Below are 54,763 nucleotides of genomic sequence, written 5' to 3'. Positions count from 1 at the left end.
ATCGTAAAAAATGTTTAAAAAACAAGTAAATTAATCGGAACATTTCAAATGATATTTTTTTAAATATGATATTAGTATAAAGTAATTTTATAAAAACAGTAATTAATGTTTATCGAAAATCATGAAAATATATAAGATAAATGTTTTTATTTCAGTCCATTTATTTCATACACAATGTTGATTTTATTTTTTATATTTAGTTATATAAAAAATATTTATTCTGTACCATCTATGCACTAAAATAACAATAATAATAATGTAAAAAAAAAGGAAATACGTTCAACGCTTCTAGCCAACTGCATTAGCGGATCATGCATCTCGCCATTTTCAGTGGCGGCACCAACGTACACCCTCCAACTCAGCATCGTTCTCGCTATCTGCAATGGCGGAACAACTATGTCGCCAGTTTTTCTGGCGGCATCCATAAAAACAGACCCCATTGGTAAATAGTTTTTAAAACTAACCCCATTGATAAATAATTTTTAAAACTAACCTCCTATAATAAATTTGCCCACCAAAATCCACAGAGATGAAATAAATTATTGAAAATTGGATCAATAATTAAAGATTGGTCCTAAAATATAACTTTTGTCCGCATAAATATAAAAACATTTAAAATTTATCTTTGTAAATTTTTTTATATATTTGTTATCCTGACAAAATTAAATTGTGTTACTTTTTGGTCAAGATACATATTCGGGTAAATTTGGATCTTTGGTAACATTTTTTACATCATACATACATATAACTGATCTAAAAAATTAATATATATGAGTTTGGATATTTAATTCTTGTTTTAGATATAAAAATGACATATTTCAATTTTATAAAGACAAAAAATATATTAAAAATTATACACAAATAAATTTTAAATATTTTTATATTTATGAGAATGAAAAATGTGATGTTATTAAAGATTGCTTAAACAGACTCAAGAAGGGCAACAAGTAGTTGCAAACCACACAAAGACAGAGGTAGTCGTGGAGGTCGAAAGAAGAGGATTTGCAGGCGGTAGTGGGCCGTCACAGTAGAAGGAAAGGTGAAGGGTTGCTGAGAGTGTCAAGGGCAAATCGAGAAGATGATTATCTCACAAAGAAAAGAAAAAGAAAATAAAAAGGAGAAAGAATCACAGCCATCTATTTTAAATTTAAAAAATCTAACAATTTGAAAATTCTTTCACACGGTACAATGTATCATATTTATATTTACTTGCCTATAAAAAGCAATGTATTGTACTGTATCAGACATCAGATTGAGTGAATGAATTTAGAGAACCATTACTTGTGGTGGCCATGGGTTTGGTCCAACCCACAAATCCAAACAATCCAAATCAAACTAATCCAATAAATTAGTTTGGTTGGATTTAGATTACATTTTTTTAAAATAGATTAATTTGGTTCAATCTTCGGATTGAAGAATTTGAAATCTATCAAAACTAAACCAAATCAATTGATCTGAACATAATGTTTTATTTTTTTTAATTTTAGTTTTAGTTTTATAATTTATAGTCACATGATTTACATTTTACAAATTACAATTATTATTTTTATTTACTGTCATATTATTTAAGGTTCAGTTTTACACTTCCACTCTAGTAAAAACCGTATTATTTTTGTTTTGTTAGTTGTTACATAACTTAAGACATTAATTGTTTTCTGAAAAAACTTAATGATACTGAAAAACATATTATTGTTGTTGCTAGTGCTAGTTATTGGCTCCTACTATTAGATAGTTACTATTGTAGACTGTAATTGTTTTTTGTTAAAAAATTACTGATATTATAATTGTATGTACATGTTTCTTTTTTCTAATAATATGTTTTTATGATTAAACCCAATACCAAACCGAATTCATTTAATTCAGATTATGAAAAAAAATTAAACAAAATCGAGTGAAACCAAACCGAATAAAATTAATTGGTTTGATTAAAAAATCATCTAAAACCAAACAGATCCAAACCAACCCGTGATCAGTACATTGAAATTTTGTGGATTCTCTTCCTCCCTCCGTGTGTGAGTGTAGTGTGGAGTAAAAAGAAAATTCTTCCGCTGCGTGAGTGAGTTTAGAGTGTGGGTTTTAATTTTATCCCACTGTTATCAATGCTATAGTATTTTATGTAGTAGAAAACTAAGAGTATATTGTTTTTTGGTGGAAGACTAAAAGTATATTGTAACCAACGAAAATCTTCCTGATGAGTTATACTTATTAAGATTTTACATATTTGATAAACATTGTATTTGACAAATATATAAATGAATTAGACAGAGCCATATTTTGTAATCTTGATGTTTTTATTTTTTTTAAGAATGAGCCTCGTGTTATAATTCTCCCCAAGGTAGGAATCCATCCTAATAAATAAAAATCAATACATGGAGTGCCATTGTCAAAGTAGGTTATGAATCCAACAAACAAAATTATAAATTTGACCCCTATTTATTTGAGAATTATAAATTTAGTTCTCTTATAATTTAATTCATAAATTTAGTTTCCTAATTTCTTACAATCTCATTATTTCAGTTTTCAGCTTCGAAATTGAATTATTACAATTTTCAACTTCGAAATTGAAGCTTGAACATTAACAATTACTTGTCAATGTTGAATGTCATATGTGGTGCATTTATTGGATGTGAATTTTGAAATAACGGGATTGCAAAAAATTAAAAGATTAAATTCGTGAATTAAATTATAGGGGGACTAAAATCAAATTCTGAAACAAATAAGTTGACCAAATTTACAATTTTACCAATCCAATACAACTACAATTTCTCCCAACATTTTTTTCCTTGCAATCCCACGAAGTTAATGTGTTGTTATTGTCTTTAAACAAAACGATTTTCTGGACCGGATACAAAATACCCAAATTCTAGTTCAAATGTGTCACCACTCACTAAAAGTTTCCTTATTTCCTACACATGGGTTGGTTTTCTAACATTTCACAACCTTCACCAATATATTGTACCCAAAACAGTTTAGAGTGGTGACAATATTTCTAGTTATTGTGTCTACCAACATTCCATTATCATACAAGTTAATTTTAGCTTGTGGGAAAAATTCAATGCATTTTTCCTTCCTATTTTCTTCTCCTTTTAAGTGTTTCTGAAAGAAAAAACAGCAGGACACTATGTTAACAACATAACATGATACAATTGCACACAAAATGTATAATAATGTCAAGCAAAGCAACAACAACAGCAACAACATTATAAGACTGATAATTTTGGATCAAGTAAGAAAATAATGAATGAATTGAGAAATGTACAGCACCCTGTCCCCACCATAATAATCTCAAGCAGAGAAAATCCAAAGAAGAATGAATGATCGATCAATAAAAGAACATTTCACTAGTAAATCTTCTCAAATTCAAAAAATGAACAAAGAAAGAGAAGTAGAAAACCTTTTTCCTATCCCGCAAAAGAAGCAGCAGTAGCTAAACATAGAGGCAGTATTCCCTTGTGAACACACTTTTCTTCTCTAACAGCAGAAGGGTATAAAGGGGGGGTGTAATGTAATTAAGTAGCGTAGTGGGAGTCTTCAAAATCAAAGCTCAAACTCTTCATCCTTGAGCGCCATTTCCGCGGCCTCCTCTTCCTCCTCATCAAGCACAAAGTACTCGTTCTTCTCCACAGGTCTGAACATGTAGAACATGACAACATAAAACGCAAGACTCGCGGTCTCCTCTGCAGCATTGCTCACCCATTGGTACTTATAAGCCGCAATCGTCCTCAAGGCGAACACCACTATTCTGGTGAAATACAAGTACCCAATAACAACAATGTAGAACTGTCTAAACAGAGTCAACTTGGCCAAATTCCTCGAAGCCTTCCCATCGGTTTTGGAAGTCTCTCTCAGCGATCTAATGGACCATACAATAGGGAAAATAATGGCACAACAGCAGATAATATCCACAAGCAAGAAAATCTGATTCCAAGTAACCCAGTCTTTGATGAAAGGTCCTGTTTCCCCGATCACAACGGAAGCCAAATTGGCCAGAACCTGAAGCGGGATGACAATCATCAGCACCTTCTTCTCCCTGTCCTGCAAAAAGGGTTTCAGAAAAGACCATCCTGTACCTATCAAAACGATTACAGTAAAGAGCAAAACGACGCGGATAAACTGGAAGATGTAGAACAGAACATCCCATCCATGGGGAAGACCCGAGACCTTGACGTAATGCTTATCCTCGGCGGCGCAGATTAGGTTAAGAGCCTTCACGAGAAGAAGGAGAGACATTAAGAGGTGAATGGGGTGAACGGAGAGTTTGTTGGAGAAGTAGATGTAGAGCCAGAGGGAGAAGAAGGAGAGGTAGGTGAGGAAGAAGAGGAAGTAGAGAGAGGGGAGGTGAGTTTGGCCGGCGGAGAGGTAGTCGCGGGAGGAGTCGGAGTCGAGGTTGTAGGACTCAGTGTGGAGGGACATGGAGACGGAGGTTTCCGGTGCGCAGTTGGCGAAGAAGAGGGAGTATTCGTTGGGGGAGGTGACGGGGTAGGAGCGGTTGAAGGAGGCAAAGGGGGGAGGGGAGAGGTCGCGGAAGGTGAAGAGGAGGAGGATGTAGTGGGAGTCCAAGACGCAGAAAGAGGGGTTCTGCTGGATCTCCATCAGGACCTGGAGGAGGGCTTCTTCGTTCAGGAGGAAGAAACCCAGGCGAGAGGATTCTGGTTGCACCGAGGAGGAGAGCACGCCCACGGAGACAGAGGAGACGGCGATGGACACGTGGCCCTTGTGCGTGAACCCGAATTTCTCCAAGAGGATCATGGGGCGGCTGTCGGAGTTTATCGTCAGCGACTTTATCTCCGCCGCGGAGGGAGAGAACAGGAAGAGGAGGAGGAGGAGCAGAAGGGGCAATGCTGGTCGCATTTTGGCCATGGACATTGTTGCGCTTTTTCTTTCAGAATTTAAGGGGATACCATCTTACCATTATCGTAGATCTGACTGAGGACGACGACGTGCCACCTACGCGGGACTCACATTTTTCTTGGGCCTACAACTCCTATTGTGATTTTAGCCCATCATTCTCCTTTTGCTCTTTCGGCCCGATATACATAAACATCTATTAACTTACTTTTAGAATAAAAATTACACCAACTATTATTGTTCTCCAATTTTTTTTTGTGAAATTACATAAATCTTCTTTGATTTTGTCTACTCTTTTACTAACTCTCTTTAATTTTTGAAAAATATAAATTGATACTCTTTAACGTTTTAAATAACTATTTTGGTCATTCAGTATATAAACTATTAATAAATTTAGATTTAAAAAAATAAAAATTATGATTTAATTTATTAATGCATAAAAAATGTGACAATTTTATCATATTTTTAAATTTATGTGATCATTTTGTCATTAATCTATAATATTTAAATATCAATTTAACATTAAATTATATTTTTTTAGGATCAATTTTACACTAAATTATAAAATTAAAAAATTAATTTATAATATAATTATATGTAAAATATAATTATCATTTATACATTCAAACACTAAATTTGAATTTCTATTTTTCAACTATTGGTATATCACTGGCTTACACATTCAAAAACCAAAATTATCATTTATTTCTTCTAGTTTTTACCATAATTTTTTACATGAACTTACTTTCCTAATATCTGAGAAATAAACATAAAATTTTCGCGAAAAACATATTTCATTCCCAAGTCGCAACGGCAACTAAATTGTATGAAATGGCCGAACAGCCCTCACCCGGTTCGTAATCTGGTTGGCAAATGTCAATACCTTTTTATTTATTAAATGCTGCTTCGTAGACACTGTTCTAACTTCTAACACCCGATTTTCTTCTCTTTATCCATTCCTTCAAACCAAAACAAATAAAAAAAAGTCCAAACTTGGAAACCCCCAAGAAAAATTGAACTGCAACTGCATCCAAACAGTGCAAGAATCTCAAGAAACCTTATTGCTAAAACAACCGCAGTCGCCCTCAATTTTTTTGAGCATTCATATTGGTGTTCTCAATTTGTAAGTCTTGCCGCCTTTTCTTCTTCTTTCTTGGACTAGTTTTGTTATTTTCAAACATTGAATTTTGTAACTTAAAAAATGAGTTGCTCTAGTTTTATCACCTTTATGATCATTCAGTTTGTTAAATTTGTCTTTATGGAGTCCCATGCAGTGCTCTTGTTGAACAAGAATTCGTAATCACGAGAAAGAAGCCAAGAAATTAGGATAATATTGGGTTAGGTGGTTTGGAGAATAATTAATTAAGGGTATGGTTGGAACATGTTGTGATTGAAAGCAGGATCAGACTCCAGAAAGAAGAAACTTTGAGGCCTGTTTTTTGGGCCTCCCAAAATTCTAGAGCTTTGGTCATTGGTTACTGACAAGAATGAATGTGGTGGGCAAAGTTGGAAGCTTGATAACCCAAGGTGTCTATTCAGTTGCTACCCCTTTTCACCCCTTTGGTGGGGCTGTTGATGTCATTGTTGTTCAGCAGCAAGATGGCACGTTCCGGTGCACGCCGTGGTATGTTCGCTTTGGTAAGTTTCAAGGTGTGCTAAAAGGTGCTGAGAAGATTGTTCGGATAAATGTCAACGGGATTGAGGCAAACTTCCACATGTATCTTGACAATTCAGGGGAGGCGTATTTTGTAAAAGAGGTGGATGATGATTGTGGTGATAAAGGAATAAAGTCAAATGGGTCTCCTGAAGTTGCTGATAACTCTGAATTCAGACGAGAACATGGTGGTGTCGAAATTCATGAAAAAGATAATAGTTATCTGAGTATGAATGATACACCTGGTTATAGACTTGGCCATAGCATATCTGATTCAGGGGTGCCTTATCTTTCAGGTGAAAGCCGTTCCTCAGTTTTGTCACAACTTCAAAGGGAAGAATCTGATGTTGATAGGATATTTTATGAATTCCCAGATGATCAATCCTCTTTTGAAGGTTCACTTGATGTTTCTGAATATGAGTCTAGTCGATATGAGAATCTAGATATAGAGAATTTGGTGGACTCACAGGGTTCCCAGCCGGAGGTGGTCTTGGTCAGTGTTGATGGTCATGTACTGACGGCCCCTATCTCAAAATCTGAGCAGAATGAGGACAATGTGCAGTTAAAAACTCCTCAATTTCATCTAGGCCCAGGTGAAGAGACTGACTTCTATGAAGGCAATGGGGAATTTATTTCTGCTGAAAATGCTTGGGCTGCTGATTATGTTAGTCAGGTGGATGCTTCAACAGCTGATGTTCCAGCTAATAGTTATGACACTAAGGTTGGTGATGATAGTTCTGGGCTCCTTTTGGAAGCTCAAAGAAAGGAGGTAACTATTTGTCACACTGAGGAAGCCTTGGTGATTAAAAATCATGAAGATCATCATTTACAAACTGATTCAGAAGAGGTTGTATCTTGTATGAAGAGACAGAGTGTCTTCAAAAGTTGTTTGGAATTAAATGAGTTTACTCACCACCAGGCTGGAAATGCTGATTCACAAGATGTAGTTTCTTCATTGGAGGTTCAAAATTCAGCAGAGGAATCTAATGCGAATTGTTCAATTACGGATGAAAATGAACAGGAAAACATCAAACAATCTAGAAACATTGATGAGTTATCTCCCGTTAGTGGGCCTACTTCCTTGGATGAACGTAGTTCTCTAGAATTAGAAGTAGAACTTCAAGAGGTTGATAAATATGCACCAGTAGAAGTTGACACTGGTTCTGGCAGTCATTCTGGTACTAAGGATATTATTGAATGTAATGATGAACATGTTGGAAAGTCAGTATCAAATGACCTGGTAGATGATAGTCAACAAACCTCTGCACTTGAAGATTCTTGTAAGAAAAGTGAACTAACTGAACCTCAAACAGCTACTTCCAATGAGGAGGACCAAAGTCATTCTGCTTTGAGTAAGAGACTAAGAGCTAACAACTGTGCTTCAAATTAGTTTGGCTTATTCTATGCAATTATTGTTTGGCACTAATAAATCGTTTATTTACTTTTCTTAAAATATGCAGGGTTTGAGGCCTCACTTTGTGGTCATGAACTTAAAGCGGGTATGGGTTTGGTTGCTGCTGCCGAGGTTTTTGAAGCACACCGGATATCTGCAGAAGAATTTAGAAGTTCTGCATTATCCATAATTAAGAATGAAAATCTTGTTCTGAAGTTCAGAGAGAGGTATCTGCTGTGGGAAAAGGCTGCTCCTCTTGTACTTGGAATGACTGTATTTGGTTTAGACTTACCTGTTGAGCCCAAAGATACAATTCCAGTGGGACAGGATGATGCAGTGAAGGCCAAGAATGATGCTCCTGGACCAGCTTCGTCTGGACGCAGATGGAGACTTTGGCCTATGCCTTTTCGAAGAGTCAAGACAATTGATCACACTGATAGTGTATCAAGTGAGGAGGTATTTGTAGATTCTGAGTCTGATTGGCAAACTTCTGTTGTCGAGCCATCTCCAACATCTGCTAGGCATGAGTCTCCTCGCAAGCAATTTGTGAGGACAAATGTTCCCTCTAATGAGATGATAGCATCCTTAAATCTCAAAGATGGTCAAAATTTGGTAACCTTCAGTTTCTCTTCCAGGGTTCTTGGAACGCAACAGGTTTGATATTCATTGAGAATCTAAGTTCCATATGATTATATATACAACGGTTAAAGTGTTTTGCTTATTTTAGCATGAAAGTTTAATTATGCAACAGGTTGATGCTCATATATACTTATGGAAGTGGAATGCAAGAATTGTAATTTCAGATGTAGATGGAACTATTACCAAGTAAGACTAGTCATAATACTTCTTAGGCTATTTATTGTCCTTTTAACTTGACATAGATACTACTAAACCACTGTTATTCATTACAATATCTATGTTCCGTACTTCCTCACTTAATTGGACATTATTTTTTACGAAATCTGAGTATGGACCTATTATATTATGCAAATTATGGTAGTAATTGATACTCCTGGATCTTACTGCATGAAGGAATATATTAAAGGGAATGCAAGTTCTGTTTATGGTTTATGGTTTATGGTATAGGGCTAGTCTTTGAGTAGTTTGTTTACATTAATGTAATAGTTGGATAAGAAAAAAATGATCTACATGAATTCATTTGCTGTTATTACGGGTAGATGAACATGTTTAGTATATTGATGAGTTTTACGTTGGCTTCCAAGGGCCCAATGGTCCTTTACCTAGGCTTGGGACCGGGTATGAAGCCATAGGTGGAGTTTATGGCTAGAAGTACATAACTTAATTACAATTAAACTAAAGCAAAAAATTGCAGCAAGAATAGAAGGCAGACTTGCATTATTATGGTATTGGTTTCAAAATCACTATCAACACCTTACTGCTCTACTGTTTTCTTCCTTTCAGATCTGATGTTTTGGGGCAGTTCATGCCTTTAGTTGGCAAAGATTGGTCACAGTCCGGAGTGGCAAGGCTTTTCTCAGCTATTAAAGTATGTATATTTCTTTTATATTCACATCTAAGTTTATGTCAATTACGATGGAGTAGGATTGTTAATGTCAACATTTAGTGAGGTAATTGACAACAGATCTTCCAAAGGTCTTTCTTTAAGAGGCATCTTATGTAGTGGACATGTAATCAAATTTCTGCTTTGTTGTTGCTTCCATTGGAGAATGTTTATGTAACTTTCCTCCTCGCATCAACAGTTTTCTGTTTTACGTGATTCTCATATTAGGGGTTTGAATTTGTGACAAGATTTTGAGTTTTGACTGTAGAGAAAAGGAAAAGGAAAAGAAAATTCAGTTCCCTAGTAACTTCTATTTACTTGATCAGTGTTCTATTTTAAGGATGAGATGAACTGTAGACTAAACGTGGTTTTTGCAAACACTTGGAGAGATTTTGTGCAAATATATAAGCACAAGTGTCAAGGGGGTCTAGCTCAGTTGGTTGAACAAGATGCGTGAGTTGTTGTAAACCCCCAAACACTGTCTTTGTTTCCCACGTGTAAAAAAAAAATATATATGCACACGTAAACAGGTTTGCTAAGAACTGAAGCAAGTTCCTATGAGCTTGCTCAGAGTGAGCCTGAAGCGTGGTCAAATCTAGTTTGCTTTATGAGTAATTTACAGTTAATAAAAAGGCTAGTGAGACAGGGCTCCTTTGCTTCCATGTAACTGAAATGGTAATGGGCAATGTCCATAGGCCTCTTTCAACGACTAAATAACATTTACATTTTTTTACTGTTTCATTCAACATTATTTTTTTTGCTTCAGTACTAGTTTTCTGCTTACCTTCTCTTTTCCTTTGGAATATAGTATATATGCAGATAGATGTAATGGTTATGTATAGAACTTTTTGTATATGTATAATGTAAAAGGAAACATAATGTGCTTAATGTTATCATGATTGCCTATTGTTTCATTGAATTTTATGTCAAAAAGATTATTGTCTTATACTACTATATCCTATTTTTATGTCAGGAAAATGGATACCAGCTACTGTTCTTGAGCGCTCGTGCTATTGTCCAAGCTTATCTAACCAGGAACTTTTTGCTTAACCTGAAACAGGTATTGAAACAACTAGGCTTTCTGCAATCAATGACAACTTATTTTTATATAGTAGGATTATTCTGTTTCTAAAGTAGTTGCAGCCAGGAACCCATGTATGAGATTTTCTTTTTGAAAAGTTTGACATAAAGCTAAGTATGTAGGGGTCTGGGCTATCAACTTTAATTGTCTTTCATGTCCTTCTAGTCTTGTGAAGTTGCACGGGTTACATCACTTCCTTCTGTTAACTGTTTGCTATCAAGTCTGGGCTATCAAGTCTTTTGATAAGAATCTTGGGAGAACCACATCACAAAAGCTAGCCATTATGGTTGGAGAGCGTAAGACCTTGCAAAACATCTCACACCAAAATTCTGTACCTAAAATGTGGAACTCATGACTCGCTTACAACTGAGACATGGTGAAATGTTCTGATACCAATTGATAAGAACTATGGGACTGGGAGTACCACACCATAAAAGTTAGTTCTTTTAGCTGGAGAGTCCAAGGCTTTATAAACCTCACACCAGAATCCTATACTTTCAGTGTGGGACTAAAGTCCCATACCTTGTAACTGGATCCTAGTGTCATCATTTTGTTAACTCTTTAATTCTATTTTTTCAATTTCTTTTTTTTATGTCCTTGCATCTTGACAACTCAGTTATCATTGTAAAAATACCACTTTAGGAGATACTAAAAGTTCATATATTTGCAGGATGGCAAGACCTTACCGAATGGACCTGTTGTTATTTCACCTGATGGATTATTTCCCTCTCTTTACCGAGAAGGTGAGACACTTTTAATGTGAGAGTAATTAAGGTTGAATTGGTATTGCAATTTTAGTTTATGTAGTCAATTGTGAGCCATGGATGATGATAACGACTTCTCTTTCTGCTGATGTACACATGCTTATGTTTGATGATTCTATCTTTATGAAGACTTGTATACTGTCAATATCACCAAAGTGAGCTAGTAAGGTGGCTAACATGAAATCTGTGGTGATTACGGGTCATATTAATACTACTAATGCATGGATTTCAGCAAAATTAAGTGTTTTCTGAGTTCTGACTACTATAAGGCTAATAGACTTGATATTGTTAGGACTATGAGGAAGGGGGAGTTAGTTACTACTGTAAGGATATTGATTAGTTAGTTAAGGGGTTAGTTAGTTAGTTAGTTAGAGGGTTTTATTAGATATAAATATGGGAAGAAGGATAGGAGAGAGTGAGGATCTTATCATTTGTAGATTGAGGCATTAGTGTTTCATCATTATGTGTTTGGGCTGACTTAAGTGGCTGCTTATATGTTGATGTTGGGCTTGGGCTTATGTATTAATTTTGAATTCTGATATTATTCAAAATTTTAACATGGTTTATCACCTGCAAAAGAATATTGACAACTTACATTTTCATTTTTATTATGTTATGACGTTGAATTATCTATGATCCTGATCTGTGCTGATAGACATTACAATCAGCCGTCACACTTGTGTGTTTATGATGACCAGTCCTGTTTTGTTAAATATACATATCTGACTTGTATTATGTTTGGACCCTTAACTTATGGAAGTAATAAGAAGGGCACCTCATGAGTTCAAGATTGCTTGTCTAGAGGTAATTTCCAAAACACACGCAACTTAGAAGTGCCATCAAATGCATTTATCATACTGACTTGACACATGTTCTGATAATGTTTTGCAGGATATCAGAAGACTTTTCCCTTCCGACTATAATCCGTTCTATGCGGGGTTTGGCAATAGAGACACGGATGAACTCAGTTACAGGAAGATAGGAATCCCGAAGGGCAAGATATTTATTATTAATCCTAAGGTGTGGATTTTTTTATTTTTTTACAATAGTATTTTTGTTAGTTCTCACAGGGTACTAACAGAATGCCCTGTAAACTAACAGGGTGAGGTGGCAATAAGTCATCGTATTGATGCAAAATCTTACACATCATTACACACACTCGTCAATGATATGTTCCCTCCTACTTCTTTGGTTGAACAGGTGATAAAGAATCTCCAAAACGTGTAGATTTACTGCTTGTGGACTTTACAACTAACAAGTTATTTGATTTGCAATTTACAATTATGACAGGAGGACTTCAACTCATGGAATTATTGGAGAATGCCTTTTTCAGACGTTGATTAGTTCAATGCTTAGGGTATTTAGTTCATTTTGACAAGGATCCGTTGGTATGGGACCATCCAAGATGTGTTAATCGATATGCTATATGTCCTTTCTACTTGGCACAAAACTGTGACATGATTGGAAAGTGTCCTACTACACGGGAATTCGATGATGGCATACAAGTGCTCTCTCATAGAATAGAACGTTATTCATTCAATGTGCTGATGACACGCCTTTGCTTTCCTTCTTTTTGATCTTCATTATATCTTGATTAATGATTACCCATTAATCAACCACATTGTATAACATTTGGGTTACATGTATTATACTAATTTTTTACTGACCAAATAGTGGAAGTTTGTCCAGCCCTACATTTGTACAATATACTACATTGTCAAAAAAAAAAAAAAGTTAACTCAAATCATTGATTACTTTCTTTTCATACCCCCCTCCCCCCTTGAAAAATACCTTTTTGGTGCTAGAACTGTTAAATTGTACGATAAACAAACTACGAATGATGCATGGAAATAGTGTTAACATTTTATTGGACAATCATAAAATTTAGATTAGAAATTGTAAAATACAAAGAAATTTGGCAGAAATTCAGAGTTGGTAGTATACTATCTGGCATTTTCCTCTTGGTGCATAACCAAATCATTGTTAATTTATGGAAATATGATAACAAATTTCATATCAGTGATTTTAGATATGTTCAAAGCATTGGCATTTGGAAATGCCCTTGGCTTTCTCATGATGGGTCCAAACAGTTTTGCTAATGGAAACTTTCTGGATAACCTTCTTTCTCTAATAATTTAGTTATTGAAATAAATAAATAAAATTATTTTTATTAATAGTTGAAATGCTGACACGATTGATTCAATAATAAACTGTCTTAACCAATGTATGGCTGTATTTTCAGCATCAAACGTAGTATCTAAATTCACTTCAATTCATTGCACCTGGCCGCACGAGTGAAATATCTCGTACATTGTACGGTGAGGTACTGTAATCCCAATAGTAACCAGTAAGAGGGTGCACACTATTCTTTCAAACGGATCCAATGGATGTTATAAAGGACTATATCAGTATAATGCAAATCAATTTATGTTCTTGAAACATTTTAAACGAAAATTCAAGCATGCATAATACTAGTATAACGAATTCCAGCATGTAGTACTACAATTCCTCCCATTCTTTTGGCTTTCGTCTTTCAACAGAAAATGCTGGTGCACTTTAGTTGAATACGGGTACACTCATTCTTGTTAATGGACCCATGACATCTATTACAAGTCACAATTATCCATTGAGCTTAGAGGGACAATCCTTAGAAGTGAACACGTGATTGTTAATTTGATCAAATTAAGAGTATCATGTGAAGTGGCATCGACTTTTTTGTCGAGTACTTTAGAGATGATCAAAGAAAATGAGAGTGTTTTACGTCTATATTAAGTATGACAATGAGACGAGTTTCAGAAAGTTTGACTCTTTTCATTTCCAATCCTATTAGAGGTGAGATTGATTTATAGGTGAATTAGGAAAGACGAGTTTAAAAAATTTAAAATTAATATCATACTTATCCGGTTTTATTTGGTTTAAAAAAGCTCACCTCACTTTTTTAAAGAAAATAATTTACTCATATATTTTTAAATAAATTGAATATCAAATTATGAATTATATTTTAATGCAAACAATATACAAACATTAATAAATAATACATTATTCTTTAATTATTATTATATCATAATTCATTTAACTATTAAATATCAATAAATATTTTTAATCAATATAAAAAATAATAACGTGAAGTAAAATGCTAACTCGTATAATATTTTTCTGATACATGGCTAACTCTAATAATATGATATAGCGAGGTGGGAGAGAGGAGGGACAGAGCTTTTACATCTCTGAACCTGAACTTAATCCTGCTCTTACAAGTTGGGAAAAATTCAAATCCAGCCTTAGATAAAATGAGATTTTTTTTCGTCAAAATCAATTGGAGTTAGATAAGTACCCGCCAACTCAGATTTAATTGTCATGCCTATTATAAATGCTCAACTTTTTTATTGAACATAGAGTGAACATAAGAGGAAAGAAAATAAAGAGTTTTTTTTTTCTTTCTTTTCTTTTATGGCTATACTCAGATTAAATTGTCATATTTTTTTTTTTTTGCGTTCATTTTCACCTCGGCCAAACAAAGTCAGTATTTTTGTTTGGATGATTTAAATCCAAAAATGTTAATATAGTTTCAACAACCTTCTGTTATAAGCTACAGATAATTATTGTTTTTCCCAAAACCCCAGTTTAAAGAAAAACTATGAGCAACTAAGGATATAAGAGAAATTTTCCAAACAATACAGGGTGTGTTTGAATTAGAGTTTGTAAACTTGATTTTGATAAATTTAATTTTGAAAAATTAATTTTGGTTAAAAATAGAGTTGAGTGAATTGAATATTTATGCTTGAAATATTTATTTGGAAGGTGATTGTGCATATTGGATTTTATTTGGTTACTGATAGTAAAAAATTATTCTTAAACGTATAATTACCGAGTATGATTTTTATTATTCAATATTATTGAAATATAATATAATAAGTTTGAAAGGTGTATATGATTAACAATACACACAAATGAGATTTTACTCAAAAACATAACAAATGTTACTTTTGGGTTAAGGAATTGTTAAAGCCAGGCCAAGTTAGAACCGGAATTTTTATTTTTACCTTAAAAATACGAAACATGCTTTTATCTTTCCTAACGCTACTGAACTTGGATAGGGAATCTAAAGGAGAATAGGAACTTGGTGAAGGAGGACAAAGCATTTGCTTTCGAGCTTTTGTTTGTTGCCCCATTCTTTCTTTATAATCTCGAAACCGACACTAACCCCATCTTGGCTTTGGAGAGCGAGTGATCATATACCAACTGCATCAGCTTCTAATGCCCTATAGCCTCGCATTTCATGGGGTCAAAGCTGTAGTTAGAATTTCCAAAGACACAGACAAAACAAAATGCTAAAAAAGAGAACAGTTACAATATTTGACTCCGTCAAATAAATGGACATTTTCACCATGCATGATTTCCCATAACACGTTTTCCTTTCTTTTAAATTTCATTTCCCTTCTAGAAAGCTAAGGAAAAACTACTTTTTTTTTTATAAAATAAAATAAAAAGAGAAAGATAAATAGAAAATGAGAAAAGTGTTAATTTGGATAATTTTAGTAGATAATTTTGAAAATAATTAATGGATGTAAAATAATCGTGACAAAATGTGAAGATAAAATGAAAGTACTTTCATGATATATTGTTATACATGAAAAGGGTTATGATCTAGCCTTCATAAGGATGCATTATATATGGAAGGAGAAAAATTAGTTGACATCGAATGCTAGTTAATATTTAGAGTATTTAGAGAGAAAACGACAAAAAAATATTAAATATAATAGATAAATAATATTTTAACTTGTGAAATATATAAAATAAATATTTTTTGAATATAAAATTATAGTATAATTAAAGTTCATAATAAATAAATATTTTGAACATATAAATCATATTTTAGATTTATGATAAACAATTTATGTTGTGATAAGGTTATTTTAATAATTAATAATTTTATAAAAATATTGAATTAAATTTAAAAATAAAGATAGAAAAAATAGATTAAAAGAGATAAGAAGTTAAGTAAAAAAAAATTTAAGAACACCTTTGCTGAAGAAAATTTCTTAAAAACACTCTTGTAAATTTTATTTTTTTTAATAATGCTCTCATTTAATATAGTTATTCTAATTTATATATAATGATGATATTTGATGTGATAAAAGCAGAAAAGTAAAATAATAATAAATATCAATAGAGTGTTTGTTATATAAAAGAGTCTACATGTCATTAATTTATATAAAATCGGTCCGTTGTAGAGTAGGCACAAAAGGAAAAATGGAAAACTAGACAAAACAACCTTCCACCACGAGAGCTGCTGCGTTTGGGTTTCTAATGCTCAGACACGCCATTCCGAATGAGCTCCTGACTTGAGACATGTCTTCATGATGCCCTTCCAAGATGTGGCAGAGAAGCATGTCGGTGTACAAACAATTAAAAAAACCCACCTCATTTACTGTGTCAATATTTTAATTTTTTTAATATAAATCATATTTATCTTCCATGAAAGATAATCCTAATTTGAGTTGAATATAACAACTATTGACAATAATATTCTCCTCCAAAGTAAACATATGACTATACATGAACCAAAATCTCTAATCAAAACAATCTTACATCAGTTAATCACATATTTAGTGATACCTTATCAATATTTAAACTAACACTAACTTTTAATTTTATAACTCTTGCTTATTTTACATACATCACACTACTACTATCTGCCTTACTATTGCATGGCATTACGTCAGTGATTATTAGTCAAAGACGCGTGGATAAGGATGCGTAGATAGAGGAACTAGATTCATCTTATTGAGACCTTCCCGCAAGTAGATGTATCATTCACCAGCTTGGGTACTAGGCTGCGATCTAGTATATGTGAATCATTCTTACTATCATTTTCATGGTACGAACAGGAATGGCGAGTGTGTTAGTTTCATTGAAACTCAATAAAAAAAACAACATTAGTGTCAACATCGTCCTGAGTTGGAAGGCTCTCAACCTGTGTGTACTTAACGCATATCAAATTCAAATGGAACAAGACAATAAAATAAGGGTAGTATGTATGTATGAATGAAACACATGATTGTGTCAATTATGTTATCCACTAATTACGGACGATATCTTGTCGGGGTTGAATCTCCCATATGCAGTTTGGGTTGAACTTACTTAATTTGCACAAAATATTTGTTGACCGTGGCTCTTATTCACTGAGAAAATCGCTCAAAAACATGAAGAATTATTATTAATCATAGAAGTAGCAGTTAAGAGGTGTTGTGCTTGATTTCTGATGCATAGATTCCGTACCAACAATTAAGAATGACGAAAGCAGTGCCTGTCCAATGTGAAAGAAGAATGGGGATACAGGATGCATGTACATTTATATCTAGTCAGTATTTGACTCAAAAGAACAATAATACTTAAAAATGTTTGCATATATCTAGACATTATAGTTTTTTTTTTCGAAGACTTAATTATATATTTTATTATTACTTCATGAATTTTATAATTCAACTTTATTTTTTTTATATTTTACTTACATGTTTTTTTAATTTTCGTGCATTTTAACCTATTCTTAAAATATGTAATAAAGTGTTGATATGTTTCTAAAAAATGATGTTGTTTTGTCATTAATTTTGTGTGAAATGACATTGTTTAATCACCAAAATAATAATAAAATGTGCAAAAAAATTAATTAAATGGGAAAATTCATATAAAATGATGATAGTTGAACACACATTACTTAAGTGTCGATAGTTGATGTCAAACCCACATTATTAAGTCCTTAAAAAAAATATTACCAATAGACAAGCCAACACTACTAATTAGTATTTTTCAAAAAGTAAATTATTGTTAGTGTCGCTATGAGTGCCAAATGAAAATCCTAACCCAGCAAATACAGTCCTCAACGCGTGGTTTCTCCCTTGTCCAATTGACATCACCACTAACGTCGTTTTATTTTATGATGACGCTGCCGAGGTGGATGCATGGCGCATTGTTCAACTTTGTATTCCTCAGCAAACACATCTTCTCGTTGCCTTCGTTGTTAGGGAGGTTATGATTAGGTTTGAGACCATGTTGTTGGTGGGCATTCCTTGATTGTTGCTCTTTTAAATCTCTCTTGTTGTAAGTCCAATGGCGGCCACGATGAACGAACTTCATCTTGTGGCAGAGATGACAACCAAAGGAGAGAGTGATTGGGGAGGTAGAAAGTGACAATGCTGAAGTTTTGATTATATTTTAGTTCCATATATGGTGGATATCCATGGGAAGCGATGGTAGTTAAGGACTTGGCTCGTGCTTTGGTATAAGATTTGTTTGCTTATGTGTTCACGCTACAAGGGGGGGTTTGGTTTTAGGAAGACGGTTATAGTGGTTGTGACATGGCTTCAATGATGACCCAATCTCAGTGCATTCAGATTTATTTTAGGCGCATCAAGTGGTAGGCATGACCAGGACAAAACATTACAAAAAAAACAATATTATTTGTTGTTTTTTTTTTTTTTAGCATCAACTTGGACGTTATGAAATGTCAGCCTTTTTTGGCTAACACAAATGCAATTGTGTAAACCTTGGTGGCGAGGAACTTAAAAAAGAATCTAATATTAAACATGTTTGCCTTAAAACAATTTTAGAATTAGTGATATTTTAATTTTTTTTTTTAAATGTGTAAATATGTATAATTGTTGAAGTAGTTGGACATTACAAATAGTAAAATACATCTTTTAGAGTATGATGTAATTTGAAGATGAACTATATGAAAACGGGTAAATATGTAATATTTCAAATACACAATTAAACGTGTTTGACTTAAAAAAATTTCAAGATAAACCATCAGTTAAAAAAATTTTGACTTATAAAATTTTTCAAATAAATGAGCTTTTTGGGAAGTTTCAAATAACATGTGAAAAGTTATACATAATTCGTGATTTGAGAATAAATTAAACGAAAGCGGATGAATATATAATATTTCAAATACACAATTAAACGTGTTTAACTTAAAAAAATTTCGAGATGAACCATCAGTTAAAAAAAATTTACTTATAGAATTTTTCAAATAAATGAGCTTTTTGGAAGTTTCAAATAACATGTGAAAAGTTATACATAATTCTGTAAATATTTTTTGCATTTTTTCCAACCTCTGATTTTGTTGAGAAATCAAATATACACTTAAAAAATAATAGTGTTGCTATTAATATAATTAATTTTAGGCTATTAAATATTATTAAAATATATACTGTATCAATTATCAATTACGTTACCAGGACAAGAAATTAAGTTTGACATTAAAATAAATAGGACGATAAATGCGATGAAACTTAGGGAATAAAAAATTGGAACAACAATGACAACTATGATTTGTGATGGAACATTCCCTCATTGATTTACATAATTTTTGTTGTGGGAATATGTTTTTGTCTTTTTTTGTTAAGAAAACAAAAATACATTTGAAAATAATAGAATTATTTTTAATATAATTAATTTCAACCTATTAAAATATATATTGGAGTTATTATTAATAATAAACTTTACGTCCACGCGGCGAGAAATTTTACATCAACACGGCGAGAAATTAATTTTAATTTTAATATTGAAATAAATGAGACAATAAATGCATAGAAAAATAAAGAACGGTTAAAATTATAACTAATTTTAATATTTATAGTAATTACATTTTAAATATATTTCTTTTATGTGCCTGCGAGAATATAAAATGTAAATGTAATTTAAGAGAGTAGAGTAAGAAGTACAAAATTTATCCATATAATTTAAAATAACGGTTAAAATTATAAATAATTAAAATGCTATTGACCATTCATATATGATTAATTTATGACCGGTATTTATCTCCTTCATATTCTCATTGTATATGCCAATATTTAAATGGTAAAAGAGGCTCAATGTGAGCTTACAACTTGGGACGTGTTTGGTTCTTAGTTGGGAGACTTGCAAGGTACGTTGGAAAAGTAAAATGAAAAAAAATATATTGTTTAGCTTTGAGTTGAGTTTGACTATGAAATTTTTTTTGACTCGGGTTTTCCTTAAAACTCAATTTGAAATATAGATGAAATATAAGAAAAGGGCTAGTTACTTTTACAAACTTAATTTGCAAAATGTAGTTTCTTAAACATAAATTTATAAATTCTAATTCAAACACCGCACTTACAAATTTACTTTTTATTTTAAAATAAATAAATTAAAAAATCTTAATTTCTCATACATATATCTTCATTTTGTAACACTCTAATCGAGGGATCACCACAACGAAGAAAGTCGCATGAAATGGCAAAAAAAAAAAAGGTTTCCTTGTTTGATGTGGATAAAAACTACATTGACATCCCATCACAGAACAAAGAATTTTAGTTTCAGACCAAGAAAGTGTCCTTGAGAACAAGATCCCCAACTGATGAACTATTTTTCAAAGGAAAACTCCTTCCTCTTAACCTTCTTCCTCGTGTCCAAATAGTTGAAAAGCTCCTTGAGAATGTCGATGCCACCACACCTCTTGAATCCTGCAACATCTCTCCCTCAGATTCGCACAGGGTTAGTTCTTATGAATCACTCCCTTTTGAGTATCAATTGAAATAGAAGGGTTGATTAGTGATCATCACATGTTCCAATGAAACAGAACAAGCAATTCTGGCTGGCTCAAAGGTCTAAAGCAATTCTTCTAGGTTCTCTTCTTTATCTTCATCTTTTTCACCCAATTCAACTAGGTCATACGAGTTGCAATTGTTCAACAAGAGTACCAGGGCAGAGCAAGAAAATTCAATCAACAGTGCCATCTCTCATTGTAAAAAGTCACAACTACAGGGTAGTTCAAACAACGTTTGTTCACAATCTCTGGTTTGTGGAAATAAAGAAACAACTAGGTTGACCCACTGAGAGGGGGAGTGAGAGAGTTGAGAAGAGCTTGGTCAAAAAGAATAAGTTTCTCATTTGAAACGAATTGAAATATTGTATGTCAAAGAGGCAATGTAGTGACAGCATTGGTCATTTGTGACAAATTGCCAAAGGGTAAATGCAACATATTGTTGGGGATCAGTGAGAAAATTTAGTGATAATATTGCAAGTGATTAGCAAAAGGATAGTATTGGTCATTGATGAGGAAAGTGACCAAAATCAAGTAACGAATTCACAACAAAGATTGGTTCGGTTATTAGCGAAGAATTGTATAGAATATTTACATGCTATGATAGAGGGATTTGGAATAGAATGTCGACATATTTCTTTTTGTGTGGGAATAACGATAAAGTGATGCAGTTTCTTTTAATATAGCTAATTTCAAGCTATTAATATTATTGTATTAAAATATATAGTAAAATTAATATCAATTATAAATTTTACGCCAACACAGTGAGCAATAAATTTTGACGTTAAAATAAACAGGACAATAAATGCATAAAAAGTGAGAAATAAAATATTGGGAAGACAATAATTGATAAAAATCCACAATTATCGTGTAAGAGAAAAAATTTATCCCAACTTATTTGTCATTTTAATTTTCTAATATATCATTAATTATATTTTTTTACTTATATCACTTATAATAGTAAAGGTGAATAATGAAATCTATAAATAAATTAAGGATGATATAAGATTCATTCTATAAAATTATTATTATTTTTATCTATTTATTATTGTAAAATAACCTATAATATCTATTATTTTGGAATGAATTGAGTAATATTTAGTGAATGAATGTTGACAAAGTGATGTCGTTGCTAATTTATCACCTGAATTTTAAGAAGAAATGTTTTCTTGCGGCTTTCTCACAACTAACATTAGTAAGGGAACATTCTCTCACTTATTCGCTTAATTTTCATTGTGGGAGTATGTTTTATTCTTTTTCCAACCTTTATTATTGAGAAAACAAATATACAAATAAAATTAAAAGAATTTCTTTTAATAAAATTGATTTCAAACTATTAAATATTATTCAAATATATACCAAAATTAATATTAACTATAAATTTTACGTCAATGCGGTGAGAAATTGATGTTAATATTAAAATAAGAAGGAAAAATAAATGCACAGAAAAATGGGAAAATATTGGGGAGGCAATAAATGTTAGTAAAAAAAAAAAAAACTCAATATTTAGTGAAGGAATTACAACAAAGTGATGCCACCACTAATTTGCAACCTAAATTATACAAAGGAAATTTTCCCTACAACTCCGTTGAAACTAAGATTAGTAAAAGAACATCCCCTTGCTTATTTGCAAAGTTCTCGTTGTGGGCCGGAATATGTTTTTTCCCTTTTTCAACATTTATTTTTGTTGAGAAAACAAATACACGCTTAAAAATATTATTAAAATATATACTAAAATTAATACAAATATAAATTTCACGCTAACACGACAAAAAAAATTATTATTAATAAACGGAACAATAAATACAAAAAAATGAGCAATACAAAATCCAAAGGCAACAACTACTAGTCAATAAAATAGAATTTATAGTTGAAACCATAAAATATAGCATAAGGAGAAAAATATTCATTTAGGTTCACAAATTTGTCACTGCTTGCAGTAAGAAGTAATTTCATATCAATATCATAATTAGAAGAAAAAAATTTATAATAACTATATTATGAAAACACTTTTTTAGATTTTTTAGCAGACGAGATTATAAAATGTAAATGTTAATTTAAGAGAGTGAGAGTTCAAAAAACGAATCTTGATTCTTGACCATATAATTTAAATTAAAAAATAACTAAAACAATATTGACATTTTATGTATGAATATATTTAGTGAAGGAATTACAACAAAGTGGCACCATCACTACTTTGCAAACTGAATTTTGCGAAGGCATATTTCCTTATAACTCTCTTGAGACTAAGATTCGTAAGAGAGCATCCCCTTCCTTTTTTTTCTTCTTCTTATTTGCATAATTCTTGTTATGGGAATATCTTTTTCACGTGTCAGATTTTTTTTATATGCTATTATGGGAATACGTTTTTGCCTTTTTCAAACTTTTATTTTTTGTTGAGAAAACAAATACACGCTTAAAAATATTATTAAAATATATACTAAAATTAATATGAACTATAAATTTTATGTCAACGCTGCAAAAAATTTATTAATAAAATAAATAGAACAATAAATACAGAATAAAATAAGGAATAAAAAATCCAAAAGACAATAACTGTTAGTCAACAAAATCAACATTTATAGTAACTGCATTTTGAAAACACTTGTTTTCGATGTTTACAAGACTATAAAATGTAAATATAATTTAAGAAAGTGAGAGTGCAAGAAAAACAAATCTTGGCCCTATAATTTAAATGAACTGTTAAATTTAAAAGTAATTAAAATAATTTTGACATTTATGTATGATTATACGACCAATATTCACTGGCCTGGTAGTCTCACGCTATATGCACGTGCAATTCAAATGATAAAATAGGATTAATGTTATTGGAGAGATTATAAAATTAGAGCATGTTTGGTTCTTAATTGAGAAACCTCCAAATATATTAAAAAGTAAAATTGAAAAAGCTTTTTGTTTTGTTTTGAGCAGAGTTTGATTATAAACTAAATTTCGTCTCAATTTTTCCTTAAAAATTAATTTTTTTATTAGTAAAAGTTAGGTTGAGATAGAAGAAAAATAAAATTTATTTTTCAAACTCAATTTATAAAATAAAGGCTAAATTATTTCGTTGTTCTCTTATCTTTATTTTATATTTTTATTTTGATTCCTTATTTTTTAAAAGTTGTAAAATGATTCATATTTTTTAAAAATTTCAGTTTTTTTTAGATAAACATGTCATAAAATTTTTATTTTAGAGACCGCTTTATAACTTTTAATGAATAAAGGATTAACTTTTAAAAAATAAGATACCAAATGAAATCTAAAAGAAAAATAAGAGACCAATAAAATAATTTAATGTAAAGTTAATTCAAACTTTTTAGAAAATTTAGTCCATACATATACTTACAACTTACAAGTTTGCTTTTATATTTTATAAATAAATAATTTTTTTAAAAAAAAAACGTTTCTTATATATAACAAACTTTGGTACTATCTTCCTTCTTCACTTAAAAAATACCTTGCCTTGCCTCTTTCCTTTTAGAAAGCTCAATTTCCCATAGGCATCTCCATTCTGTGACACACAAACAGAGGAATCACCACAGCAGAAAGAGTCACATGAAATGGCCACAAAAAAGGTTTCATCGGTTCATGTAGACGAAGACTACATTGACATTGAACTAAGATCTTCTTCCCCCAACAGCTTCTCTTATTCCCTTGACACCCCACAACAGAACAACAACAGAGAATTCGAGTTCCAAAACAAGGAAGAGTCCACAACTTCCCCAGCTGATGAACTCTTTTACAAAGGAAAACTCCTTCCTCTTCACCTCCCTCCTCGCTTAGAAATGGTGGAAAAGCTTCTTGAGAACGCTGATGCCACCTTTGGCTTCTCAAGATCACAGTCATCATTGGAAGACAGTAGATTTAGGTTGCATTCAACAAATGCCACCTCACCTCTTGAGTCCTGCAACATCTCCCCCTCGGAATCACGCAGGGTTAGTTCCTGTGAATCACTCCCTTCTGAGTATCAGTTTGATTGGTCCTCTGAGATAGAAGGGTTGGTTAGTGATCATCATCATCACCAACATGTTCCAAATAAACATACCAAGCAGAAGCAATTCTGGCTGGCTCAAAGGTTCAAGGCTTCAAAAATTTACTTGAAATCCTTGTTCAGCAAATCTGGTTGCTCTGATAAGAGCTGTGCCAGTGATGCTGCAGCAAGCAAAGTGGGGGAAGTGAAGAAACCAAAATGCAAGGATGATGCTACGAAAAGCAAAAACAAAAACAAAAGCCCATTTGAGTTGTTTTGTGACAACAAGCACAGGAGTCAGAGATCCTGTGCGGTGAAGAACAGTGACATGCATGAAAATGGTTTCTTTGACAGTAGCAGCAGAAGGTCTTTCTCTGGGGTGATTCAGCGACATTATGCTTCCAAGGCTTCATCTTTGTCTACATCTTCTTCTGGGTCATCTTCTTCGTCTTCGTCTTTTTCACTCAGTTCAGCTGGGTCTTATGAGTTGCAATTGTTCAACAGGAGTATCAGTGCGGAGCTGGAGAATTCAATTGAGAGTGCCATTGCTCATTGTAAAAAGTCCCAACAAAAGGGTGGTTCAGACAAGGTTTGTTCACAATCTGCAGTTTGTGGAAAAAAGGGAATAATGGAGAAGACCCTGGTCAGAAAGGATGAGTTTCTCATTTGAAATGCAATTGTATGTTAAGGGAGTTTGATGATGCTAGAGTTAACAGCTTGGTTTTGCAACATTAATTTGTTAGAATTGATACTCTTGCTCTTGATTCTCTCTTTCTCTCTGTCAATTCTTGTACATGTTGCATACTGAATAAAATTGAACCTTTTAGCAGTAACCATTGTTATGATTAGTCCAGGGGAATGCAATTCACTCAAGCGAAAGTGACTTTTGTTTTTTTAAATAATGCATACTAATGATAAGTCGTCATGAGATTTTCTCTATGACAAAGCGCCATGATAGGATGATACTGTGTTGTTGTCTTTTTAAATTTGAAATTGGTCCACACCAATTAACCCTCCTGTGCCACCCCACGAATTTTTTAGATTTGATTGTTCAACAATTAACACTAAAACACTGCCCCCACTTTCAAATCTCACTTAATTGTAGTTCTTTTGTCCCTAATATCCTATGCTGTGACATAACATATTAACATTAACCCCTTTGAAATAGTAAGGCTGCCCCTCTAAACATTGTACATATGATAAGTTAACTGCACTCTAATGCAGATAATTCCCCAGAATTTTTTTTAACCATATTTTTAAGTTTGGTTCACTGTAAAATATAAATTTTTTACCTACTGCAAAGTCTATGTTCTGAATCTTGACTCTTTTCCCCAGAACTAGATTCTCAATGACTGCTTCAGGCTTTCCCCAGCAATTATTCTTTCAGAGTCCACAGAGATAACAGATAGGTGTGGTAGTGTATAAAAATGATGAGTGCCATATTTTTATCTTTCTTTTTTTATTCTCAAAACAGTGGAGGAGAAATTCACACTTCTGGGAGTTAGAATAACATGGGTAAACCACTTATTCAGGGCATGTATCAGATACTTCCTTGTGAAATATGCTATACACACTCTCAGGCCTTACAGCTTCAACTAGGCCAAAGGCTTTGGGTATATCTTTATCCCTTTTTCCTACTTTGTTAAAATTGTTTTGAGCTTTTACGTGAAAAGAAGGGAGGGAAAAGTTGAAGGTCATTTAGAATAACCTAACAGTGACCCAAAAAAGGTTATTAACAGCCATTCACCTTTTTGGACGAAGAAAAAGCATAAAAAGTGGCAAAGAGTAGTCTCATCTGTGAGATGTGAAAATCATGGTACATTTGGTGCCTGAAACCTTTTCTTCGCCGACTTATCCCTTTTTAAAAAATAAATCATCATTACTAACAACGAATCCCCAGCCAAGCAGCATAGCCATAGTTGACTGAAGAGTACAGCTAAAATGGTGCAATTGTATAACCTTTATGCAATTACCGAAGTATAATAGTAAGTAACTGACAAATTGTGATCACAAGATGTGTCTACCTTGTTCAATTTTAGGACCAAAAGAAAAGAAAAGAATTCGCAATTTCATTCTGTAAAGGGTAATGAAGTCCCCACCACACACATCACAGCTTGTTGCCATTGCGGGGCATGTACTCTGCAGATGTCACATTGAAAAAATTAATAAAATAAATAACGTAGTGTACAATTATTCTGCAGACAATTAAACCTTTACGCGTGCACTTCTTCCGTTCTTCGTTTCCTTTGGTTTTGACTAAAGCATTAAACTAAGCAAACATGAAACTGAATCACATGCGGAGAATTCGAAGTTGCACCTATGCGTGAATGTTGTAATGTAGTGTACCGATTAGACAAACACATAGAACAAAACGCATAGAACAACCAATTATTTTCCCCCCACCAATGAGTTGATTGTTCATAGTCCTAGTGGTCAATGGATAAAATTAAGTATTTTTCTCTCTTGCTCCCTTGTGCAAGTTGATGTACTCTTTTTTTTTCATGATACTTAATATTTAAAGAATCTTAGAGAAAAGTTAAAACTGTTTAAAGCTCTAACATGCTAAACTATTTGAATTAATATCTCTGACTCGAACATAAAGCCACTCAATATTCTAGTTTGGATTCCAGACAAGATAAGTTAACGTGGAACTGTCTCAAAAGGTAAATGGTTACTAAATTAAATGTAGAAAGCAGAAGTACATTAAACATTGTACAGCATCGATGTTCAACTAAATTCATGTGTACTTCAGAAGAAAAATGCAAATGAATAAAGCTATGTTTGGATTAGGAGGATTCCAAACGTATTTTTTGAGTTGGAGAAATAACTTAACGTACTACTTCTGAGTGGATTCTTACTGTACCCCCAAATATGCATTACTTTTGTGCCAATAAGATAAATGTTAATCTGTGATTAAGAATGTTAATTGGAAAAAACTTTTATCAGGGATGTGTAAAAATGCACATTTTTTAATTTTTAAATGTGTTTTCATATGATTTTTAGTAAGATATTTTTTCTTTTAACTCCTAGGGTGTCAATTGAGAACACTGGTTATGAAAACCATTCAGGTAAAACCTTTTAAATTTTCATTGTGTCAAATGTATAATTAATATCATATGCTTATATAGGATCAAAATATGAATTATGTCACTCAACTGGCTGCACCCAATCCGGAGATGGATGTAATCAACTAATCATAAGGAAGCATGCAACCAGTAGATAGAGGTTAACATTGAGATGTTTTGCAACTTGATTGAGTAGTACTAGAGACATTTACATATTCTGAGAACTGATTTGTTGTTTTCTTTTCATCTTGTACAGTTGTATATTCCAAGGGTCCCGGCAGTTTAAGAAGAAGAAGAAAGCACCAACCCAACAGATCTTCGTGGGTGTCATGGTCTCATGGGCATCAATATCATCCAAGAGTTTGCAACTTGCAATAGTCACATCAAATTCTCAAGCCATTGCTGTCCCTCCTATGGAAAATATTGCTTCTCATAAACCAAATCCTGCGTTGAGAATTTTGAACAAAGAAATGAACGTTTCCTTGCTCTGGTGGTTATTATGTTCCTCGCACACGACAATAGGAATGCATTATTAGCCCTTCATTTGCATTTATATATCGATCCTGTTGCGTCAAACTAGCTAGCAAATAGCAATTTAAGCTTTCATTTAGTGGCCGTAATTTGAACAGGGAACTATTGATAGAAGACAGGAAACATTATATTAGGTTATTCCATGAAAATATTTTCCTCCCTACCAAACGTTCTTATGAGTAAAAAGTTTGTATGCATAACAAAAAACCATTCTTATATTACATAGCCTCAGATATTCAACTAAATTAATTACTTCGGTAGAAATGCAAGTGAATAATTTTGTGTTCGATGTTGAAGGTAAAACCCCTCAACTCTGTCTTATGTCTAACAAATATTGTTACGGATTGGGCTTGAGCCCAATTCACTCTAAATCCTTTGTTGAGCCCAAATGCATCTAGGAAAGTTGACCAAAGTGGAATTCCAATGCTAAAAGAATAAATAATAATTTTGGTCCATGTGTAAACTAATGACTATGTAATTTTTTAAAAGAGCCAAAATTTTGATTTAGTTTTTAAATGTGTAAAAAATGTGACAATTAAATCTAATTATTAAATTTTCATTGAACAATTTGATCATAATTGTAATGTTTAAGAACAATTTGATATGAAGTTGTATAGTTTATGAATCAATTTCATTTGGTTGTACATCAAGATTTAATTGTCACATTTCTTTATAGATTCATAAGTATTAAATCAAAATTTTCATTCTTTCATAAATGTGTCATCAATTTACAAGTGATCAAAATGATTATTTATGCTAAAAGTCATATAAATACACACCAAAATAATGTATAATGGTTCATAATGGGTTGGATTCCATGCCAAGGATTTCAATCCAAATCTGACACTTTTATATATATATATATATATATATATATATATATATATATAACCGGGTGCAGCGGTAAAGTTGTGCCTTGGTGACTTGTTAGTCATGGGTTCGAATCCGGAAACAGCCTCTTTGCATATGCAAGGGTAAGGCTGCGTACAATATCCCTCCCCCATACCTTCGCATAGCGAAGAGCCTCTGGGCAATGGGGTACGAAGAATAAAATATATATATATATATATATCCAATGTCATTACAAAAGATAAGCATTTACTACACAGCCTTTGTGTGGAGTTTTTACTTACTTGAATGTTAGTGTCTTCGCCTCCACCATTGGAGGGGAGCCTCAGATTCAAGGAATTCGAAGAAAACTCATATTGCTTCAGTCAAGCCACTCATTAGTTCAAAGTTCAAACATATCAATATTAGAATTTGGATTCGCCGTCTCATCTAATTCGGACACAGACAAATCATTTAATTTGAACTAAATATTAACTTTTTTTTTTTTCTTTCCACATGATGTACTGATATACAACTAATAAATATTAATTGTGATTGTACAAACCAGACTTATGATTGAGATTTCTTAAAGAACTCAACAAAAATGCTATGTCGAAAGTTAGAATTGAAAATGAGACACATATTTCAGTGAAAGACAAAAGAACAATTGCAGTTAAAAGCACGCATGTTTGAAAATAATCTCTAATATTATAAGGTATTGTTCAAACATAAAAATTATGTTTTAAAGATACATACAAGATAGAAGTATTCAAAGTTCATATGAAAGGAAATAGTTTTGTTTTAGATTTATGAGGGAGAAGTAGATTAGAAATGAAGACAGAAGTAAGATCATAATTAAAAGAAGAGCACAGATAAGCACACATTTTGAAAAAACTAATTGACGTTTAGATGGAGACTGAAGAACTGGTTAAAGGAATTAGACCACTTTCTAACATCTTTATCAAAGGTGCAATGTCACAATCATGGAGCCTATAGGAAATGAAGAAGCTTAAATTGACCAAAAAAATGAATAAATGCAATGACGAAAAAGCTCAAGATGTTGAAAAGGTCAGACATGAGATTTGATGGACCTCATGAAAATGATTTTGTATACGAAAGAGAAGCTGAAGTGGAACTTGGAAATAGTCCTATCCAAGAAAGATAATGATAATAATTATAAACAAAATGAAAAGAAAGATTTGGAACTTAAAATTCAAATTAGGTGTCAACACATATTAAGACAAGAATGACTGTTAAAAATGTGTCTAAATATTTGTACACATAGCTTGAAGATGGATAATAATCCAGTTCTTTTCGTCTAAACCCAAAAGATAGTTTCAATTTGTTTTTAAGATTAAGATGTTATTAGTATTTGAATTTTCTGTTACACTTTATACACAGAACCCAATAATAAAAAGTTTATAAGTTCCTCTATATCTTCTCCCCTCTTAAAATTATTTTTTTCTGAAAAAAAGAAACAACAAATATAATCATACAAAGAAAGCATGCAACCTTAGATTTTTTTTTATATATAAACATTAAAGATATTTTGTAACTTAACTGGTAGAGACATTTACATATATTCTGAGAATTGATTTGTTGTTTTCTTTTCATCTTGTACATTTCTATTCCAAGGGGTCCCGCTCCCGGCAGCTTACGAACTAGAATAAGAAGACACTAACCGAAAAGATCTTTGTGGGTTTCATTGATATCATCGAAGAGTTGCAACTTGCGTTAGTCACTTCATTTGTCAAGCCATTTGCTAGTGTTGATTGGTTTCCCTAGCTAGCTCCTTCGAAAATATTGCTTCTCCCTAAACAAATCCCGACTCAAGAGAATTTTGAACTAACAAATATAAACCTTCCCATGCTCTAGTTGTTATGCTCCTCGTACACGACAATAGCAATGCATTATTAACACTTTCATTTGCATTTTTCGATCATGTCGTGTCCAACTAGCTAGCAAACGGCACTGTTATAGGCTCTCATTTTTAATGGTTTGAACATGAAAATATTGATAGAAAACAGGAAACATTGTATTTGGAGTCAAATGTGTATGCATAACACGACAACAAGTATAGTTCAATAATAATACTATATATATATATATAAAGAATATTATAAACACACCTATAATAAGTAAATATTGATCTTATCCTTTTGACCCTTTCAAAAGAAAAATAGGAAGGTGGCACTGTTGGGTGCAGTGATAAAGTGGAACACGTGAGTACTGTCAGCAGATATTCAAGGTTTCAAATCTGCTAGTATATTGTCATATATTTTTTCCCTTTATTCTTTTGAATGTTTACAAGTTGAAAAATTAGTAAGCAATTACGTTTCTTTTTACCATGTAACTTTTCACGACCTGTTCCCCAACATATATTAAGTTGACGCTAACACACTTCACATCAGCTTCTATCCTTTTAAGTTTTTAGCCCACTGATCTATGAAATAGTGAATGCTGTCTCTTTTTTCCTTAACACAACGCAATGCAAAAGGTCGTCATAGATTTTACTTCGATGGAGACGTTAAATAGAACAAAAATATAATTTGGTTCTTACATTCGAATGTTCGAACTTTGAACTTCGGATTATTCCTCTCTTTCCTTCTCATTATTGCTTTGCTAATTACAACTGACACATAGTAGATTCCAACAAATTAGATAAATAAATCAAGAGCCTTAAGAGCATGACCAGAGCTTTCGACAAGAAATGACACTGGTTTCTGCATGGACCATGTGCCAGAAGGTCGTTTTGGAATTGTTTTCCCTCATTTTCACCTAAGATTCTTAGAAGCAAAGAAAACTTAACATAAATAGGTTTAGAAAATTGTAAGTCTTGTCACAGTATTATTTTATTTCCTAAATCATACAAAGTTAGCACACATTAACTTAGTAAAGTGGAATACATGGCAGTCGTTGGTACTTTCCAGTAATACTCAAGCAAAACTTTCTGTTTGCTTTTTCCTTTTTATTCTTTGGTTTATTATATATACACAAACCAGGTGTCCAAACTCCAAAGTAAGTAATCTTAATAATAATAATAATAATAATAATAATAATAATAATAGTAAAAATATCATTTGATAGGACTAAAAATCTGAAATTGATCGACTTCACTCTCTTCCTTTTTCTTTTTTGGTAGGCGTCATGATCTCTTATTTGATGTTATGGAAATACTAGTTACTCATTAATAGCAAAGTTATTGCAAGCCATAATAATTCATCTAAAAAAATTCTTTGGGATTTGCTACTATACCGCTGCTCAAAATATCGGGGGATCTACTTTATTACAGAAGTGGATTCCAGAAATTCATAAAATCACTTTACATAAGAAATACTATTTACTCATTAATAGCAAAGTTATTGCAAGCCATGATAATTCATCTAAAAAAATTCTGCAATATAGGACATAGAGGGAACGGCAGTAAGTATGTATATTATTTATTTTCTGATGAAGCTAACTTGAAAATACTCAAAATAGGTATGATCCAATACTTACAATTTAGAATGACACATTCACTTATCAAGGAAACTATGATTACATCTTTAGCCTGTGTTCTGCAAAGGCATGTTAGTTAATGTTTGTTTTCCTAAGAAACAAACCCTACATCAATGTTAGTGTAACTGGCCAAAAAAGGAGGGAGAACTCTGAAATGGTAGAAATCAAAGTTAGATTGCATACACTGTCTTATACTCATTCTCCGATCCTGACATCATTGACATAGACATTGACTGCCTACTGCTCATTGTTGTCCTAAGACTTCGCAATCTTGAGGCCTCAAGGTGGTGAGTAATCACCCAATAACAGAGTGTTCCCAACGTAGCTGCCATAATCACTGTTCCTAGAACTGTGGCTGCTATAGCCAACTCTTTATGATCCCCAACAATTATGTATGACATTGCAATAAATGCCACAGAAATCAGCACACATGCTACCCACATCAACTTATTTATAACTGCCATCATTTGTCTCTTTGCTTTCCTCTCAATAACAACCACTGATGTTTGGACAATCACAACAGCCAATGATATGAAGAGAGCAGTAGAATCAAAGATTATGAATATCTTGAATCCGATATCCGGAGCAATATATGCTTCCCCAGGAGACATTCCAGGAGAGAGTTCATTTTGTTTCTCAGGATACTGGCCCGGGACATTAAATATGGCAGCAAAAGCAACTGTTGCAATAAGGACAGCAACTACAGTGTTGGAGTTGATCGCATTGTTAAGCCCCTCGGTGTGCATTTTGTTGATTCGCTTCGCTATACCTTGCATACGTCTTTGTGTTTTAATTGTGTGTTCCAGTTGGTTATGAACCCCACTTTTTATGTCACTCACTGTTCGTTTGAGCTCAAGGGCCGTGTTTGTAGTCGGTGACTTGATGGACTTGGCACTTTGAGCTCCACGATGTTGCAGAAAGTTGGCAATTTCCAGGCGACCATTTTTCTCAGCAGTATCCAAAGCAGTTTCTCCAGATTTGTTAATAACATCTGTGTCTATTTCTCTGCAATCTAGTAACTTCTGAACAACCTGCAAGATTAGCGCAAAAGTATTAAGTTTACTTACTATGGTTGCAGAATGTAATCAAACTGCTGAAGGTAATCAATTCAGAAGAAACTAAGTTAGGACTAATGCAAATTGTTGAGAGTATTAAAATTTACAAACAACGTACACCCCCCCCCCCCCCCCCCCAAAAAAAAAAAAGCAGTTTATACAAGTTATTACATTTTCACCCACTCAATTTACCATATCACAATAATTATGCTCACATTTATGACACTAGTCACACAATGCACAGCCACCACAAGCACTGAATAAGCAGGTTTAAACTTTGAAGTTCATTTCTCTTATATTAACCAGGACACAACACAAGCAAACATCTACCTTTGAAATAATCTCCAATTTAAAGTTTAATTACTATAAAGTTCTGATAGAAATACACTATCTGTTAATCAATGTTAGTAAAACCAGACCCTTTCTGAATTATCACAGACACATAGTATTCTTGAGCTAATAAAAAAACTTAGTTTGTTGTTCATGGTCTTGGATGATGAAGAACTCTAGAATCTAATGTCAAGAAAAGAACAAGTTCAGTTGACGTAGAACGATACATCATCAGTACTTTCTTAAGAAAGAAAACAAAAAAGAAAGCATCTTTTACCTGTAGACGACCTTTCCGGGTTGCTATATGCAGTGCAGTGTTTCCCTTGGCATCCACCATATTTGCCAAAGATGGATTCAGTTTCACGAGTTCATCCACCAACTCAAGATTCTGTCCTTTAACCGCCATATGGAGTGCTGTCTGCCCCTTCTTATCAATTCTCATTGCAATTTCAGGTTCTTTGCTCAGAAGGGCCTTGACGACCTCCACGTAGCCATTTCTTGCAGCAGAATGCAATACAGTTTTCCCATTGCTTTTAGCAATAGTTATCAGGCTACTACCTTTTTCCAAGAGAAAATTTACTACCTCAATGTGTCCTTGTGCTGCAGCAGTATGCAACCCAGTAGTGTTCGACAGATCAACAGTCATTGAAATTTCAGGAAAGGCCTCCATGAGGACCTTCACTATCTCTGCAAACCAATAAAAGTGAAAATCACTCAGACAAATTCCAAAATTTAAATTGATAATAAAATTATAATTTAGATTATCAATAAATAAGAGTCTATTGGAAACCTAAAAAACTAACAGACATAAAGATTCTGGCAAATTCAAAACAAAAAAAAGAACTTAAATCATAGAGAAACAATACATATTTTAGGGTATCAAATCAACATAACCAAGTTTCTTAAGATATGTAGCATAACATTCATCTAGATGAAGCTAAATTAGTGCAAAAGTACAGGTATGCTCAAATGGCTTTAGCAAAACACCCTGATGACATGGTATAGCAAAGTCATGTGGACCAATATACAATACGTAGTAACCTAGCAAGGATCCTACACCTACCCATTTGAGGACATTTAAGGGACTTACCCAAGTGTCCATTTTTAGCAGCAATATGGAATGGATCGAATCCATTTCTAGCTTTGAAGCTGGCCAACCCAATATCATGGTATCTAATCAATTCCTTCAGTATATCAAGATGACCATTTTCAGCAGCAACATATAAGGCAGTTTCAAAAGAGTTGTTTTGTTTTGAAAGCAACTCCTTTAATTCGTCCTCTGGACTCTGAGAGATGATTTCCAGAACCAATTCTAAATTTCCAACTCGGATTGCCGATTGTAGGGGAGAATCACCCCGTATGCCTGTCAATTGTTTCTTCATCATCTTTGGAATGTATCTTTACTACTTTGGTGGAGCTCCAACTTATCAAGTTTACATTTCCTTAAGAATATCCAAGTTACAACTATTGATTGCCTCCCACTGTATCAATTCACCCAGCAATATTGGCAAAGCAATTCAAAATTGTACACTACGGTAAGCACTCAAGGTCCACTTGATTTCAAAACGCATTCTGCCCACTTCAGAGTTCAATCAGACTCCACTTCTTCTTGCTTGTAGCAGCAATTTGAGATAGCTACATAAAAAAAAAAATCAAGGGTAAGCAATAGGAACCAAAATTTAATTCAAAGCAACAACTTTTTTTTTAAAAAAAGGGGAAGGCAGTATTGATTCAACAAATCTACAAGAATATTGGGGAATTGAAGTTGTTGATCTTTTGAAACAAAAAATGGAAATCAATTCAAAAAATGGGTAAGCAATAATTAATTGAAGTGGAAAAGAAAAACAACAACTAACCAGGAAATCATGAGTAAGACATCTTAGGCTGTGCTTAGAGAGAGAGGGGTGGTTTTCTGTGCTCCTCTTCCTAAGATATCTAGAAACTGAATAAGGAACTAGTATTAATAGCTTCAAAAGGGAAGAAGTTCGAGAAGCAAGTGAAGAAGGCGGGAAGTTGAGGTGTGAAAAGGGCAGTTGAGAAACCTTCTTCCCCTCGTTTTCAACGGAGGAAAAAGGTTACCCCCTTTGTGGAAGTACTTCAAATCTTCAAGTGCGCGTCAAAAAGAGATAGAAACTAAGATAAGAGGTGAAAAAGAAGAATGAATGGAGCAAACGCGAAAAAAAAAATGCACGACACGAGTTAGGTCGAGATTGCTGGTTTCAACTTTGCATATACAATGGTCCCATGCAGTATGGTGTTCAATCGTTGACTGCCATTTTCCACTCGACAGGGACACCATGACGTTTCCATTTCTTTCTTCTTCCTAATATGCCATTCTCTCTGAGCTCGTACTTGTTTGTTTATACAAAATAACATTAACTTTCACAATTAATTAAACAGAAATGTTTCGTGATAGCCGGGAGTATCTACAATCAGAGTTGTTTATTAAATAAATATTATTTTAGTATCATACATATAATTTTCAATTGTTTAAAATTTAGAGTTATATAAGTAACTATATAACATTTGTATTAAATAGTGAAGAGATAAAAATATCTTAGAGTTAAGCAATTTGTTAATAGAAACTCTGGTTAAAAAAATTGAATGAGTTATTTAAAATTGAGGTGATGTAAGATAAATTATTTATAAAGACAAAAAATTTACAATTGCATGAAAAAATTAATAAAAGAGAAAAAAATGTAAATAATAAGAATAATAATGTAACAAGATAAATAAATATGGTATTAATAAAATATTTATATAGATAGAGTGTCAAAAACATTATTCAGGATAATTTTTATGTGTTACTAATTAGTGTCTTTAAGATATTAATTAAGAAAATAAAAAAATTAATGTAAAAATTATAGGAAAAAAATTATAAACAATATAATTTTAAGTATTTTAATAAAAATATTTCTTCTAATTTCTTAATCAATAAGCTTAGAAATTTGGTTGTTATTTTCCTAAATTTTTTAATACATGTTTTTATGTATGTATAAAAAGGTGCATGGCATTAGAAGTATAGAACTGGATTAACAAAAATATATATGACAATCTAAAATATGTATTACTTTTCTATTTATTGTCTGCGAGTGTAAGTGAATACGATTTTCGTACAAAAATTTGGCCCACTTGCCCGTGGACCTGTTGCAAATTAAAAATTCGATGTTAAAAAAAGATTTAATTATTAATTTATTTCCTAAATTATTTAAAAAATGTCAATTTAATTGCTAAATTTTAAAATGTTTAAGTTAGGTTTTTCAATTGTTAAAAATGCATTAATTGAATTCTTTGCCTCTAATTAAGGTTAAAAAAAGAAACGGAAAGGGAAATGATTAAAGTAGGAGCGGTTAAGAATGTGGATGAGAAAGTATTTTGATTAGAGGGGTTTATGGTCCTTTGGTTTGGTGTGCTACGTGACACAGACACGTATGGCTGTATGAGTGTTTGAGACCACCACGCCATTGCTTCAATCTCAATCCCAGTTGTCACCCACCAACATTTGTCAAACATTCCTAGCGGAATACATTTGTAATTTATGAGTAAACAGTCTATGTACTAATTGTATAAAGAGACGTTACACGATTATTTAATTACAAATGTATAAAAATCGTCTCTTGAAGACTGCTTACGTTAGAATTGTTAATTACATTTGTACTTAGAATTGTTAAGCTTAAACGTAAGCAGTCTTCAAGAGAGGATTTTTTAACTTCGTACTTAAAATGAATTTGCAGACAGAGAATATTTGATTCCCAACAAAGATGAACTAAATTAATTTATGATTTATCACACAAAAAAATTGAGTTTTCAGTTCGGCATACGGGGAAGTGATCAGCAAATGGGACACCGTGAAGAGTCATAACTTCAATCACTGCCCAAGGGCTTGCCCTATTTCTGACATAGCCCACAAAGATAAGGATTACGGTGTAGATTCATTCTAGTGGACCACAATAATATCATACGCAAGAAAAGAAGAAAAAAACCCAACAAACAAAAAGAAAAAAAATATATTAGAGTCAATAAATTAAAGATGGTGGAGATGGGTTACCTTTCTGGGAGTACCAATTCGAAATTGTGGTTAATCCAAGTTATAGGAATCATGGCTTTAGGACAAATGTTATTCAAATACAAGCATGCTTGAAGCCCTATTTTGGGGCCTAATGGCCACAGTAATGGTCGGGGGCTTACACAACAGCTCATGAACCTTATTTGAGAAAAATCCAACTTTTTCCCTGATAGCAAACTCAAATTCTTGATTCCAAGCAAGTCACATTATTTGTGTTACCCATAACCAGTTACACTGCTCTCATCCTTTCTTTCATCAAATTTAAATTGTTCTTCATTATCACTTTTTGTCTCATTTGAATCAAACTCCATATCTTTATTGTTAGTGAAGTGACTTTGAGCCTTACGGCTGACTTTTTTAAAAATTCGTTTGTTTACAAAACCAGACCCAAAACAAATTATTTTATTAACAACCAAACTATATATTTTATCCCCTTTATCATGAATGTTACTCGGAGGTTAGATTATGGGCCTTTTGAATCTCTTTTTTTAAAAATTGCAATCGATACTTCAAACTAAGCCAAAATTACTTTTACAAAAGCAGCAATAATAATGTTCACAAATGGTGTGTGGTGTGAAATCAACCATTATAAGAAAACAGAGTAACTAACCACTTCGGCTTCCTTATATTGTTCCCTTTGAAACACTCAGTAACAAGGAACCATTTTACTTACATAAAAGCCACTCTCTATGAACAAATGAAACCTCCAAATTAAGCTAAGAGTCCTTCTCAATGCTTGACAAATAAATAAATACAAAAGCATTGAACAGAAGCATCAAACTTACATTGAAGTCCCAAATTAAGTAACATCAAATGGCATAGATTGGATTTATTTCCGAATCATCCGAACTCGAAAGGCGCCACGAGTGTGTTCCTGTCTTAGAGAACTTCCCTTTCTTCCTCCTCATCCTTCGGGAGCGTTTGGATTTCACCACATAGTATGTCATGGTACCAAGAACACCACCCATTACAATGGCCCCTACAATGGTAACAAGTATTGCAGCCCACTGGCTGCGTCGACCAACTACTATATAAGATGCTGAAATGAACGAAACAGAGGTGCAGACAGAGGCTAACCACATCATCTTGTTGATCACCTCCACAACCCTTCTTTCAGCCTTTATCTCCCCTCTAACAATTGTGATTTGAACCACCACCACACTTAATGATGTGAAGAGTGCAATGGCATTGGATATGAAGAAGGCCTTGAAAGACGCAGTTTGTACCATCACTGCCACCCCATGATCATTGTCCCCACCAGGAACTGTGAACATTGCTGCAAATGCAACCGCTGCAAATAACACAGCAACCACCGTTACTGAGTTTGCGGCATTGTTGATTCCAGCTCTGTGCAGCTTGCGTAGCTCATTAGCAATCCCACTCACGTTCTTGTTTGTTTTTCGAGCCTGTTCCAGCTGAAAATACACATCTTTCTTGATTTGTGTCATGGTTTTCCTTAGCTCGTCCCTTGGTTGGTTGAGATCATTGGCTTTAACTGCACCATAACGAATCAGACACTCTTTGATCTCAAGAATTTCCTCAGATATCGGAAGCCCCTCCGCAAGGTCAAGAGCTGTCTTGTGATCTCTTGTCAATGTATTCACATTGGTGTCAGGTAGAAGCAACAGCTCATGCACTATCTGCATGAATTTTTGCAAGTCATAACCACAAACATATATCTCTTGTTCACAAACAAAAATAAAAAATATAGAAAACCATAACTCTTTCAAACATATTTTCCTCAATTAATTAATTTATTAAGTCTTACTAAACAATAAGGAAAAAAATGTTAATTGTGCATAAGTCTTGAAAGAGTTTAAGTATGTCTAAACTCCAAATCGAAGATTAATTTCAGCTAGTCCAAAAGACTAAAATTTGTGAGGATATGAAGTTTATAGAGATACGTCCGGATCCGACTAGAATCAAAGATCCTAATTAGAATAGAATAGGATAATAGCCCAAAAAATAATATGAATTGAAAAATATTGAAGAAAAAAAATGTTGTTAGCATTCCTCAAAACCATAGGACATGAAAATAACACACCTCATGATTTTGCTATTATCAAACTTATCATTATTTAAAGTTCAGCCATTATGGTACCTCTGTCCTCTTTTTCCTTGTGGCTACATGCAATGCAGTATTACCAAACTTGTCAGGAAGCATGACAATGGCTGTATCCGCAGCAAGAATCAGCTTCACCACTTCACAACTAACGCCTTTGACAGCCATGTGTAGTGCAGTTTGTCCTTTCTTATCAGTCCTTCGAGCAAGTTGTGGATCCTTCCGCAGCAGTATCTTTACAACACTTACATGTCCCTGGCGTGCAGCTAAATGGAGAGCATTTTTTCCGTTGGACCTAGTCATCTCCAACTGAGTAGGATCTCGAGACAACAACTCTTCAACAACATCTGCATGCCCTCGTGTAGCTGCAGAGATTAGAGGAGTTGCATTTGACTGCGCAAACGTCTTAATCAAACCGGGGTCATGGTCTAGTAGCGCCTGCACAATGGCTGCCACAATAAAATATACACACTTGTAATGTTGCGTAGACATTCCCCTCAAATACTAGCAGCGACACATTTCATTATTCATCACTCTTAAATAAACTTTAATTAATACTATAAATAAAGGTGATTTCTCTTATACCTCCTAGTTTCATAAGATTTTGGTGCACTTTTACACTTGATGAAATTGTAATCAGTATGCTTTACATCATATCTAGTCCATTGAGTCGTCTTAATATTTTCTTTAAAAAAACTTGTACTTCAGTACCAAAGTCTAATTGTTTGCATAGTTTTCTTTTACATGACATTGCTTCATCTTTGTTCAACTAAGAATAGAATTTTGTAATATAAAATTCGCATATATATATATATATATATATATATATATATATATATATATATATATATATATATATATATATATATAACATCACACTCTAGTTAAAGTGCTTGAAAGTTATACCGTGGTGAGAGAATTCTATAGTACCTTCTAAAAATTTAAGAATTTTAGTACAGTTATTGGGAAAAAAAATCTCCTGAAAAGTACATATTACATAATCTATAGTCACTTAGGTCTTTTTGATCAATTTACATAACTAAATCATATTAACTATTTCTTGCAAATTGAAAATCTTAATTACACCTAAAAATTGATTGAGATAATGAGGACATGGTAATCCTCAATCATGCAATAATTTCTTCTTGTACGTCTCCGGCCTGGATGTAAAATTCATTGAACTATTGAGCCAATACCAAAACTCTTATATTTGTAAAAGGGTACCATAATAATAACTCTCCTATCATTATTATTTGGGTAACGAGGAGGTAATGCATTTCACAATTTCATATGTTAAGTAAAAAGGATACCAAAAACCTTGAAATAAAGGGGTGGTGCGAGAGTTAGAGCATGTTGGAAAATGCATGTTATTTTAGAGTTACGTTAATTGTACGTACCAAGATGACCATTGCTAGCGGCGATGTGCAAGGTGTCAAAGCCGGAGCGGTTTTTGGAGGAAAGCGCATCATCGGTGGTGTAAGGGAGGAGCTCCCGGACGACGTCGAGGTGGCCCTTTTCCGCGGCGGTGAAGAGGGCGGTTTCTCCCAGATCATTCACCTCGTTGAAGATGGCGGACCTGATGTCCGCCAACTCCGCATCGAACTCCAAGCTCCCCATCATGATGGAGTCGATCTCGGCGAGGACGTGGCGGACAGAGTCCACGTCGCCGCGCTGCGAGGCGAGGTGGAGCTCGGTGTCGTTGTGGCGGCCGGTGACCTGCTTGACATATTTCTTCCTGGGGGTGTCGAGGCGCTTGTTGGAGTTGGAGAGGAGGAGGGCCTTGCCGGAGGTGGAGAGGAAGAGGGTGGGGCGAGGGGTGGTGGGGGTGGTGGGCTCGGAGAGAGGGGTGGTGTGAAGAGCATGATTGTGATTGTGATGACGATGATGGTGGTTATGATCCATGATCGCCTACCCCATTGCACAATCTTCTCAACACCGCGTCGTCGTTGCACCATAAGCGGAGACTCCCTTCACTAATATCCTTGCCTTGCCCCTCCTTCCTCTCTTTCCACACCCCCTAACAAATCTATCCAATATTTCACTTTCTAATATTAATCCTGTAATTTATTGTCAAAATTTTAAATGAGAATCACATTATTCTTTTTAATGCTAGTAATTTTGTGAACAAATATACTCATTATTTTATTTTCAATAATAATCGTGTTTTGGTTAATTAAATTCATATCTGTATAAATTTTAAAAGTATATTACTTCAATTTTGAAGTATATGAAATATTAAATAATTTTATATTAATATAATTTACTGTATATATGATCTGATTAAAAGAGTTTCCAATCCAGCAATGTGTTTTGAGGATAAATGATTTAATTAAAAGTTATTGAATTGTTAATAATTAGTGTAAGTTACACATAAAATTTTATCCTCCCCTTCCAATGTTACTGGACACTGGACTCTCTAGGGTCACTATGGATTCAAATTCAACGTTACATCAAATGGGAGAGTGGTGTGGACGGGGCATAAGTCAGCATTTGATGGATTTGGATTTAACCTATTACGCTCAGTTATGTATAAGGGAAAAAAAAAGAACATTTTAATCCACAGACTGGCCCAGAGTAATAAGAAAGCCCATACACGGGCAACTAAATTTCAAGGGCCTAAAACATCAAAACAATCTTAATTTTAAAGCATAAATTTTATACTTTATAATTTTTTTAAAGAGCTTAATGATTATATATACTAATAATAGTATAATTCTCTTTAAAAAAATAAGTTATTCACAGTTTAAAATAATTTTCTACTTATCATACAATCACAATTTATTATATATAATAATTTCAATTTATTATATATAATAATTTTATTAAGAGTTTTATAATAATTACTTTAAAAGATACCAATAATAATTTGTGATTAATGGATAATCTAAAACTTTTTTACATGCAAATCAGTATATAACCATTGAACTCAAAAACTTTTATACTATTAATCAATAAAAAATTATTGTTGTTTAAGATAGTTGGTATAAAAAGCAACAAGTTAACTCACTGTATGATAACTTGTGATTGGATAATTATTTATATTTACATTTTGTATATAAACTATTTTTTCTTTTTTTAATCTTTTTCTTTTTTTATATCATCTTTCTTTTTCTGATTTTTTTATGCCTCTCTTTCCTGCAAAAGTATACCCTCAAAAGATATTGAAAAATCTTATATTTTACACAGTTCAATTATATGATTTTTTTACTCTATCACATGATCTCTATTTTATTTTTTATCGTTTTGTTTTACACACGTGTGAAAAGTACTTCCTTAAAATGTAGGAAGGCAACAAAAGTTTCCAACCTTGTATAAATTTTTTTTCTATTTTATACGTAGTATTTATACTAATCATGTTGAACTATCAAGCCTAATTCATCTAGAAATATCTTATTATTTAAACCCCTTATATTTGGGTACAATGATTTTGAAGTTTGAATTTAGGTGCATAGTTGAAAAATAAGTTTGACGGCTCAAAAAAATTGAATGGAATATCTCTTATAATAAAATAAAAAATAATTCAACTATATGTGATATTCAAGCAAACTGAAAATTTAGAAGCATGTTTTTATCATGTAACAATCATGTGAATTAATTTCAATATGGGGCACATTCGAAATTCCAAAACTAATTACTACTTCGGCGGTCGGCGATTGTAGAAGTTTAAAAGCAAGCTTAAGAATTAAGCACAAGATATGACGGCAGGAATAATTGCACCCCGAAAGGCTGAAATTGTAATTGGAAACGACCCGGTGCTGAGAATTTGAGATAGATCAACATTCTAAATATAAAATTATCAAGTCATTAGTTTCAAGGGAAATACTCTTCCCGATTGTGCGGACAATATGCGCCCAAACGAGCGTTTTTTTCTTCTTTCAAATCTACTAAATTAATATTCCGGATGGATAAGTGAAAGGATAATTTACTACTTTACTACTTCTTAGTTTAAAGTTATTTTAGGATTTTTTCTATTCAAGTCATAAAAAATTTAGGACTTCAATTTTTATTTATTTTTAAAGAAGACTTTAAAGTAATAAGAATTTTTTTTCCACATGACTTTAAAACTGTATTGAATTTTTTTCATTGAAGTCTTACGACTTCAATTTTTTTGGCACGTAAGATGTTTTTTTTAAAATCATATAAAGTTTTTTATTTTAATTATTTAATAAATTAATGTATATTTTTTATTTTTATTTAATATTTTCTATATTTTTTATTTAATATATTTTCTATATTTTTTATTAATGTTAAGGATTATTATTTATTTTATAAATAAAAAATAAAAATAAAAAGCTTAAATTTAAATAAAAATACTAAAATGTATTTTTTCTAACAAAAATATTAAAATATTTTGTTATTAATATTAACAAATAATAGTAACTTATAGTTTATCAAATAATATTAATTTTTATAAAAAAATTAATATTTGAGATTCAAGAAATTGCAAATATGTAACTTGGGCAACGAGCAATAACATGAACTATCAAATTTAACAAATGCATTGTAGAGAATTTTAAGCACTTCAGATTCTTACTCGCATGCAATTGCAACATGTGTTTCTTGTAGTTTAAATTGAAATGACTTTGTTGATCCTATATACAAGTTGAAAAATATTTATAAAGTATATTCATGTCTGTTTCATTTTCTTAAAAGCGAAGATAAATAACCTCAATATTTAGTTCATATTTTATGTTTAATCATTTGAAGCCATGAGAGATAACGGGAATCCCAAGTACTAGTTATATACATCAAAAATTAATATTATTTGATAAATTATAAGTTAATATTATTTGTTAATATTAATAACAAAACATTTTAATATTTTTATTTAAATTTAAGTCTTTTACATTATTTTTTCTAATTTACAAGACAAATAATAATTTTTAATACTAGAAAAATATAAAAAATATTAAATAAAACTAAAAAATAAAACATATATTAATTCATTAAATAATTAAAATAAAAAACTACTTATGATTTTAAAAAAAATACCTTATGCGCAAAAAAATGAAGTTATAAAATAATTTACAACTTCAATAAAAGAAAATAAAATAAAAGTCATGCGGAAAAAAAAACTCTTATAACTTTAAAGTTTTGTTTAAAAAATAAAAAATAAAAAATATAAATTTTTTTATAACTTTAATAAAAAAAGATCGTAAAACAGTTTATGACTTTTTATGACGTATCGATATTAATTTAAATTTTACCCTCATTTGCTAAATTTGAAGGAAAAAAAAATACCCTTTTGATCGTTTGTCCCACAATATGCATTTATTATACAGATATCTAGATGTGGACGAAATATCTTTAAGAAGTATAAGTTTGAACAAATTATTTCAACACCTATAATTTTACACGTATAGTGGTTATTATAAAAATAAAACGAATTGTTATTGTAGCTGAATCATGCCTAATGGAATAGGAGACTTACTCGAGAAGTGTAATTTGCTCAATCTAGGATTAATTGTCAGATTATATACCTTTAATTGCATTGATTGGGTAGACTCACTCGAGATTTTAGGGTGTGCATTGTGGGAAGTTACATAATATACCCTCTGACATTAATCCAAGGCTCGATCGGCCTACGTCCAGTGGGGTGCAATATCCCATGTAGTTGTTATTTTGAGACTAAGTTCTAGGACACTCCATTGATTGGGTCCACAAATATTTTATTTTTTACTCTTTTAAAATGTATGTATAATTCTACCAATATGTTCATATAATTTTAGTGGGATGCGATTCTGAATATACCATATAACACTAAAGAACTTGTTGTTAATTGAAATTAGGTGAAAATTAAAATGATTTTATTTTTATTTATTTGTAATCTCTTAAATAAGAGACAAGCGCTCAACTTATCATCGCTCAAAGTTCTTTAAAAATAAAGATAAAAAATGAATGAAAATATATAAAATAAAATTTTTAAAAAATTACATATGAACTTCACTGGCCTTTTTATTCTCTTATTTTATTTTATTTTTAAAAAATTACATATGAACTTCACTGGCCCGTTCACAGAATGCCCATTCTGTTTGTCCTTTATTTCAAATCACTACGTCTTTTTTTTTTTTCCTCTTTAAATGGCAATCGCAATCATAATAATGATTAATCACTGTCATTCTCAATCCTGTGACGCAAAAATGTTTTCCATTGACAAAAAAGTTGTGGTTGTTGAAAAATAAACTGTTATTTTTGCTTCTTTTGTTTATGAGGTTTATATTCATTCTCATTTTGTCATTTATAAACTAAAAGAAAAATATATATGAATGACATAAAAGAGAAAGGGAAATATGGAAAGAATTTGAGAAAGAAAAAAATTACAAATATAAAAATATTACAATATTTGCATTGAAAGTTAAAAACTGTCTATAAAATGTTATTCAACAATTTATAAAGAAAACATATAATTTTATCAATAAAAAGCTTTATAATTGATATTATAAAATTATATAAACAGATAATGATAAAATAAATTATAAAAATTTCAATTAAATATTTTAAAAAATAACATCAGATCATATGGAGGGTAGAAAAGTGGGCCGCTTGTTCCTATCAACGAATTTTCCTCTCACCTAATGCTTGAATGAAATGCACCGAAGATGATAAAGACATTACAATTATAGTTTTTTATTTTCCATTTTTACGTATTTTTTAAAGAAGAAAATGTTAATTTAAAATTTCTGAATTGTGACGAATGTTGATAAAGTAATTTTTTAAAAATTAAAAATGAAATATAATTTTTAAGAGAGTATAATGCCAAGTTGCATAAACATTAGGAAGATTGATAAACTAGTTTTGTATGAATAAAGGTATTTAAATAAAAAAAAATCAATTATATACTGTGATATTTTATGAGAGTTATAGTATATAGAAGAATCGAAATCTGAGGGTTACAGAACAAACGGGTTTTAGACCGATAGTTAAATGAGTTTGAGTATATCAAAGGAAAAAGAAAAAAACAATGAGGGAAAGAGATTTTCAATAACAACACTAAAATTCAATTTTCCAAGGTGTCATGATTTTTTATTTTTTTTTTGAGATTCCGGCTCCAATTTTGATGAAATCGAGTCAACTCAAAAATAAAATAATTAAAACTTTAAGTTTTAAACCTACCAACAAAAAGAAAAAATTATTATTAATTTTTATAGAGAAAAAATTGTCAACAAAGAGATCACATGTACTTACTGTTTTTTTTTAAAAAAAATTAATGTATAACTCTCTTTCATTTAAAAAATAAAATTTTCTTAAAATTTGTTTTACATCTCACCTAGCATTGAGCGAGTCCTGACTCAAATTAAGCCAAAACTTAAATTTTTGATATATCAAAAAATTATTATATGAATAATATATTAGACTCGATCCATTTAAGTAATATTTCAAATTTAACTATTCTGAATAAAAAAATATTATTAAGAGAAAAAACTTTAGTATTCGTGACAATCTATCCCCAGATATTACTCATTTGACAAAAATTACTAGATACTCTTACTAATAACATGACAAAAATTAGTAATAAACATATTAATATTCTTACACGTATAAATATAATAATATTAATATAATGAATTAGACAAAATATTATTGTACGGTCATCTTTGGTATAAATAAATAAAAATAAAGCACGCAAAAGAAATGTACGTAAATAACGAATTTATCCAGGTTTTAGTTTAGAAATGTAGCATCCTGAAAGTCTGAAACAAAGGGTGGAAACTACGCGATGAAGTCATGCTTACGTGTACCACGCAGAAAACTGAAAAAGACGTTATCGCTTTTGTTGGCTATGTCAAAACTATTACTACAACCAAGAAAAATAACGGCGTAGAAAACTCGCCGTTCAAACTGTGCACTTAGCTCCAACGCCGGAGAGGCGAGGACGATACAGCACTGGATGAGGTTCCAAAAAAGAAGAGGTTAACCAGGTAATTTTCAATATCCTCAGGGGTAAAGGTCACGTACTCCGTCGCCGTCAAATCCCTCACTGTTCCCACCGTAGCAAGAACAACATTATACCACTCGCGATATCTTGGCACTATGCTTCTCGCGATCGAACCTTTTATTTCGTCTCGTAATTCGCGGTCAGCTACGACGAATGAGTTCTGTTTCCGATACCCTTCCTCGAATTTGCGGTTGAAGCTCTCGAACACCTCCCTCGCCTCCGCCGCGGCTGGATTTTCCGGCAATGACGAAACCACTTCTCCCCACGCCACCTTCTCGTAGTTCGCGACGAACCTCTTCGCTTTAGCTTCGTGCTTAAGGATCCAATCGTCGCCAAGCACGTACTGCAGGTTCGAGCTTCGCACTCTGGCGACAACGTACCAGAGATTGTTAGCGAGAAAGAGGTAAGACAGCGAAACGTCCTTGCAATGCTTCGCCTTGCCGTCGAGCTTGCAAAGGAGGACGAGAATTAGCCACGCAAAACGCGCCGTCAGCGCCGGCTTCGACGCCGAGTAATCAGACTCCGGACTGTATAAATAAGATTCCGGCAGCGACGAAGACTTTGGCGGCGGAAGCCAGTCGCGCGGGAATATATCAGAGAGCACGTTGATGTAATCGGCGAGGACTGAAAGGTAATTCATCGTCTGAATCGTGAGCGGGTGCACGCCACCGCCGTTCACCGCCGACTTGGAAGAGTCTTTCTGGATCGTGGACTCGAACTCCGCGAGCAAGATTTGCGCGGACTCGGTGAGTCGTTGAAGCGAAACCAGGACTTGAGAACGAGCGCCGGAGTTGTAATCGGAGGAGAAGATAGACTCGATCTCCGGCCACAGTTCGGAAACCACAGCATGCATATCGAGCACTCGGAACAGCTTCTCCAGCGATGATTTCTTCGTTTTGGCAACGAGTTCAGGGAATCCGAAAAGGAGAGAGGCACCGTCTCTCGAAATCTCGGCGAAGCAGGATTCTCTGACAGAATCTGAGTAACTGAAGACGTGGTCGCAGAGGATTCTCTCTCCGTTGAAGAGCGTTCTAACGGAAATCCTTATCGCCTCTAACCAACTCTTGATCTTCAAATCAAGCACATTCCAATCCATCTTGTTGGCGCGCGAGGAGCTCAGTTTCTCCACGCCGAGGCGGTAGATTCCTTCGTCGATTATGGATTTCCGTATTAAGATGTAAACGCTGACGCATTCTTTGGCATAACCGGAAGATACCATGCAGTCAGCGATTAGTTTCAGATCTGCCATGGCGCCGGAAGAAACCTGCTCGACTTCGGAGATAGAGTCGCCGGCGGCGCGGATATCGTCGTCCTCAGCAGCGAAGTCGTCGTCGTAATCGGAGGCGCTGGAGTTGGCGGAGGTGCGAGAGGATCTGGCGGAGACGGATTCTGGATCAAGGTGTGCGCGGTTCATGGATAAGATCTGGTAGAACTCTTTCTTGAGCCTCTTCATAGCCATCTGCATTAGGTTATGAGCGAGAATGAGTTTCTCAGAGGAAGGGTTCTGAGAGAGCAAGGAATGCATGGATTTCTGAAGCTGGTTAACGGAGTCAATGTAGTGTTTGGCTTCGGTTTTGTCCTCGTAGAAGAGGGAAGTGACTTTGGCGTAAGCGGAAGTGTCAGGGTTCCATTTCAGTATCAGTGCCTCAGCTTCGGAAAAGCTCAGCCTCGGAGGAGTTGGGCTTGAGGTTAAGGATAGTGGTGAAGAAGGAGAACTGCGGGCCAACGCAAACGACTCTGTTTGGGGGTTAAAACACAACTTTCTCATGTTTGCAACTCGATCAAAATGACCTAATGTTTTGCTTTCAGGGTTCCAACTATGGAACTTGGAATGTTTTGCTGAGGGAGAGAATGGATGCTTGGAACTGCAAGTGTGGAATATATATAGAGGCAGCAAGGCTTGCTTGTTCCAGAAAATTACGTAGGAGGATTAGAATTTTTGTAAGTTTTAACCTGTATTGACCTTTCATTGTCGATGAGCCCACTTACGTTGACTATTTACTCTTTCTATTGATTAGGTCATTTGCAAAAGAACTGATCTCTTCCTTCTTCACATTTTGTTATGGACTTGGTTAATGCTACGCGTGGGTCTCTATATTCACATGCATTCCTTGGAGGATTAAGATACATTGATGTTGATTTCAGGAAGCCAATTTCCAGGAAAGAGAACTAACAACGCACCAAAATCCACAGAAGAATAAATTAAATATTCAATTTAACCAGACAAAAATTATCATCAATTATAATGGGGATTTGGCTCCATTAAATTTAAGTAAAAATATATGGGGGGAAGTTTTAAGAGTTAAATTTAATTAATATCATGCTATTTATAGAACTTTGGGTTAATTAGGTGACCCCTTTTTGGGTAATTCAGTTAAAAAATATTACTGTAATTAGTTTTGAGTGATTTTTGCTATATATATATGACAAGTAACTTTCAATGTCAGCTTACATAAAAATAAAAATTAAAACTTTCAATGTCATCAAATAGTAAACACGCTTTTGCACTTGGTGTTTTTGTAGTATTGTGACTTGGCAACATCTTATTAATAAGATCGTATTTGTTTTGATTTTTGGATACAATGAAGTGAAGATGGAAGCCGTAGACGGAAGTGTAGCTCTTTTGTTTGGGAGAACATAAAAATATAAGGATAGAAAATTTGGACTGCACGACTTTACTAAAATTAAGTTTTCTTTTTGTTGTGAAGATTTTACAAAAAGTTTGTTTCTCACGTTTCCCCTCTTACAAATTGAGATATCAACTGTTTATTATATTTTTCAGTATAAAAATATTTTTATAATATTATCTTGTTTAATTTTCTTTCCTATTTTTCTTCTATCTAAACTATATATATATATAGCTCAAAATTAAAATAAAGTGTAAGTAAATCTCGACTCCTTTTTCTTCTATCTAAACTATGTAAGATAACTAATTTGAGCGCACTTTCAGATGGTGAATATATTTTTAAAAATATCCATTCCATCAGTGGCAAAAAGTTAACGCAATAAAATAGAAATTTAAAAAAGCTGTCCGCAGAAATTTTAATACCGTAAAGTCCAAAGTTAGCATCAGTGCTCATGTAAACAGAGTAATGTATAGTATTCAAGAGTACCCTTTTCCACCCGTTAGGTCGTTACCATACATAACCCAGAAACGTAAGCATATGTACATATATATCGTATCTCAGAAAAAAGTGAGAATAGTCTAAAATTTTACTTTTTTTTTCGTGAAAAGCAAAGTCCAAAATTAGCATCATTACTCATGTAAACAGAGTAATATATAGTATTCTACGGCACCCTTTTTCCCTCCCGTTACCATTCATAACCCATAAGCAGAAACGTAAGTATAAATACATATCATATCAGAAAAACTACATGGGATATTTTTTGAACATTAATGAAGATAAAGCGTTTATCATACATTACGGACTAGTTAAAGTACTAATCATTATTTAATTTTCTCTGTATGAAAAACTAATTATTATTTTTTGTGAGAAAAGTAGTAGAATAGAAAGACAACTTTCATATTACTGGGTAGAGCACAAACAACATATATAGAAGGATTTATTGTGTTAGACACAATAATTGAATCATATGATGAGATACTCGTTTGAGGACATCAAATATATTTTTGGAATTTAAAACTTAATTATTTTAATTTATATCATATTTGGATTCTCTTAAAACTAATTTTGTAACCTACGTTTAAAATAAACTTGGATTTGGATTAGAAGCAACAAATGAGTTGGTTGTAAAGTTAAAGTAAATTTAGTTTGTATATTTATAATGCAAATATAGAGTAAAAGTAATTTTGATTAATGTTATATAAACAAATTTCATTTTATTAACATAATTTTTAACAAAAAATATTCAAACATAAATCATGTTATAGTAAATTTATTTATTTTATCAAACTTAAAATTATAAAATATTTTAAAGTCAAATTTATGTGTCTACAAATTTTAATCCAAAACATGCACTTTGAAATTCATGATCACGAAACGTGGTTAATTTAATTGATCTTTTGTATCGAGCTTATTATAAAAACCGAATTTGGTTTCTATCATGTCTTCCTCTTGGAGGATTTTCTAAATCTGAAACATTGATCATACATTAGATTTTCTTTCTTCCTTAATTATTGTGTAATTATTAACTAATTTGAGGTATGTTTAATTTTCCATTTAAAAATTTAAAACTAACATTCAAATATTCAATCTAATTGCCTCAAAAACCAAAAATTTCAATCTAATGATACTGCACCAATGAATCAGGTTGAACGTGCTTAATTTGAAATGTGTACTAATTAAAAACCAAACAAACATAACATTTTAGATCTTTATAAGATATTGGTTAAACAAATTCATGCGAGAGGGATCAAAGCTGTTCAAAACATGCATGTGTACTTCTTTTTGGTCCTGATTTAGAAAATAAGAGTGTTTTCTAACCTGTAAGTTAGATATTAATCTCGTTCACGGTATATGATTGTTACTGATTAAAAAAAATTTACATATGCCGAAAATCAAATACTGACTCACGTAGATGCAATCATCCTGTATTTATAGTATATGAATAATTTAATGTACATTAAAAAAACAAATGTAGCATCGTAACTTCTTTAAAGGTCCAAGACATTTTTTTATGTTACAAAATTTATAAACATAATTAGTATAAAAATGATGATTGGGGTATTCCTTTCAAAATTATTGAATTATATGAACAATATAAAACACACTATGATACAAAATTAATTCCACCCCCTTAATTGTGATGCAGATGTTTTGACCGGGAGATTGGATGACATTATGGAAGTCTTAGGACGCGATATGTTTACTATTTCTTGGTCCTTGTGTTGTTATTTTCCTACTGTACTAAAAAAACTAAGTTTTCATTACTTAAATATATAGAGATATATAGCAATACATGAATATTAAAAATTAGTATATAAGGCATTATATATGATTATTACATTTACTTCCATAACACGTTTTATACATTCTCGTAATTTCATTATACCTTTTAAGAGTAATTTCTATTTGGGTATGAACTTGATCCTTTTTTTGGGTATGAACTTAATCCTATTCATAATATATGTCAAAATTCTAAAATTAACTCAATACTACAGATAAAGTTTTTCAGAAATTTACACGGTATACAAGTAGGGTATACAGTGAATATGAAGATTTGAAAATTGAATAATAAATGAATAATGATATATTTTCTTTTAAATTCTCCTATTATTTTTTTTAGTATTTTACAAAGAATGTATGAAATAAAAAGTGTATATATATATATATATATATATATATATATATATATATATATATATATATATATATATATATATATATATATATAATGTTTTAAGAATATAAAATACATTGAATATTTACCGTATAAAAGAACACAGAAATAAAAAGAAGAGAAATATTTAAAATTATTATTCATAATAAACATTAGCTAGACTTGACTCCCAGTCTTCTTTTTTTCTTTGCGCACTTTTCTGGAGGGATAATGTCATCTTTGAAAAGATGATAATTAAGTTACATCAATCATTTAGATATGATACATGCCATAAATAATGAATCTAATAAACTAAAAGCCACATCCTAAACTATTGATTGCAGTGAGCTAAAGATGGATGGGGAGTGGAACATTAACATCTGGCAGCTGCTGCCTGATCCCCTAGGTGTGGAGGGCAGCATTGAACTGTCTGCCAATCAGAGTTAGACTGAGGGAAAAGGGAATTGAGTGTCCATCCACTTGTGTTCATTGCAATGGGGAGTTGGAGAATTCATTCCACACTTTTTTGACATGTCCAAGCATTATTCATGTCATCCTGCATGTAGGTTCTTTTAAGGTGGTGATTTTCTCCTTGCTCAGAAGTCTGAATGGTAATGATAGTGCAAAATTTGGCACTATATTTGTGGAGCATTTGGAGGAATAGAAATGCCAAGTTATGGGAGGACAAAGGTTTACCAGCAAAGCAAGTAATATTCGGCTTCTCCATTTCTACAAGAAAAACGTAAGAGATATATAGATGTATTTACGTCAACCAAATGTGTGGCGTGTAAATAATCTTTTTCCTTCAAACTATAGAAACGTGATCGAGCTAAATGCATCGCTTCTTTCTCCTACAAGCTAATTCAACCAACGACGATTTTTTTTTTTATTAAAGTGGGTGAAAGAAAAACCAATTTACTAAAAGATTGTAGTTCGAAAACAATTTATACAAGGGAGGTTATTTTTTTTACATTCATATGTCTTCATGCCGGAGACGTCTCTTAGTGTTAATTATTTTTTTTTATTTTTTACATCGGTTATGTAGAAAATATTTTTTCAATTATTTAAAATTAGAAGGGATGCAAATCTTTTTATAGACATTAACATCGATTTTAAATATATAATTAATGTAAAAAATAAAAAGTAACTGTAAATTGGTGACGCCATTCAGGATAGCACATCTCGACAAATGAGTGTCAAAAGTAAATGGTTCTCATATTATACCTTTTGGATCAATATTTTTTTTCAAAACAACACCGAATTTTGTCAACAAAAAAAACAAAAGTCATGAATGACAGACCAATCCGTG

At 32.6% G+C, this 54,763-nt stretch overlaps 6 protein-coding genes across 7 annotated transcripts; 2 read left to right on the top strand and 4 right to left on the bottom strand.

The window, feature by feature from the left end:
• Positions 1-2,702: 2,702 nt before the first annotated feature.
• Positions 2,703-4,937, bottom strand: LOC114400849 (protein GPR107-like). The gene is made up of 2 exons (XM_028363497.1): positions 3,395-4,937; positions 2,703-3,096 (listed from the first exon to the last, which is right to left on the bottom strand). Exon 1 carries the CDS (start codon positions 4,864-4,866, stop codon positions 3,538-3,540), a length of 1,329 nt encoding a protein of 442 aa, XP_028219298.1. The 5' UTR covers positions 4,867-4,937; the 3' UTR covers positions 2,703-3,096; positions 3,395-3,537.
• An 820-nt stretch (positions 4,938-5,757) lies between these two features.
• LOC114400282 (phosphatidate phosphatase PAH1-like) lies at positions 5,758-13,006 on the top strand. Of its 2 annotated transcripts, none has more exons than XM_028362650.1 (11): positions 5,758-5,971; positions 6,123-7,854; positions 7,963-8,549; positions 8,647-8,720; positions 9,318-9,402; positions 10,391-10,477; positions 11,169-11,241; positions 12,023-12,066; positions 12,154-12,282; positions 12,364-12,462; positions 12,553-13,006. In XM_028362650.1, exons 2-11 carry the CDS (start codon positions 6,336-6,338, stop codon positions 12,604-12,606), a joined length of 2,751 nt encoding a protein of 916 aa, XP_028218451.1. In that variant the 5' UTR covers positions 5,758-5,971; positions 6,123-6,335; the 3' UTR covers positions 12,607-13,006. The 2 variants fall into 2 exon arrangements, with proteins under 2 accessions (XP_028218451.1, XP_028218452.1); XM_028362651.1 differs by having other exon boundaries at positions 6,113-7,854.
• Positions 13,007-24,286: 11,280 nt separating this feature from the next.
• LOC114399782 (probable membrane-associated kinase regulator 3) lies at positions 24,287-25,697 on the top strand. The gene has a single exon (XM_028361998.1). It carries the CDS (start codon positions 24,394-24,396, stop codon positions 25,471-25,473), a length of 1,080 nt encoding a protein of 359 aa, XP_028217799.1. The 5' UTR covers positions 24,287-24,393; the 3' UTR covers positions 25,474-25,697.
• Positions 25,698-32,636: 6,939 nt separating this feature from the next.
• LOC114400350 (ankyrin repeat-containing protein At5g02620-like) lies at positions 32,637-36,423 on the bottom strand. The gene is made up of 4 exons (XM_028362788.1): positions 35,967-36,423; positions 35,201-35,745; positions 34,388-34,797; positions 32,637-33,756 (listed from the first exon to the last, which is right to left on the bottom strand). The coding sequence occupies exons 2-4, from the start codon at positions 35,493-35,495 to the stop codon at positions 32,896-32,898; spliced, it is 1,566 nt and encodes a 521-aa protein (XP_028218589.1). The 5' UTR covers positions 35,496-35,745; positions 35,967-36,423; the 3' UTR covers positions 32,637-32,895.
• A 2,332-nt stretch (positions 36,424-38,755) lies between these two features.
• Positions 38,756-42,243, bottom strand: LOC114398208 (ankyrin repeat-containing protein ITN1-like). Its single transcript, XM_028360377.1, has 3 exons — positions 41,636-42,243; positions 40,278-40,687; positions 38,756-39,816 (listed from the first exon to the last, which is right to left on the bottom strand). The coding sequence occupies exons 1-3, from the start codon at positions 42,138-42,140 to the stop codon at positions 38,986-38,988; spliced, it is 1,746 nt and encodes a 581-aa protein (XP_028216178.1). The 5' UTR covers positions 42,141-42,243; the 3' UTR covers positions 38,756-38,985.
• A 5,742-nt stretch (positions 42,244-47,985) lies between these two features.
• Positions 47,986-50,020, bottom strand: LOC114399169 (exocyst complex component EXO70H1-like). The gene has a single exon (XM_028361295.1). The coding sequence runs from the start codon at positions 49,940-49,942 to the stop codon at positions 48,086-48,088; it is 1,857 nt and encodes a 618-aa protein (XP_028217096.1). The 5' UTR covers positions 49,943-50,020; the 3' UTR covers positions 47,986-48,085.
• Positions 50,021-54,763: the final 4,743 nt, after the last annotated feature.

This window comes from Glycine soja, chromosome 19, assembly GCF_004193775.1.
Source record: "Glycine soja cultivar W05 chromosome 19, ASM419377v2, whole genome shotgun sequence".
Taxonomy (NCBI): Eukaryota; Viridiplantae; Streptophyta; class Magnoliopsida; order Fabales; family Fabaceae; genus Glycine; species Glycine soja.
This window is presented reverse-complemented; position numbering and strand designations above follow the sequence as displayed.

Bases quoted from the DNA above. Each gene is read 5' to 3' on its own strand.
- LOC114400350 (XM_028362788.1), bottom strand. From the start codon at position 35,495: ATGATGAAGAAACAATTGACAGGCATACGGGGTGATTCTCCCCTACAA. The intron at 34,798-35,200 runs GTAAGTCCCTTA...ATTGGTTTGCAG, and splicing joins TGCTAAAAATGGACACTTGG to AGATAGTGAAGGTCCTCATG. The intron at 33,757-34,387 runs GTAAAAGATGCT...CTAATCTTGCAG, and splicing joins CCCGGAAAGGTCGTCTACAG to GTTGTTCAGAAGTTACTAGA.
- LOC114399169 (XM_028361295.1), bottom strand. From the start codon at position 49,942: ATGAGAAAGTTGTGTTTTAACCCCCAAACAGAGTCGTTTGCGTTGGCC.
- LOC114398208 (XM_028360377.1), bottom strand. From the start codon at position 42,140: ATGGATCATAACCACCATCATCGTCATCACAATCACAATCATGCTCTT. The intron at 40,688-41,635 runs GTACGTACAATT...TTATTGTGGCAG, and splicing joins CGCTAGCAATGGTCATCTTG to CCATTGTGCAGGCGCTACTA. The intron at 39,817-40,277 runs GTACCATAATGG...AAATTCATGCAG, and splicing joins CAAGGAAAAAGAGGACAGAG to ATAGTGCATGAGCTGTTGCT.
- LOC114400282 (XM_028362650.1), top strand. From the start codon at position 6,336: ATGAATGTGGTGGGCAAAGTTGGAAGCTTGATAACCCAAGGTGTCTAT. The intron at 7,855-7,962 runs GTAAGAGACTAA...TAAAATATGCAG, and splicing joins CCAAAGTCATTCTGCTTTGA to GGTTTGAGGCCTCACTTTGT. The intron at 12,283-12,363 runs GTGTGGATTTTT...GTAAACTAACAG, and splicing joins TATTTATTATTAATCCTAAG to GGTGAGGTGGCAATAAGTCA.
- LOC114400849 (XM_028363497.1), bottom strand. From the start codon at position 4,866: ATGTCCATGGCCAAAATGCGACCAGCATTGCCCCTTCTGCTCCTCCTC.
- LOC114399782 (XM_028361998.1), top strand. From the start codon at position 24,394: ATGGCCACAAAAAAGGTTTCATCGGTTCATGTAGACGAAGACTACATT.